We start from the raw sequence: 72,089 nt of genomic DNA, 5'->3' as shown, positions 1-72,089 counted from the left end.
TCCCGTTGTTTTGAGCCGGAATACAAGTTTTCGCGCAGTTCTGAGAGAAAAAGTTTACACCTTTCTCTTGTCTACTCTTCGACGACTTGTAAAATCGCTGCTCGTGAATATTGCTACTTTCGATCTAAAATGATGTATCCCGTTGCTTTGAGCCGGAATACAAGTTTTCGCGCAGTTCTGAGAGAAAAAGTTTCCACCTTTCTCTTGTCTACTCTTCGACGACTTGTAAAATCGCTGCTCGTGAATCTTGCTAGTTTCGATCTAAAACGATGTATCCCGTTGTTTTGAGCCGGAATACAAGTTTTCGCGCAGCTCTGAGAGAAAAAGTTTACACCATTCTTTCGCCTACTCTTCGACGACTTGTAAAATTGATGCTCGTGAATCTTGCTAGTTTTGATCTAAAACAATGTATCCCGTTGTTTTGAGCCGGAATACAAGTTTTCGCGCAGTTCTGAGAGAAAAAGTTTACAACTTTCTCTCGTCTACTCTTCGACGATTTGTAAAATCGATGCTCGTGAATCTTGCTAGTTTCGATCTAAAACGATGTAATCCGTTGTTTCGAGCCGGAATACAAGTTTTCGCGCCGTTCTGAGAGAAAAAGTTTACACCTTTCTCTCGTCTACTCTTCGACGACTTGTAAAATCGATGCTCGTGAATTTTGCTAGTTTCGATCTAAAACGATGTATCCCGTTGTTTTGAGCCGGAATACAAGTTTTCGCGCAGTTCTGAGAGAAAACGTTTACACCTTTCTCTCGTCTACTCTTCGACGACTTGTAAAATCGCTGCTCGTGAATCTTGCTAGTTTCGGTCTATAACGATGTATCCCGTTGTTTTGAGCCGGAATACAAGTTTTCGCGCAGTTCTGAGAGAAAAAGTTTACACCTTTCTCTCGTCTACCCTTCGACGACTTGTAAAATCGCTGCTCGTGAATCTTGCTAGTTTCGATCTAAAACGATATATCCCGTTGTTTTGAGCCAGAATACAAATTTTCGCGCAGTTCTGAGAGAAAAAGTTTACACCTTTCTCTTGTCTACTCTTCGACGACTTGTAAAATCGATGCTCGTGAATATTGCTAGTTTCGATCTAAAACGATGTATCCCGTTGTTTTGAGCCGGAATACAAGTTTTCGCGCAGTTCTGAGAGACAAAGTTTACACCTTTCTCTTGTCTACTCTTCGACGACTTGTAAAATCGATGCTCGTGAATATTGCTAGTTTCGATCTAAAACGATGTATCCCGTTGTTTTGAGCCGGAATACAAGTTTTCGCGCAGTTCTGAGAGAAAAAATTTACACCTTTCTCTCATCTACTCTTCGACGATTTGTAAAATCGATGCTCGTGAATCTTGCTAGTTTCGATCTAAAACGATGTATTCCGTTGTTTTGAGCCGGAATACAAGTTTTCGCGCAGTTCTGAGAGAAAAAGTTTACACCTTTCTCTTGTCTACTCTTCGACGACTTGTAAAATTGATGCTCGTGAATTTTGCTAGTTTCGATCTAAAACGATGTATCCCATTGTTTTGAGCCAGAATACAAGTTTTAGCGCAGTTCTGAGAGAAGTTTACACCTTTCTCTCGTCTACTCTTCGGTGACTTGAAAAATCGTTGCTCGTGAATCTTGCTAGTTTCGATCTAAAACGATGTATCCCGTTGTTTTGAGCCGGAATACAAGTTTTCGCGCAGTTCTGAGAGAAAAAGTTTACAGCTTTCTCTCGTCTACTCTTCGACGACTTGTAAAATCAATGCTCGTGAATCTTGCTAGTTTCGATCTAAAACGATGTATCCCGTTGTTTCGAGCCAGAATTAAAGTTTTCGCGCAGTTCTGAGAGAAAAAGTTTACACCTTTCTCTCGTCTACTCTTCGACGGCTTGTAAAATCGATGCTCATGAATTCTAATAGTTTCGATCTAAAACGATGTATCCCGTTGATTTGAGTCGGAATACAAGTTTTCGCGCAGTTCTGAGAGAAAAAGTTTGCACCTTTCTCTCGTCTACTCTTCGACGACTTGTAAAAACGCTGCTCGTGAATCTTGCTAGTTTCGATCTATAACGATGTATCCCGTTGTTTTGAGCCGGAATACAAGTTTTCGCGCAGTTCTGAGAGAAAAAGTTTACACCTTTCTCTCGTCTACCCTTCGACGACTTGTAAAATTGATGCTCGTGAATTTTGCTAGTTTCGATCTAAAACGATGTATCCCGTTGTTTTGAGCCGGAATACAAGTTTTCGCGCAGTTCTTAGAGAAAAAGTTTGCACCTTTCTCTTGTCTACTCTTCGACGATTTGTAAAATCGATGCTCGTGAATCTTGCTAGTTTCGATCTAAAACGATGTATTCCGTTGTTTTGAGCCGGAATACAAGTTTTCGCGCAGTTCTGAGAGAAAAAGTTTACACCTTTCTCTCGTCTACTCTTCGACGACTTGTAAAATTGATGCTCGTGAATTTTGCTAGTTTCGATCTAAAACGATGTATCCCGTTGTTTTGAGCCGGAATACAAGTTTTCGCGCAGTTCTTAGAGAAAAAGTTTGCACCTTTCTCTCGTCTACTCTTCGACGACTTGTAAAATCGCTGCTCGTGAATCTTGCTAGTTTTGATCTAAAACGATGTATCCCGTTGTTTTGAGCCGGAATACATGTTTTCGCTCAGTTCGGAGAGAAAAAGTTTACACCTTTCTCTCGTCTACTCTTCGACGACTTGTAAAATCGATGCTCGTGAATCTTGGTAGTTTCGATCTAAAACGATGTACCCCGTTGTTTTGAGCCGGAATAAAGGCTTTCGCGCAGTTCGGAGAGAAATAGTTTACACCTTTCTCTCGTCTACTCTTCGACGACTTGTAAAATTGATGCTCGTGAATATTGCTAGTTTCGATCTAAAACGATGTATCCCGTTGTTTTGAGCCGGAATACAAGATTTCGCGCAGTCCTGAGAGAAAAATTTTACACCATTCTCTTCTACTCTTCGACGACTTGTAAAATTGATGCTCGTGAATCTTGCTAGTTTCGATCTATAACTATGTATCCGTTGTTTTGAGCCGGAATACAAGTTTTCGCGCAGTTCTGAGTGAAAAAGTTTACACCTTTATCTCGTCTACCCTTCGACGACTTGTAAAATTGATGCTCGTGAATTTTGCTAGTTTCTATCTAAGACGATGTATCCCGTTGTTTGAGCCGGAATACAAGTTTTCGCGCAGTTCTGAGAGAAAAAGTTTACAACTTTCTCTTGTCTACTCTTCGACGACTTGTAAAATCGCTGCTCGTGAATCTTGCTAGTTTCGATCTATAACGATGTATCCCGTTGTTTTGAGCCGGAATACATGTTTTCGCGCAGTTCTGAGAGAAAAAGTTTCCACCTTTCTCTTGTCTACCCTTCGACGACTTCTAAAATCGCTGCTCGTGAATCTTGCTAGTTTCGATCTAAAACGATGTATCCCGTTGTTTTGAGCCAGAATACAAATTTTCGCGCAGTTCTGAGAGAAAACGTTTACACCTTTCTCTTGTCTACTCTTCGACGACTTGTAAAATCGATGCTCGTGAATATTGCTAGTTTCGATCTAAAACGATGTATCCCGTTGTTTTGAGCCGGAATACAAGTTTTCGCGCAGTTCTGAGAGAAAAAGTTTACAACTTTCTCTTGTCTACTCTTCGACGACTTGTAAAATCGCTGCTCGTGAATCTTGCTAGTTTCGATCTATAACGATGTATCCCGTTGTTTTGAGCCGGAATACAAGTTTTCGCGCAGTTCTGAGAGAAAAAGTTTACACCTTTCTCTTGTCTACTCTTCGACGACTTGTAAAATCGCTGCTCGTGAATATTGCTACTTTCGATCTAAAATGATGTATCCCGTTGCTTTGAGCCGGAATACAAGTTTTCGCGCAGTTCTGAGAGAAAAAGTTTCCACCTTTCTCTTGTCTACTCTTCGACGACTTGTAAAATCGCTGCTCGTGAATCTTGCTAGTTTCGATCTAAAACGATGTATCCCGTTGTTTTGAGCCGGAATACAAGTTTTCGCGCAGCTCTGAGAGAAAAAGTTTACACCATTCTTTCGCCTACTCTTCGACGACTTGTAAAATTGATGCTCGTGAATCTTGCTAGTTTTGATCTAAAACAATGTATCCCGTTGTTTTGAGCCGGAATACAAGTTTTCGCGCAGTTCTGAGAGAAAAAGTTTACAACTTTCTCTCGTCTACTCTTCGACGATTTGTAAAATCGATGCTCGTGAATCTTGCTAGTTTCGATCTAAAACGATGTAATCCGTTGTTTCGAGCCGGAATACAAGTTTTCGCGCAGTTCTGAGAGAAAAAGTTTGCACCTTTCTCTCGTCTACTCGTCGACGACTTGTAAAATCGATGCTCATGAATTCTAATAGTTTCGATCTAAAACGATGTATCCCGTTGTTTTGAGCCGGAATACAAGTTTTTGCGCAGCTCTGAGAGAAAAAGTTTACACCATTCTTTCGCCTACTCTTCGACGCCTTGTAAAATTGATGCTCGTGAATCTTCCTAGTTTTGATCTAAAACAATGTATCCCGTTGTTTTGAGCCGGAATACAAGTTTTCGCGCAGTTCTGAGAGAAAAAGTTTACACCTATCTCTCGTCTACCCTTCGACGACTTCTAAAATCGCTGCTCGTGAATCTTGCTAGTTTCGATCTAAAACGATGTATCCCGTTGTTTTGAGCCAGAATACAAATTTTCGCGCAGTTCTGAGAGAAAACGTTTACACCTTTCTCTTGTCTACTCTTCGACGACTTGTAAAATCGATGCTCGTGAATATTGCTAGTTTCGATCTAAAACGATGTATCCCGTTGTTTTGAGCCGGAATACAAGTTTTCGCGCAGTTCTGAGAGAAAAAGTTTACAACTTTCTCTTGTCTACTCTTCGACGACTTGTAAAATCGCTGCTCGTGAATCTTGCTAGTTTCGATCTATAACGATGTATCCCGTTGTTTTGAGCCGGAATACAAGTTTTCGCGCAGTTCTGAGAGAAAAAGTTTACACCTTTCTCTTGTCTACTCTTCGACGACTTGTAAAATCGCTGCTCGTGAATATTGCTACTTTCGATCTAAAATGATGTATCCCGTTGCTTTGAGCCGGAATACAAGTTTTCGCGCAGTTCTGAGAGAAAAAGTTTCCACCTTTCTCTTGTCTACTCTTCGACGACTTGTAAAATCGCTGCTCGTGAATCTTGCTAGTTTCGATCTAAAACGATGTATCCCGTTGTTTTGAGCCGGAATACAAGTTTTCGCGCAGCTCTGAGAGAAAAAGTTTACACCATTCTTTCGCCTACTCTTCGACGACTTGTAAAATTGATGCTCGTGAATCTTGCTAGTTTTGATCTAAAACAATGTATCCCGTTGTTTTGAGCCGGAATACAAGTTTTCGCGCAGTTCTGAGAGAAAAAGTTTACAACTTTCTCTCGTCTACTCTTCGACGATTTGTAAAATCGATGCTCGTGAATCTTGCTAGTTTCGATCTAAAACGATGTAATCCGTTGTTTCGAGCCGGAATACAAGTTTTCGCGCCGTTCTGAGAGAAAAAGTTTACACCTTTCTCTCGTCTACTCTTCGACGACTTGTAAAATCGATGCTCGTGAATTTTGCTAGTTTCGATCTAAAACGATGTATCCCGTTGTTTTGAGCCGGAATACAAGTTTTCGCGCAGTTCTGAGAGAAAACGTTTACACCTTTCTCTCGTCTACTCTTCGACGACTTGTAAAATCGCTGCTCGTGAATCTTGCTAGTTTCGGTCTATAACGATGTATCCCGTTGTTTTGAGCCGGAATACAAGTTTTCGCGCAGTTCTGAGAGAAAAAGTTTACACCTTTCTCTCGTCTACCCTTCGACGACTTGTAAAATCGCTGCTCGTGAATCTTGCTAGTTTCGATCTAAAACGATATATCCCGTTGTTTTGAGCCAGAATACAAGTTTTCGCGCAGTTCTGAGAGAAAACGTTTACACCTATCTCTCGTCTACCCTTCGACGACTTCTAAAATCGCTGCTCGTGAATCTTGCTAGTTTCGATCTAAAACGATGTATCCCGTTGTTTTGAGCCAGAATACAAATTTTCGCGCAGTTCTGAGAGAAAAAGTTTACACCTTTCTCTTGTCTACTCTTCGACGACTTGTAAAATCGATGCTCGTGAATATTGCTAGTTTCGATCTAAAACGATGTATCCCGTTGTTTTGAGCCGGAATACAAGTTTTCGCGCAGTTCTGAGAGAAAAAGTTTACAACTTTCTCTTGTCTACTCTTCGACGACTTGTAAAATCGCTGCTCGTGAATCTTGCTAGTTTCGATCTAAAACGATGTATTCCGTTGTTTTGAGCCGGAATACAAGTTTTCGCGCAGTTCTGAGAGAAAAAGTTTACACCTTTCTCTCGTCTACTCTTCGACGTCTTGTAAAATTGATGCTCGTGAATTTTGCTAGTTTCGATCTAAAACGATGTATCCCGTTGTTTTGAGCCGGAATACAAGTTTTCGCGCAGTTCTTAGAGAAAAAGTTTACACCTTTCTCTCGTCTACTCTTCGACGACTTGTAAAATCGATGCTCGTGAATCATGCTAGTTTCGATCTATAACGATGTATCTCGTTGTTTTTTAGCCGGAATAAAGGCTTTCGCGCAGTTCTGAGAGAAAACGTTTTCACCTTTCTCTCGTCTACTCGTCGACGACTTGTAAAATCGATGCTCGTGAATTTTGCTAGTTTCGATCTGAAGCGATGTATCCCGTTGCTTTGGGGCGGAATACAAGTTTTGGCGCAGTTATGAGAGAAAAAATTTACACCTTTCTCTCATCTACTCTTCGACGATTTGTAAAATCGATGCTCGTGAATCTTGCTAGTTTCGATCTAAAACGATGTATTCCGTTGTTTTGAGCCGGAATACAAGTTTTCGCGCAGTTCTGAGAGAAAAAGTTTACACCTTTCTCTTGTCTACTCTTCGACGACTTGTAAAATTGATGCTCGTGAATTTTGCTAGTTTCGATCTAAAACGATGTATCCCATTGTTTTGAGCCAGAATACAAGTTTTAGCGCAGTTCTGAGAGAAGTTTACACCTTTCTCTCGTCTACTCTTCGGTGACTTGAAAAATCGTTGCTCGTGAATCTTGCTAGTTTCGATCTAAAACGATGTATCCCGTTGTTTTGAGCCGGAATACAAGTTTTCGCGCAGTTCTGAGAGAAAAAGTTTACAGCTTTCTCTCGTCTACTCTTCGACGACTTGTAAAATCAATGCTCGTGAATCTTGCTAGTTTCGATCTAAAACGATGTATCCCGTTGTTTCGAGCCAGAATTAAAGTTTTCGCGCAGTTCTGAGAGAAAAAGTTTACACCTTTCTCTCGTCTACTCTTCGACGGCTTGTAAAATCGATGCTCATGAATTCTAATAGTTTCGATCTAAAACGATGTATCCCGTTGATTTGAGTCGGAATACAAGTTTTCGCGCAGTTCTGAGAGAAAAAGTTTGCACCTTTCTCTCGTCTACTCTTCGACGACTTGTAAAAACGCTGCTCGTGAATCTTGCTAGTTTCGATCTATAACGATGTATCCCGTTGTTTTGAGCCGGAATACAAGTTTTCGCGCAGTTCTGAGAGAAAAAGTTTACACCTTTCTCTCGTCTACCCTTCGACGACTTGTAAAATTGATGCTCGTGAATTTTGCTAGTTTCGATCTAAAACGATGTATCCCGTTGTTTTGAGCCGGAATACAAGTTTTCGCGCAGTTCTTAGAGAAAAAGTTTGCACCTTTCTCTTGTCTACTCTTCGACGATTTGTAAAATCGATGCTCGTGAATCTTGCTAGTTTCGATCTAAAACGATGTATTCCGTTGTTTTGAGCCGGAATACAAGTTTTCGCGCAGTTCTGAGAGAAAAAGTTTACACCTTTCTCTCGTCTACTCTTCGACGACTTGTAAAATTGATGCTCGTGAATTTTGCTAGTTTCGATCTAAAACGATGTATCCCGTTGTTTTGAGCCGGAATACAAGTTTTCGCGCAGTTCTTAGAGAAAAAGTTTGCACCTTTCTCTCGTCTACTCTTCGACGACTTGTAAAATCGCTGCTCGTGAATCTTGCTAGTTTTGATCTAAAACGATGTATCCCGTTGTTTTGAGCCGGAATACATGTTTTCGCTCAGTTCGGAGAGAAAAAGTTTACACCTTTCTCTCGTCTACTCTTCGACGACTTGTAAAATCGATGCTCGTGAATCTTGGTAGTTTCGATCTAAAACGATGTACCCCGTTGTTTTGAGCCGGAATAAAGGCTTTCGCGCAGTTCGGAGAGAAATAGTTTACACCTTTCTCTCGTCTACTCTTCGACGACTTGTAAAATTGATGCTCGTGAATATTGCTAGTTTCGATCTAAAACGATGTATCCCGTTGTTTTGAGCCGGAATACAAGATTTCGCGCAGTCCTGAGAGAAAAATTTTACACCATTCTCTTCTACTCTTCGACGACTTGTAAAATTGATGCTCGTGAATCTTGCTAGTTTCGATCTATAACTATGTATCCGTTGTTTTGAGCCGGAATACAAGTTTTCGCGCAGTTCTGAGTGAAAAAGTTTACACCTTTATCTCGTCTACCCTTCGACGACTTGTAAAATTGATGCTCGTGAATTTTGCTAGTTTCTATCTAAGACGATGTATCCCGTTGTTTGAGCCGGAATACAAGTTTTCGCGCATTTCTGAGAAAACATTTACACCTTTCTCTCGTCTACTCTTCGACGACTTGTAAAATCGACGATCGTGAATCTTGCTAGCTTCAATCTAAAACGATGTATCCGTTGTTTTGAGCCGGAATACAAGTTTTCGCGCAGTTCTGAGAGAAAAAGTTTCCACCTTTCTCTTGTCTACTCTTCGACGACTTGTAAAATCGCTGCTCGTGAATCTTGCTAGTTTCGATCTAAAACGATGTATCCCGTTGTTTTGAGCCGGAATACAAGTTTTCGCGCAGCTCTGAGAGAAAAAGTTTACACCATTCTTTCGCCTACTCTTCGACGACTTGTAAAATTGATGCTCGTGAATCTTGCTAGTTTTGATCTAAAACAATGTATCCCGTTGTTTTGAGCCGGAATACAAGTTTTCGCGCAGTTCTGAGAGAAAAAGTTTACAACTTTCTCTCGTCTACTCTTCGACGATTTGTAAAATCGATGCTCGTGAATCTTGCTAGTTTCGATCTAAAACGATGTAATCCGTTGTTTCGAGCCGGAATACAAGTTTTCGCGCAGTTCTGAGAGAAAAAGTTTGCACCTTTCTCTCGTCTACTCGTCGACGACTTGTAAAATCGATGCTCATGAATTCTAATAGTTTCGATCTAAAACGATGTATCCCGTTGTTTTGAGCCGGAATACAAGTTTTTGCGCAGCTCTGAGAGAAAAAGTTTACACCATTCTTTCGCCTACTCTTCGACGCCTTGTAAAATTGATGCTCGTGAATCTTCCTAGTTTTGATCTAAAACAATGTATCCCGTTGTTTTGAGCCGGAATACAAGTTTTCGCGCAGTTCTGAGAGAAAAAGTTTACACCTATCTCTCGTCTACCCTTCGACGACTTCTAAAATCGCTGCTCGTGAATCTTGCTAGTTTCGATCTAAAACGATGTATCCCGTTGTTTTGAGCCAGAATACAAATTTTCGCGCAGTTCTGAGAGAAAACGTTTACACCTTTCTCTTGTCTACTCTTCGACGACTTGTAAAATCGATGCTCGTGAATATTGCTAGTTTCGATCTAAAACGATGTATCCCGTTGTTTTGAGCCGGAATACAAGTTTTCGCGCAGTTCTGAGAGAAAAAGTTTACAACTTTCTCTTGTCTACTCTTCGACGACTTGTAAAATCGCTGCTCGTGAATCTTGCTAGTTTCGATCTATAACGATGTATCCCGTTGTTTTGAGCCGGAATACAAGTTTTCGCGCAGTTCTGAGAGAAAAAGTTTACACCTTTCTCTTGTCTACTCTTCGACGACTTGTAAAATCGCTGCTCGTGAATATTGCTACTTTCGATCTAAAATGATGTATCCCGTTGCTTTGAGCCGGAATACAAGTTTTCGCGCAGTTCTGAGAGAAAAAGTTTCCACCTTTCTCTTGTCTACTCTTCGACGACTTGTAAAATCGCTGCTCGTGAATCTTGCTAGTTTCGATCTAAAACGATGTATCCCGTTGTTTTGAGCCGGAATACAAGTTTTCGCGCAGCTCTGAGAGAAAAAGTTTACACCATTCTTTCGCCTACTCTTCGACGACTTGTAAAATTGATGCTCGTGAATCTTGCTAGTTTTGATCTAAAACAATGTATCCCGTTGTTTTGAGCCGGAATACAAGTTTTCGCGCAGTTCTGAGAGAAAAAGTTTACAACTTTCTCTCGTCTACTCTTCGACGATTTGTAAAATCGATGCTCGTGAATCTTGCTAGTTTCGATCTAAAACGATGTAATCCGTTGTTTCGAGCCGGAATACAAGTTTTCGCGCCGTTCTGAGAGAAAAAGTTTACACCTTTCTCTCGTCTACTCTTCGACGACTTGTAAAATCGATGCTCGTGAATTTTGCTAGTTTCGATCTAAAACGATGTATCCCGTTGTTTTGAGCCGGAATACAAGTTTTCGCGCAGTTCTGAGAGAAAACGTTTACACCTTTCTCTCGTCTACTCTTCGACGACTTGTAAAATCGCTGCTCGTGAATCTTGCTAGTTTCGGTCTATAACGATGTATCCCGTTGTTTTGAGCCGGAATACAAGTTTTCGCGCAGTTCTGAGAGAAAAAGTTTACACCTTTCTCTCGTCTACCCTTCGACGACTTGTAAAATCGCTGCTCGTGAATCTTGCTAGTTTCGATCTAAAACGATATATCCCGTTGTTTTGAGCCAGAATACAAATTTTCGCGCAGTTCTGAGAGAAAAAGTTTACACCTTTCTCTTGTCTACTCTTCGACGACTTGTAAAATCGATGCTCGTGAATATTGCTAGTTTCGATCTAAAACGATGTATCCCGTTGTTTTGAGCCGGAATACAAGTTTTCGCGCAGTTCTGAGAGACAAAGTTTACACCTTTCTCTTGTCTACTCTTCGACGACTTGTAAAATCGATGCTCGTGAATATTGCTAGTTTCGATCTAAAACGATGTATCCCGTTGTTTTGAGCCGGAATACAAGTTTTCGCGCAGTTCTGAGAGAAAAAATTTACACCTTTCTCTCATCTACTCTTCGACGATTTGTAAAATCGATGCTCGTGAATCTTGCTAGTTTCGATCTAAAACGATGTATTCCGTTGTTTTGAGCCGGAATACAAGTTTTCGCGCAGTTCTGAGAGAAAAAGTTTACACCTTTCTCTTGTCTACTCTTCGACGACTTGTAAAATTGATGCTCGTGAATTTTGCTAGTTTCGATCTAAAACGATGTATCCCATTGTTTTGAGCCAGAATACAAGTTTTAGCGCAGTTCTGAGAGAAGTTTACACCTTTCTCTCGTCTACTCTTCGGTGACTTGAAAAATCGTTGCTCGTGAATCTTGCTAGTTTCGATCTAAAACGATGTATCCCGTTGTTTTGAGCCGGAATACAAGTTTTCGCGCAGTTCTGAGAGAAAAAGTTTACAGCTTTCTCTCGTCTACTCTTCGACGACTTGTAAAATCAATGCTCGTGAATCTTGCTAGTTTCGATCTAAAACGATGTATCCCGTTGTTTCGAGCCAGAATTAAAGTTTTCGCGCAGTTCTGAGAGAAAAAGTTTACACCTTTCTCTCGTCTACTCTTCGACGGCTTGTAAAATCGATGCTCATGAATTCTAATAGTTTCGATCTAAAACGATGTATCCCGTTGATTTGAGTCGGAATACAAGTTTTCGCGCAGTTCTGAGAGAAAAAGTTTGCACCTTTCTCTCGTCTACTCTTCGACGACTTGTAAAAACGCTGCTCGTGAATCTTGCTAGTTTCGATCTATAACGATGTATCCCGTTGTTTTGAGCCGGAATACAAGTTTTCGCGCAGTTCTGAGAGAAAAAGTTTACACCTTTCTCTCGTCTACCCTTCGACGACTTGTAAAATTGATGCTCGTGAATTTTGCTAGTTTCGATCTAAAACGATGTATCCCGTTGTTTTGAGCCGGAATACAAGTTTTCGCGCAGTTCTTAGAGAAAAAGTTTGCACCTTTCTCTTGTCTACTCTTCGACGATTTGTAAAATCGATGCTCGTGAATCTTGCTAGTTTCGATCTAAAACGATGTATTCCGTTGTTTTGAGCCGGAATACAAGTTTTCGCGCAGTTCTGAGAGAAAAAGTTTACACCTTTCTCTCGTCTACTCTTCGACGACTTGTAAAATTGATGCTCGTGAATTTTGCTAGTTTCGATCTAAAACGATGTATCCCGTTGTTTTGAGCCGGAATACAAGTTTTCGCGCAGTTCTTAGAGAAAAAGTTTGCACCTTTCTCTCGTCTACTCTTCGACGACTTGTAAAATCGCTGCTCGTGAATCTTGCTAGTTTTGATCTAAAACGATGTATCCCGTTGTTTTGAGCCGGAATACATGTTTTCGCTCAGTTCGGAGAGAAAAAGTTTACACCTTTCTCTCGTCTACTCTTCGACGACTTGTAAAATCGATGCTCGTGAATCTTGGTAGTTTCGATCTAAAACGATGTACCCCGTTGTTTTGAGCCGGAATAAAGGCTTTCGCGCAGTTCGGAGAGAAATAGTTTACACCTTTCTCTCGTCTACTCTTCGACGACTTGTAAAATTGATGCTCGTGAATATTGCTAGTTTCGATCTAAAACGATGTATCCCGTTGTTTTGAGCCGGAATACAAGATTTCGCGCAGTCCTGAGAGAAAAATTTTACACCATTCTCTTCTACTCTTCGACGACTTGTAAAATTGATGCTCGTGAATCTTGCTAGTTTCGATCTATAACTATGTATCCGTTGTTTTGAGCCGGAATACAAGTTTTCGCGCAGTTCTGAGTGAAAAAGTTTACACCTTTATCTCGTCTACCCTTCGACGACTTGTAAAATTGATGCTCGTGAATTTTGCTAGTTTCTATCTAAGACGATGTATCCCGTTGTTTGAGCCGGAATACAAGTTTTCGCGCATTTCTGAGAAAACATTTACACCTTTCTCTCGTCTACTCTTCGACGACTTGTAAAATCGACGATCGTGAATCTTGCTAGCTTCAATCTAAAACGATGTATCCGTTGTTTTGAGCCGGAATACAAGTTTTCGCGCAGTTCTGAGAGAAAAAGTTTCCACCTTTCTCTTGTCTACTCTTCGACGACTTGTAAAATCGCTGCTCGTGAATCTTGCTAGTTTCGATCTAAAACGATGTATCCCGTTGTTTTGAGCCGGAATACAAGTTTTCGCGCAGCTCTGAGAGAAAAAGTTTACACCATTCTTTCGCCTACTCTTCGACGACTTGTAAAATTGATGCTCGTGAATCTTGCTAGTTTTGATCTAAAACAATGTATCCCGTTGTTTTGAGCCGGAATACAAGTTTTCGCGCAGTTCTGAGAGAAAAAGTTTACAACTTTCTCTCGTCTACTCTTCGACGATTTGTAAAACCGATGCTCGTGAATCTTGCTAGTTTCGATCTAAAACGATGTAATCCGTTGTTTCGAGCCGGAATACAAGTTTTCGCGCAGTTCTGAGAGAAAAAGTTTGCACCTTTCTCTCGTCTACTCGTCGACGACTTGTAAAATCGATGCTCATGAATTCTAATAGTTTCGATCTAAAACGATGTATCCCGTTGTTTTGAGCCGGAATACAAGTTTTTGCGCAGCTCTGAGAGAAAAAGTTTACACCATTCTTTCGCCTACTCTTCGACGCCTTGTAAAATTGATGCTCGTGAATCTTCCTAGTTTTGATCTAAAACAATGTATCCCGTTGTTTTGAGCCGGAATACAAGTTTTCGCGCAGTTCTGAGAGAAAAAGTTTACACCTATCTCTCGTCTACCCTTCGACGACTTCTAAAATCGCTGCTCGTGAATCTTGCTAGTTTCGATCTAAAACGATGTATCCCGTTGTTTTGAGCCAGAATACAAATTTTCGCGCAGTTCTGAGAGAAAACGTTTACGCCTTTCTCTTGTCTACTCTTCGACGACTTGTAAAATCGATGCTCGTGAATATTGCTAGTTTCGATCTAAAACGATGTATCCCGTTGTTTTGAGCCGGAATACAAGTTTTCGCGCAGTTCTGAGAGAAAAAGTTTACACCTATCTCTCGTCTACCCTTCGACGACTTCTAAAATCGCTGCTCGTGAATCTTGCTAGTTTCGATCTAAAACGATGTATCCCGTTGTTTTGAGCCAGAATACAAATTTTCGCGCAGTTCTGAGAGAAAACGTTTACACCTTTCTCTTGTCTACTCTTCGACGACTTGTAAAATCGATGCTCGTGAATATTGCTAGTTTCGATCTAAAACGATGTATCCCGTTGTTTTGAGCCGGAATACAAGTTTTCGCGCAGTTCTGAGAGAAAAAGTTTACACCTTTCTCTTGTCTACTCTTCGACGACTTGTAAAATCGCTGCTCGTGAATATTGCTACTTTCGATCTAAAATGATGTATCCCGTTGCTTTGAGCCGGAATACAAGTTTTCGCGCAGTTCTGAGAGAAAAAGTTTCCACCTTTCTCTTGTCTACTCTTCGACGACTTGTAAAATCGCTGCTCGTGAATCTTGCTAGTTTCGATCTAAAACGATGTATCCCGTTGTTTTGAGCCGGAATACAAGTTTTCGCGCAGCTCTGAGAGAAAAAGTTTACACCATTCTTTCGCCTACTCTTCGACGACTTGTAAAATTGATGCTCGTGAATCTTGCTAGTTTTGATCTAAAACAATGTATCCCGTTGTTTTGAGCCGGAATACAAGTTTTCGCGCAGTTCTGAGAGAAAAAGTTTACAACTTTCTCTCGTCTACTCTTCGACGATTTGTAAAATCGATGCTCGTGAATCTTGCTAGTTTCGATCTAAAACGATGTAATCCGTTGTTTCGAGCCGGAATACAAGTTTTCGCGCCGTTCTGAGAGAAAAAGTTTACACCTTTCTCTCGTCTACTCTTCGACGACTTGTAAAATCGATGCTCGTGAATTTTGCTAGTTTCGATCTAAAACGATGTATCCCGTTGTTTTGAGCCGGAATACAAGTTTTCGCGCAGTTCTGAGAGAAAACGTTTACACCTTTCTCTCGTCTACTCTTCGACGACTTGTAAAATCGCTGCTCGTGAATCTTGCTAGTTTCGGTCTATAACGATGTATCCCGTTGTTTTGAGCCGGAATACAAGTTTTCGCGCAGTTCTGAGAGAAAAAGTTTACACCTTTCTCTCGTCTACCCTTCGACGACTTGTAAAATCGCTGCTCGTGAATCTTGCTAGTTTCGATCTAAAACGATATATCCCGTTGTTTTGAGCCAGAATACAAATTTTCGCGCAGTTCTGAGAGAAAAAGTTTTCACCTTTCTCTTGTCTACTCTTCGACGACTTGTAAAATCGATGCTCGTGAATATTGCTAGTTTCGATCTAAAACGATGTATCCCGTTGTTTTGAGCCGGAATACAAGTTTTCGCGCAGTTCTGAGAGACAAAGTTTACACCTTTCTCTTGTCTACTCTTCGACGACTTGTAAAATCGATGCTCGTGAATATTGCTAGTTTCGATCTAAAACGATGTATCCCGTTGTTTTGAGCCGGAATACAAGTTTTCGCGCAGTTCTGAGAGAAAAAGTTTACACCTTTCTCTTGTCTACTCTTCGACGACTTGTAAAATCGCTGCTCGTGAATATTGCTAGTTTCGATCTAAAACGATGTATCCCGTTGTTTTGAGCCGGAATACAAGTTTTCGCGCCGTTCTGAGAGAAAACGTTTACACCTTTCTCTCGTCTACTCTTCGACGACTTGTAAAATCGCTGCTCGTGAATCTTGCTAGTTTCGATCTATAACGATGTATGCCGTTGTTTTGAGCCGGAATACAAGTTTTCGCGCAGTTCTGAGAGAAAACGTTTACACCTATCTCTCGTCTACCCTTCGACGACTTCTAACATCGCTGCTCGTGAATCTTGCTAGTTTCGATCTAAAACGATGTATCCCGTTGTTTTGAGCCAGAATACAAATTTTCGCGCAGTTCTGAGAGAAAAAGTTTACACCTTTCTCTTGTCTACTCTTCGACGACTTGTAAAATCGATGCTCGTGAATATTGCTAGTTTCGATCTAAAACGATGTATCCCGTTGTTTTGAGCCGGAATACAAGTTTTCGCGCAGTTCTGAGAGAAAAAGTTTACAACTTTCTCTTGTCTACTCTTCGACGACTTGTAAAATCGCTGCTCGTGAATCTTGCTAGTTTCGATCTAAAACGATGTATTCCGTTGTTTTGAGCCGGAATACAAGTTTTCGCGCAGTTCTGAGAGAAAAAGTTTACACCTTTCTCTCGTCTACTCTTCGACGTCTTGTAAAATTGATGCTCGTGAATTTTGCTAGTTTCGATCTAAAACGATGTATCCCGTTGTTTTGAGCCGGAATACAAGTTTTCGCGCAGTTCTTAGAGAAAAAGTTTACACCTTTCTCTCGTCTACTCTTCGACGACTTGTAAAATCGATGCTCGTGAATCATGCTAGTTTCGATCTATAACGATGTATCTCGTTGTTTTTTAGCCGGAATAAAGGCTTTCGCGCAGTTATGAGAGAAAAAATTTACACCTTTCTCTCATCTACTCTTCGACGATTTGTAAAATCGATGCTCGTGAATCTTGCTAGTTTCGATCTAAAACGATGTATTCTGTTGTTTTGAGCCGGAATACAAGTTTTCGCGCAGTTCTGAGAGAAAAAGTTTACACCTTTCTCTTGTCTACTCTTCGACGACTTGTAAAATTGATGCTCGTGAATTTTGCTAGTTTCGATGTAAAACGATGTATCCCATTGTTTTGAGCCAGAATACAAGTTTTAGCGCAGTTCTGAGAGAAGTTTACACCTTTCTCTCGTCTACTCTTCGATGACTTGAAAAATCGTTGCTCGTGAATCTTGCTAGTTTCGATCTAAAACGATGTATCCCGTTGTTTTGAGCCGGAATACAAGTTTTCGCGCAGTTCTGAGAGAAAAAGTTTACAGCTTTCTCTCGTCTACTCTTCGACGACTTGTAAAATCAATGCTCGTGAATCTTGCTAGTTTCGATCTAAAACGATGTATCCCGTTGTTTCGAGCCAGAATTAAAGTTTTCGCGCAGTTCTGAGAGAAAAAGTTTACACCTTTCTCTCGTCTACTCTTCGACGGCTTGTAAAATCGATGCTCATGAATTCTAATAGTTTCGATCTAAAACGATGTATCCCGTTGATTTGAGTCGGAATACAAGTTTTCGCGCAGTTCTGAGAGAAAAAGTTTGCACCTTTCTCTCGTCTACTCTTCGACGACTTGTAAAATCGATGCTCATGAATTCTGATAGTTTCGATCTAAAACGATGTATCCCGTTGTTTTGAGCCGGAATACAAGTTTTCGCGCAGCTCTGAGAGAAAAAGTTTACACCATTCTTTCGCCTACTCTTCGACGCCTTGTAAAATTGATGCTCGTGAATCTTCCTAGTTTTGATCTAAAACAATGTATCCCGTTGTTTTGAGCCGGAATACAAGTTTTCGCGCAGTTCTGAGAGAAAAAGTTTACACCTATCTCTCGTCTACCCTTCGACGACTTCTAAAATCGCTGCTCGTGAATCTTGCTAGTTTCGATCTAAAACGATGTATCCCGTTGTTTTGAGCCAGAATACAAATTTTCGCGCAGTTCTGAGAGAAAAAGTTTACACCTTTCTCTTGTCTACTCTTCGACGACTTGTAAAATCGATGCTCGTGAATATTGCTAGTTTCGATCTAAAACGATGTATCCCGTTGTTTTGAGCCGGAATACAAGTTTTCGCGCAGTTCTGAGAGAAAAAGTTTACAACTTTCTCTTGTCTACTCTTCGACGACTTGTAAAATCGCTGCTCGTGAATCTTGCTAGTTTCGATCTATAACGATGTATCCCGTTGTTTTGAGCCGGAATACAAGTTTTCGCGCAGTTCTGAGAGAAAAAGTTTACACCTTTCTCTTGTCTACTCTTCGACGACTTGTAAAATCGCTGCTCGTGAATATTGCTACTTTCGATCTAAAATGATGTATCCCGTTGCTTTGAGCCGGAACACAAGTTTTCGCGCAGTTCTGAGAGAAAAAGTTTCCACCTTTCTCTTGTCTACTCTTCGACGACTTGTAAAATCGCTGCTCGTGAATCTTGCTAGTTTCGATCTAAAACGATGTATCCCGTTGTTTTGAGCCGGAATACAAGTTTTCGCGCAGCTCTGAGAGAAAAAGTTTACACCATTCTTTCGCCTACTCTTCGACGACTTGTAAAATTGATGCTCGTGAATCTTGCTAGTTTTGATCTAAAACAATGTATCCCGTTGTTTTGAGCCGGAATACAAGTTTTCGCGCAGTTCTGAGAGAAAAAGTTTACAACTTTCTCTCGTCTACTCTTCGACGATTTGTAAAATCGATGCTCGTGAATCTTGCTAGTTTCGATCTAAAACGATGTAATCCGTTGTTTCGAGCCGGAATACAAGTTTTCGCGCCGTTCTGAGAGAAAAAGTTTACACCTTTCTCTCGTCTACTCTTCGACGACTTGTAAAATCGATGCTCGTGAATTTTGCTAGTTTCGATCTAAAACGATGTATCCCGTTGTTTTGAGCCGGAATACAAGTTTTCGCGCAGTTCTGAGAGAAAACGTTTACACCTTTCTCTCGTCTACTCTTCGACGACTTGTAAAATCGCTGCTCGTGAATCTTGCTAGTTTCGGTCTATAACGATGTATCCCGTTGTTTTGAGCCGGAATACAAGTTTTCGCGCAGTTCTGAGAGAAAAAGTTTACACCTTTCTCTCGTCTACCCTTCGACGACTTGTAAAATCGCTGCTCGTGAATCTTGCTAGTTTCGATCTAAAACGATATATCCCGTTGTTTTGAGCCAGAATACAAATTTTCGCGCAGTTCTGAGAGAAAAAGTTTACACCTTTCTCTTGTCTACTCTTCGACGACTTGTAAAATCGATGCTCGTGAATATTGCTAGTTTCGATCTAAAACGATGTATCCCGTTGTTTTGAGCCGGAATACAAGTTTTCGCGCAGTTCTGAGAGACAAAGTTTACACCTTTCTCTTGTCTACTCTTCGACGACTTGTCAAATCGATGCTCGTGAATATTGCTAGTTTCGATCTAAAACGATGTATCCCGTTGTTTTGAGCCGGAATACAAGTTTTCGCGCAGTTCTGAGAGAAAAAGTTTACACCTTTCTCTTGTCTACTCTTCGACGACTTGTAAAATCGCTGCTCGTGAATATTGCTAGTTTCGATCTAAAACGATGTATCCCGTTGTTTTGAGCCGGAATACAAGTTTTCGCGCAGTTCTGAGAGAAAACGTTTACACCTTTCTCTCGTCTACTCTTCGACGACTTGTAAAATCGCTGCTCGTGAATCTTGCTAGTTTCGATCTATAACGATGTATGCCGTTGTTTTGAGCCGGAATACAAGTTTTCGCGCAGTTCTGAGAGAAAACGTTTACACCTATCTCTCGTCTACCCTTCGACGACTTCTAAAATCGCTGCTCGTGAATCTTGCTAGTTTCGATCTAAAACGATGTATCCCGTTGTTTTGAGCCAGAATACAAATTTTCGCGCAGTTCTGAGAGAAAAAGTTTACACCTTTCTCTTGTCTACTCTTCGACGACTTGTAAAATCGATGCTCGTGAATATTGCTAGTTTCGATCTAAAACGATGTATCCCGTTGTTTTGAGCCGGAATACAAGTTTTCGCGCAGTTCTGAGAGAAAAAGTTTACAACTTTCTCTTGTCTACTCTTCGACGACTTGTAAAATCGCTGCTCGTGAATCTTGCTAGTTTCGATCTATAACGATGTATCCCGTTGTTTTGAGCCGGAATACAAGATTTCGCGCAGTCCTGAGAGAAAAATTTTACACCATTCTCTTCTACTCTTCGACGACTTGTAAAATTGATGCTCGTGAATATTGCTAGTTTCGATCTAAAACGATGTATCCCGTTGTTTTGAGCCGGAATACAAGTTTTCGCGCAGTTCTGAGAGAAAAAGTTTACACCTTTCTCTTGTCTACTCTTCGACGATTTGTAAAATCGATGCTCGTGAATCTTGCTAGTTTCGATCTAAAACGATGTATTCCGTTGTTTTGAGCCGGAATACAAGTTTTCGCGCAGTTCTGAGAGAAAAAGTTTACACCTTTCTCTCGTCTACTCTTCGACGACTTGTAAAATTGATGCTCGTGAATTTTGCTAGTTTCGATCTAAAACGATGTATCCCGTTGTTTTGAGCCGGAATACAAGTTTTCGCGCAGTTCTTAGAGAAAAAGTTTGCACCTTTCTCTCGTCTACTCTTCGACGACTTGTAAAATCGCTGCTCGTGAATCTTGCTAGTTTTGATCTAAAACGATGTATCCCGTTGTTTTGAGCCGGAATACATGTTTTCGCGCAGTTCGGAGAGAAAAAGTTTACACCTTTCTCTCGTCTACTCTTCGACGACTTGTAAAATCGATGCTCGTGAATCTTGGTAGTTTCGATCTAAAACGATGTACCCCGTTGTTTTGAGCCGGAATAAAGGCTTTCGCGCAGTCCTGAGAGAAAAATTTTACACCATTCTCTTCTACTCTTCGACGACTTGTAAAATTGATGCTCGTGAATATTGCTAGTTTCGATCTAAAACGATGTATCCCGTTGTTTTGAGCCGGAATACAAGTTTTCGCACAGTTCTGAGAGAAAAAGTTTACACCTTTCTCTTGTCTACTCTTCGACGATTTGTAAAATCGATGCTCGTGAATCTTGCTAGTTTCGATCTAAAACGATGTATTCCGTTGTTTTGAGCCGGAATACAAGTTTTCGCGCAGTTCTGAGAGAAAAAGTTTACACCTTTCTCTCGTCTACTCTTCGACGACTTGTAAAATTGATGCTCGTGAATTTTGCTAGTTTCGATCTAAAACGATGTATCCCGTTGTTTTGAGCCGGAATACAAGTTTTCGCGCAGTTCTTAGAGAAAAAGTTTGCACCTTTCTCTCGTCTACTCTTCGACGACTTGTAAAATCGCTGCTCGTGAATCTTGCTAGTTTTGATCTAAAACGATGTATCCCGTTGTTTTGAGCCGGAATACATGTTTTCGCTCAGTTCGGAGAGAAAAAGTTTACACCTTTCTCTCGTCTACTCTTCGACGACTTGTAAAATCGATGCTCGTGAATCTTGGTAGTTTCGATCTAAAACGATGTACCCCGTTGTTTTGAGCCGGAATAAAGGCTTTCGCGCAGTTCGGAGAGAAATAGTTTACACCTTTCTCTCGTCTACTCTTCGACGACTTGTAAAATTGATGCTCGTGAATATTGCTAGTTTCGATCTAAAACGATGTATCCCGTTGTTTTGAGCCGGAATACAAGATTTCGCGCAGTCCTGAGAGAAAAATTTTACACCATTCTCTTCTACTCTTCGACGACTTGTAAAATTGATGCTCGTGAATCTTGCTAGTTTCGATCTATAACGATGTATCCGTTGTTTTGAGCCGGAATACAAGTTTTCGCGCAGTTCTGAGTGAAAAAGTTTACACCTTTATCTCGTCTACCCTTCGACGACTTGTAAAATTGATGCTCGTGAATTTTGCTAGTTTCTATCTAAGACGATGTATCCCGTTGTTTGAGCCGGAATACAAGTTTTCGCGCATTTCTGAGAAAACATTTACACCTTTCTCTCGTCTACTCTTCGACGACTTGTAAAATCGACGATCGTGAATCTTGCTAGCTTCAATCTAAAACGATGTATCCGTTGTTTTGAGCCGGAATACAAGTTTTCGCGCAGTTCTGAGAGAAAAAGTTTCCACCTTTCTCTTGTCTACTCTTCGACGACTTGTAAAATCGCTGCTCGTGAATCTTGCTAGTTTCGATCTAAAACGATGTATCCCGTTGTTTTGAGCCGGAATACAAGTTTTCGCGCAGCTCTGAGAGAAAAAGTTTACACCATTCTTTCGCCTACTCTTCGACGACTTGTAAAATTGATGCTCGTGAATCTTGCTAGTTTTGATCTAAAACAATGTATCCCGTTGTTTTGAGCCGGAATACAAGTTTTCGCGCAGTTCTGAGAGAAAAAGTTTACAACTTTCTCTCGTCTACTCTTCGACGATTTGTAAAATCGATGCTCGTGAATCTTGCTAGTTTCGATCTAAAACGATGTAATCCGTTGTTTCGAGCCGGAATACAAGTTTTCGCGCAGTTCTGAGAGAAAAAGTTTGCACCTTTCTCTCGTCTACTCTTCGACGACTTGTAAAATCGATGCTCATGAATTCTAATAGTTTCGATCTAAAACGATGTATCCCGTTGTTTTGAGCCGGAATACAAGTTTTCGCGCAGCTCTGAGAGAAAAAGTTTACACCATTCTTTCGCCTACTCTTCGACGCCTTGTAAAATTGATGCTCGTGAATCTTCCTAGTTTTGATCTAAAACAATGTATCCCGTTGTTTTGAGCCGGAATACAAGTTTTCGCGCAGTTCTGAGAGAAAAAGTTTACACCTATCTCTCGTCTACCCTTCGACGACTTCTAAAATCGCTGCTCGTGAATCTTGCTAGTTTCGATCTAAAACGATGTATCCCGTTGTTTTGAGCCAGAATACAAATTTTCGCGCAGTTCTGAGAGAAAACGTTTACACCTTTCTCTTGTCTACTCTTCGACGACTTGTAAAATCGATGCTCGTGAATATTGCTAGTTTCGATCTAAAACGATGTATCCCGTTGTTTTGAGCCGGAATACAAGTTTTCGCGCAGTTCTGAGAGAAAAAGTTTACAACTTTCTCTTGTCTACTCTTCGACGACTTGTAAAATCGCTGCTCGTGAATCTTGCTAGTTTCGATCTATAACGATGTATCCCGTTGTTTTGAGCCGGAATACAAGTTTTCGCGCAGTTCTGAGAGAAAAAGTTTACACCTTTCTCTTGTCTACTCTTCGACGACTTGTAAAATCGCTGCTCGTGAATATTGCTACTTTCGATCTAAAATGATGTATCCCGTTGCTTTGAGCCGGAATACAAGTTTTCGCGCAGTTCTGAGAGAAAAAGTTTCCACCTTTCTCTTGTCTACTCTTCGACGACTTGTAAAATCGCTGCTCGTGAATCTTGCTAGTTTCGATCTAAAACGATGTATCCCGTTGTTTTGAGCCGGAATACAAGTTTTCGCGCAGCTCTGAGAGAAAAAGTTTACACCATTCTTTCGCCTACTCTTCGACGACTTGTAAAATTGATGCTCGTGAATCTTGCTAGTTTTGATCTAAAACAATGTATCCCGTTGTTTTGAGCCGGAATACAAGTTTTCGCGCAGTTCTGAGAGAAAAAGTTTACAACTTTCTCTCGTCTACTCTTCGACGACTTGTAAAATCGCTGCTCGTGAATCTTGCTAGTTTCGGTCTATAACGATGTATCCCGTTGTTTTGAGCCGGAATACAAGTTTTCGCGCAGTTCTGAGAGAAAAAGTTTACACCTTTCTCTCGTCTACCCTTCGACGACTTGTAAAATCGCTGCTCGTGAATCTTGCTAGTTTCGATCTAAAACGATATATCCCGTTGTTTTGAGCCAGAATACAAATTTTCGCGCAGTTCTGAGAGAAAAAGTTTACACCTTTCTCTTGTCTACTCTTCGACGACTTGTAAAATCGATGCTCGTGAATATTGCTAGTTTCGATCTAAAACGATGTATCCCGTTGTTTTGAGCCGGAATACAAGTTTTCGCGCAGTTCTGAGAGACAAAGTTTACACCTTTCTCTTGTCTACTCTTCGACGACTTGTAAAATCGATGCTCGTGAATATTGCTAGTTTCGATCTAAAACGATGTATCCCGTTGTTTTGAGCCGGAATACAAGTTTTCGCGCAGTTCTGAGAGAAAAAGTTTACACCTTTCTCTTGTCTACTCTTCGACGACTTGTAAAATCGCTGCTCGTGAATATTGCTAGTTTCGATCTAAAACGATGTATCCCGTTGTTTTGAGCCGGAATACAAGTTTTCGCGCAGTTCTGAGAGAAAACGTTTACACCTTTCTCTCGTCTACTCTTCGACGACTTGTAAAATCGCTGCTCGTGAATCTTGCTAGTTTCGATCTATAACGATGTATGCCGTTGTTTTGAGCCGGAATACAAGTTTTCGCGCAGTTCTGAGAGAAAACGTTTACACCTATCTCTCGTCTACCCTTCGACGACTTCTAAAATCGCTGCTCGTGAATCTTGCTAGTTTCGATCTAAAACGATGTATCCCGTTGTTTTGAGCCAGAATACAAATTTTCGCGCAGTTCTGAGAGAAAAAGTTTACACCTTTCTCTTGTCTACTCTTCGACGACTTGTAAAATCGATGCTCGTGAATATTGCTAGTTTCGATCTAAAACGATGTATCCCGTTGTTTTGAGCCGGAATACAAGTTTTCGCGCAGTTCTGAGAGAAAAAGTTTACAACTTTCTCTTGTCTACTCTTCGACGACTTGTAAAATCGCTGCTCGTGAATCTTGCTAGTTTCGATCTATAACGATGTATCCCGTTGTTTTGAGCCGGAATACAAGATTTCGCGCAGTCCTGAGAGAAAAATTTTACACCATTCTCTTCTACTCTTCGACGACTTGTAAAATTGATGCTCGTGAATATTGCTAGTTTCGATCTAAAACGATGTATCCCGTTGTTTTGAGCCGGAATACAAGTTTTCGCGCAGTTCTGAGAGAAAAAGTTTACACCTTTCTCTTGTCTACTCTTCGACGATTTGTAAAATCGATGCTCGTGAATCTTGCTAGTTTCGATCTAAAACGATGTATTCCGTTGTTTTGAGCCGGAATACAAGTTTTCGCGCAGTTCTGAGAGAAAAAGTTTACACCTTTCTCTCGTCTACTCTTCGACGACTTGTAAAATTGATGCTCGTGAATTTTGCTAGTTTCGATCTAAAACGATGTATCCCGTTGTTTTGAGCCGGAATACAAGTTTTCGCGCAGTTCTTAGAGAAAAAGTTTGCACCTTTCTCTCGTCTACTCTTCGACGACTTGTAAAATCGCTGCTCGTGAATCTTGCTAGTTTTGATCTAAAACGATGTATCCCGTTGTTTTGAGCCGGAATACATGTTTTCGCGCAGTTCGGAGAGAAAAAGTTTACACCTTTCTCTCGTCTACTCTTCGACGACTTGTAAAATCGATGCTCGTGAATCTTGGTAGTTTCGATCTAAAACGATGTACCCCGTTGTTTTGAGCCGGAATAAAGGCTTTCGCGCAGTCCTGAGAGAAAAATTTTACACCATTCTCTTCTACTCTTCGACGACTTGTAAAATTGATGCTCGTGAATATTGCTAGTTTCGATCTAAAACGATGTATCCCGTTGTTTTGAGCCGGAATACAAGTTTTCGCGCAGTTCTGAGAGAAAAAGTTTACACCTTTCTCTTGTCTACTCTTCGACGATTTGTAAAATCGATGCTCGTGAATCTTGCTAGTTTCGATCTAAAACGATGTATTCCGGTGTTTTGAGCCGGAATACAAGTTTTCGCGCAGTTCTGAGAGAAAAAGTTTACACCTTTCTCTCGTCTACTCTTCGACGACTTGTAAAATTGATGCTCGTGAATTTTGCTAGTTTCGATCTAAAACGATGTATCCCGTTGTTTTGAGCCGGAATACAAGTTTTCGCGCAGTTCTTAGAGAAAAAGTTTGCACCTTTCTCTCGTCTACTCTTCGACGACTTGTAAAATCGCTGCTCGTGAATCTTGCTAGTTTTGATCTAAAACGATGTATCCCGTTGTTTTGAGCCGGAATACATGTTTTCGCTCAGTTCGGAGAGAAAAAGTTTACACCTTTCTCTCGTCTACTCTTCGACGACTTGTAAAATCGATGCTCGTGAATCTTGGTAGTTTCGATCTAAAACGATGTACCCCGTTGTTTTGAGCCGGAATAAAGGCTTTCGCGCAGTTCGGAGAGAAATAGTTTACACCTTTCTCTCGTCTACTCTTCGACGACTTGTAAAATTGATGCTCGTGAATATTGCTAGTTTCGATCTAAAACGATGTATCCCGTTGTTTTGAGCCGGAATACAAGATTTCGCGCAGTCCTGAGAGAAAAATTTTACACCATTCTCTTCTACTCTTCGACGACTTGTAAAATTGATGCTCGTGAATCTTGCTAGTTTCGATCTATAACGATGTATCCGTTGTTTTGAGCCGGAATACAAGTTTTCGCGCAGTTCTGAGTGAAAAAGTTTACACCTTTATCTCGTCTACCCTTCGACGACTTGTAAAATTGATGCTCGTGAATTTTGCTAGTTTCTATCTAAGACGATGTATCCCGTTGTTTGAGCCGGAATACAAGTTTTCGCGCATTTCTGAGAAAACATTTACACCTTTCTCTCGTCTACTCTTCGACGACTTGTAAAATCGACGATCGTGAATCTTGCTAGTTTCAATCTAAAACGATGTATCCGTTGTTTTGAGCCGGAATACAAGTTTTCGCGCAGTTCTGAGAGAAAAAGTTTCCACCTTTCTCTTGTCTACTCTTCGACGACTTGTAAAATCGCTGCTCGTGAATCTTGCTAGTTTCGATCTAAAACGATGTATCCCGTTGTTTTGAGCCGGAATACAAGTTTTCGCGCAGCTCTGAGAGAAAAAGTTTACACCATTCTTTCGCCTACTCTTCGACGACTTGTAAAATTGATGCTCGTGAATCTTGCTAGTTTTGATCTAAAAAAATGTATCCCGTTGTTTTGAGCCGGAATACAAGTTTTCGCGCAGTTCTGAGAGAAAAAGTTTACAACTTTCTCTCGTCTACTCTTCGACGATTTGTAAAATCGATGCTCGTGAATCTTGCTAGTTTCGATCTAAAACGATGTAATCCGTTGTTTCGAGCCGGAATACAAGTTTTCGCGCCGTTCTGAGAGAAAAAGTTTACACCTTTCTCTCGTCTACTCTTCGACGACTTGTAAAATCGATGCTCGTGAATTTTGCTAGTTTCGATCTAAAACGATGTATCCCGTTGTTTTGAGCCGGAATACAAGTTTTCGCGCAGTTCTGAGAGAAAACGTTTACACCTTTCTCTCGTCTACTCTTCGACGACTTGTAAAATCGCTACTCGTGAATCTTGCTAGTTTCGATCTATAACGATGTATCCCGTTGTTTTGAGCCGGAATACAAGTTTTCGCGCAGTTCTGAGAGAAAAAGTTTACACCTTTCTCTCGTCTACCCTTCTACGACTTGTAAAATCGCTGCTCGTGAATCTTGCTAGTTTCGATCTAAAACGATGTATCTCGTTGTTTTCAGCAGGAATACAAGTTTTCGCGCAGTTCTGAGAGAAAAAGTTTACACCTTTCTCTCGTCTACTCTTCGACGATTTGTAAAATCGATGCTCGTGAATCTTGCTAGTTTCGATCTAAAACGATGTAATTCGTTGTTTTGAGCCGGAATACAAGTTTTCGCGCAGTTCTGAGAGAAAAAGTTTACACCTTTCTCTCGTCTACTCTTCGACGACTTGTAAAATCGATGCTCGTGAATTTTGCTAGTTTCGATCTAAAACGATGTATCCCGTTGTTTTGAGCCGGAATACAAGTTTTCGCGCAGTTCTGAGAGAAAACGTTTACACCTTTCTCTCGTCTACTCTTCGACGACTTGTAAAATCGCTGCTCGTGAATCTTGCTAGTTTCGATCTATAACGATGTATGCCGTTGTTTTGAGCCGGAATACAAGTTTTCGCGCAGTTCTGAGAGAAAAAGTTTACACCTATCTCTCGTCTACCCTTCGACGACTTCTAAAATCGCTGCTCGTGAATCTTGCTAGTTTCGATCTAAAACGATGTATCCCGTTGTTTTGAGCCAGAATACAAATTTTCGCGCAGTTCTGAGAGAAAAAGTTTACACCTTTCTCTTGTCTACTCTTCGACGACTTGTAAAATCGATGCTCGTGAATATTGCTAGTTTCGATCTAAAACGATGTATCCCGTTGTTTTGAGCCGGAATACAAGTTTTCGCGCAGTTCTGAGAGAAAAAGTTTACAACTTTCTCTTGTCTACTCTTCGACGACTTGTAAAATCGCTGCTCGTGAATCTTGCTAGTTTCGATCTATAACGATGTATCCCGTTGTTTTGAGCCGGAATACAAGTTTTCGCGCAGTTCTGAGAGAAAAAGTTTACACCTTTCTCTTGTCTACTCTTCGACGACTTGTAAAATCGCTGCTCGTGAATATTGCTAGTTCCGATCTATAACGATGTATCCCGTTGTTTTGAGCCGGAATGCAAATTTTCGCACAGTTCTGAGAGAAAAAGTTTACACCTTTCTCTCGTCTACTCTTGGACGACTTGTAAAATCGATGCTCGTGAATCTTGCTAGTTTCGATCTAAAACGATGTATCTCGTTGTTTTTTTTTGAGCCGGAATACAAGCTTTCGCGCAGTTCTGAGAGAAAAAGTTTACACCTTCTCTCGTCTACTCTTCGACGACTTGTAAAATTGATGCTCGTGAATCTTGCTAGTTTCGATCTAAAACCATGTATCTCGTTGTTTTTTTAGCCGGAATACAAGCTTTCGCGCAGTTCTGAGAGAAAAAGTTTACACCTTTCTCTCGTCTACTCTTGGACGACTTGTAAAATCAATGCTCGTGAATCTTGCTACTTTCGATCTAAAATGATGTATCCCGTTGCTTTGAGCCGGAATACAAGTTTTCGCGCAGTTCTGAGAGAAAAAGTTTCCACCTTTCTCTTGTCTACTCTTCGACGACTTGTAAAATCGCTGCTCGTGAATCTTGCTAGTTTCGATCTAAAACGATGTATCCCGTTGTTTTGAGCCGGAATACAAGTTTTCGCGCAGCTCTGAGAGAAAAAGTTTACACCATTCTTTCGCCTACTCTTCGACGACTTGTAAAATTGATGCTCGTGAATCTTGCTAGTTTTGATCTAAAACAATGTATCCCGTTGTTTTGAGCCGGAATACAAGTTTTCGCGCAGTTCTGAGAGAAAAAGTTTACAACTTTCTCTCGTCTACTCTTCGACGATTTGTAAAATCGATGCTCGTGAATCTTGCTAGTTTCGATCTAAAACGATGTAATCCGTTGTTTCGAGCCGGAATACAAGTTTTCGCGCCGTTCTGAGAGAAAAAGTTTACACCTTTCTCTCGTCTACTCTTCGACGACTTGTAAAATCGATGCTCGTGAATTTTGCTAGTTTCGATCTAAAACGATGTATCCCGTTGTTTTGAGCCGGAATACAAGTTTTCGCGCAGTTCTGAGAGAAAACGTTTACACCTTTCTCTCGTCTACTCTTCGACGACTTGTAAAATCGCTGCTCGTGAATCTTGCTAGTTTCGATCTATAACGATGTATCCCGTTGTTTTGAGCCGGAATACAAGTTTTCACGCAGTTCTGAGAGAAAAAGTTTACACCTTTCTCTCGTCTACCCTTCGACGACTTGTAAAATCGCTGCTCGTGAATCTTGCTAGTTTCGATCTAAAACGATATATCCCGTTGTTTTGAGCCAGAATACAAATTTTCGCGCAGTTCTGAGAGAAAAAGTTTACACCTTTCTCTTGTCTACTCTTCGACGACTTGTAAAATCGATGCTCGTGAATATTGCTAGTTTCGATCTAAAACGATGTATCCCGTTGTTTTGAGCCGGAATACAAGTTTTCGCGCAGTTCTGAGAGACAAAGTTTACACCTTTCTCTTGTCTACTCTTCGACGACTTGTAAAATCGATGCTCGTGAATATTGCTAGTTTCGATCTAAAACGATGTATCCCGTTGTTTTGAGCCGGAATACAAGTTTTCGCGCAGTTCTGAGAGAAAAAGTTTACACCTTTCTCTTGTCTACTCTTCGACGACTTGTAAAATCGCTGCTCGTGAATATTGCTAGTTTCGATCTATAACGATGTATCCCGTTGTTTTGAGCCGGAATACAAGTTTTCGCGCAGTTCTTAGAGAAAAAGTTTACACCTTTCTCTCGTCTACTCTTCGACGACTTGTAAAATCGCTGCTCGTGAATCTTGGTAGTTTCGATCTAAAACGATGTACCCCGTTGTTTTGAGCCGGAATAAAGGCTTTCGTGCAGTTCGGAGAGAAATAGTTTACACCTTTCTCTCGTCTACTCTTCGACGACTTGTAAAATTGATGCTCGTGAATATTGCTAGTTTCGATCTAAAACGATGTATCCCGTTGTTTTGAGCCGGAATACAAGATTTCGCGCAGTCCTGAGAGAAAAATTTTACACCATTCTCTTCTACTCTTCGACGACTTGTAAAATTGATGCTCGTGAATCTTGCTAGTTTCGATCTATAACGATGTATCCGTTGTTTTGAGCCGGAATACAAGTTTTCGCGCAGTTCTGAGTGAAAAAGTTTACACCTTTATCTCGTCTACCCTTCGACGACTTGTAAAATTGATGCTCGTGAATTTTGCTAGTTTCTATCTAAAACGATGTATCCCGTTGTTTGAGCCGGAATACAAGTTTTCGCGCATTTCTGAGAAAACATTTACACCTTTCTCTCGTCTACTCTTCGACGACTTGTAAAATCGACGATCGTGAATCTTGCTAGTTTCGATCTAAAACGATGTATCCCGTTGTTTTGAGCCGGAATACAAGTTTTCGCGCAGTTCTGAGAGAAAAAGTTTACACCTTTCTCTCGTCTACTCTTCGACGACTTGTAAAATCGATGCACGTGAATCTTGCTAGTTTCAATCTAAAACGATGTATCCGTTGTTTTGAGCCGGAATACAAGTTTTCGCGCAGTTCTGAGAGAAAAAGTTTCCACCTTTCTCTTGTCTACTCTTCGACGACTTGTAAATTCGCTGCTCGTGAATCTTGCTAGTTTCGATCTAAAACGATGTACCCCGTTGTTTTGAGCCGGAATACAAGTTTTCGCGCAGCTCTGAGAGAAAAAGTTTACACCATTCTTTCGCCTACTCTTCGACGACTTGTAAAATTGATGCTCGTGAATCTTGCTAGTTTTGATCTAAAACAATGTATCCCGTTGTTTTGAGCCGGAATACAAGTTTTCGCGCAGTTCTGAGAGAAAAAGTTTACAACTTTCTCTCGTCTACTCTTCGACGATTTGTAAAATCGATGCTCGTGAATCTTGCTAGTTTCGATCTAAAACGATGTAATCCGTTGTTTCGAGCCGGAATACAAGTTTTCGCGCCGTTCTGAGAGAAAAAGTTTACACCTTTCTCTCGTCTACTCTTCGACGACTTGTAAAATCGATGCTCGTGAATTTTGCTAGTTTCGATCTAAAACGATGTATCCCGTTGTTTTGAGCCGGAATACAAGTTTTCGCGCAGTTCTGAGAGAAAACGTTTACACCTTTCTCTCGTCTACTCTTCGAAGACTTGTAAAATCGCTGCTCGTGAATCTTGCTAGTTTCGATCTATAACGATGTATCCCGTTGTTTTGAGCCGGAATACAAGTTTTCGCGCAGTTCTGAGAGAAAACGTTTACACCTTTCTCTCGTCTACTCTTCGACGATTTGTAAAATCGATGCTCGTGAATCTTGCTAGTTTCGATCTAAAACGATGTAATCCGTTGTTTTGAGCCGGAATACAAGTTTTCGCGCGGTTCTGAGAGAAAACGTTTACACCTTTCTCTCGTCTACTCTTCGACGACTTGTAAAATCGCTGCTCGTGAATCTTGCTAGTTTCGATCTATAACGATGTATGCCGTTGTTTTGAGCCGGAATACAAGTTTTCGCGCAGTTCTGAGAGAAAAAGTTTACACCTTTCTCTCGTCTACCCTTCGACGACTTGTAAAATCGCTGCTCGTGAATGTTGCTAGTTTCGATCTAAAACGATGTATCTCGTTGTTTTCAGCAGGAATACAATTTTTCGCGCAGTTCTGAGAGAAAAAGTTTACACCTTTCTCTCGTCTACTCTTCGACGATTTGTAAAATCGATGCTCGTGAATCTTGCTAGTTTCGATCTAAAACGATGTAATCCGTTGTTTTGAGCCGGAATACAAGTTTTCGCGCGGTTCTGAGAGAAAAAGTTTACACCTTTCTCTCGTCTACTCTTCGACGACTTGTAAAATCGATGCACGTGAATCTTGCTAGTTTCAATCTAAAACGATGTATTCGTTGTTTTGAGCCGGAATACAAGTTTTCGCGCAGTTCTGAGAGAAAAAGTTTCCACCTTTCTCTTGTCTACTCTTCGACGACTTGTAAAATCGCTGCTCGTGAATCTTGCTAGTTTCGATCTAAAACGATGTATCCCGTTGTTTTGAGCCGGAATACAAGTTTTCGCGCAGCTCTGAGAGAAAAAGTTTACACCATTCTTTCGCCTACTCTTCGACGACTTGTAAAATTGATGCTCGTGAATCTTGCTAGTTTTGATCTAAAACAATGTATCCCGTTGTTTTGAGCCGGAATACAAGTTTTCGCGCAGTTCTGAGAGAAAAAGTTTACAACTTTCTCTCGTCTACTCTTCGACGATTTGTAAAATCGATGCTCGTGAATCTTGCTAGTTTCGATCTAAAACGATGTAATCCGTTGTTTCGAGCCGGAATACAAGTTTTCGCGCCGTTCTGAGAGAAAAAGTTTACACCTTTCTCTCGTCTACTCTTCGACGACTTGTAAAATCGATGCTCGTGAATTTTGCTAGTTTCGATCTAAAACGATGTATCCCGTTGTTTTGAGCCGGAATACAAGTTTTCGCGCAGTTCTGAGAGAAAACGTTTACACCTTTCTCTCGTCTACTCTTCGACGACTTGTAAAATCGCTGCTCGTGAATCTTGCTAGTTTCGATCTATAACAATGTATCCCGTTGTTTTGAGCCGGAATACAAGTTTTCGCGCAGTTCTGAGAGAAAAAGTTTACACCTTTCTCTCGTCTACCCTTCGACGACTTGTAAAATCGCTGCTCGTGAATCTTGCTAGTTTCGATCTAAAACGATGTATCTCGTTGTTTCAGCAGGAATACAAGTTTTCGCGCAGTTCTGAGAGAAAAAGTTTACACCTTTCTCTCGTCTACTCTTCAACGATTTGTAAAATCGATGCTCGTGAATCTTGCTAGTTTCGATCTAAAACGATGTAATCCGTTGTTTTGAGCCGGAATACAAGTTTTCGCGCGGTTCTGAGAGAAAAAGTTTACACCTTTCTCTCGTCTACTCTTCGACGACTTGTAAAATCGATGCTCGTGAATTTTGCTAGTTTCGATCTAAAACGATGTATCCCGTTGTTTTGAGCCGGAATACAAGTTTTCGCGCAGTTCTGAGAGAAAACGTTTACACCTTTCTCTCGTCCACTCTTCGACGACTTGTAAAATCGCTGCTCGTGAATCTTGCTAGTTTCGATCTATAACGATGTATGCCGTTGTTTTGAGCCGGAATACAAGTTTTCGCGCAGTTCTGAGAGAAAAAGATTACACCTATCTCTCGTCTACCCTTCGACGACTTTTAAAATCGCTGCTCGTGAATCTTGCTAGTTTCGATCTAAAACGATGTATCCCGTTGTTTTGAGCCAGAATACAAATTTTCGCGCAGTTCCGAGAGAAAAAGTTTACACCTTTCTCTTGTCTACTCTTCGACGACTTGTAAAATCGATGCTCGTGAATATTGCTAGTTTCGATCTAAAACGATGTATCCCGTTGTTTTGAGCCGGAATACAAGTTTTCGCGCAGTTCTGAGAGACAAAGTTTACACCTTTCTCTTGTCTACTCTTCGACGACTTGTAAAATCGATGCTCGTGAATATTGCTAGTTTCGATCTAAAACGATGTATCCCGTTGTTTTGAGCCGGAATACAAGTTTTCGCGCAGTTCTGAGAGAAAAAGTTTACACCTTTCTCTTGTCTACTCTTCGACGACTTGTAAAATCGCTGCTCGTGAATATTGCTAGTTTCGATCTAAAACGATGTATCCCGTTGTTTTGAGCCGGAATACAAGTTTTCGCGCAGTTCTGAGAGAAAACGTTTACACCTTTCTCTCGTCTACTCTTCGACGACTTGTAAAATCGCTGCTCGTGAATCTTGCTAGTTTCGATCTATAACGATGTATGCCGTTGTTTTGAGCCGGAATACAAGTTTTCGCGCAGTTCTGAGAGAAAACGTTTACACCTATCTCTCGTCTACCCTTCGACGACTTCTAAAATCGCTGCTCGTGAATCTTGCTAGTTTCGATCTAAAACGATGTATCCCGTTGTTTTGAGCCAGAATACAAATTTTCGCGCAGTTCTGAGAGAAAAAGTTTACACCTTTCTCTTGTCTACTCTTCGACGACTTGTAAAATCGATGCTCGTGAATATTGCTAGTTTCGATCTAAAACGATGTATCCCGTTGTTTTGAGCCGGAATACAAGTTTTCGCGCAGTTCTGAGAGAAAAAGTTTACAACTTTCTCTTGTCTACTCTTCGACGACTTGTAAAATCGCTGCTCGTGAATCTTGCTAGTTTCGATCTATAACGATGTATCCCGTTGTTTTGAGCCGGAATACAAGATTTCGCGCAGTCCTGAGAGAAAAATTTTACACCATTCTCTTCTACTCTTCGACGACTTGTAAAATTGATGCTCGTGAATATTGCTAGTTTCGATCTAAAACGATGTATCCCGTTGTTTTGAGCCGGAATACAAGTTTTCGCGCAGTTCTGAGAGAAAAAGTTTACACCTTTCTCTTGTCTACTCTTCGACGATTTGTAAAATCGATGCTCGTGAATCTTGCTAGTTTCGATCTAAAACGATGTATTCCGTTGTTTTGAGCCGGAATACAAGTTTTCGCGCAGTTCTGAGAGAAAAAGTTTACACCTTTCTCTCGTCTACTCTTCGACGACTTGTAAAATTGATGCTCGTGAATTTTGCTAGTTTCGATCTAAAACGATGTATCCCGTTGTTTTGAGCCGGAATACAAGTTTTCGCGCAGTTCTTAGAGAAAAAGTTTGCACCTTTCTCTCGTCTACTCTTCGACGACTTGTAAAATCGCTGCTCGTGAATCTTGCTAGTTTTGATCTAAAACGATGTATCCCGTTGTTTTGAGCCGGAATACATGTTTTCGCGCAGTTCGGAGAGAAAAAGTTTACACCTTTCTCTCGTCTACTCTTCGACGACTTGTAAAATCGATGCTCGTGAATCTTGGTAGTTTCGATCTAAAACGATGTACCCCGTTGTTTTGAGCCGGAATAAAGGCTTTCGCGCAGTCCTGAGAGAAAAATTTTACACCATTCTCTTCTACTCTTCGACGACTTGTAAAATTGATGCTCGTGAATATTGCTAGTTTCGATCTAAAACGATGTATCCCGTTGTTTTGAGCCGGAATACAAGTTTTCGCGCAGTTCTGAGAGAAAAAGTTTACACCTTTCTCTTGTCTACTCTTCGACGATTTGTAAAATCGATGCTCGTGAATCTTGCTAGTTTCGATCTAAAACGATGTATTCCGGTGTTTTGAGCCGGAATACAAGTTTTTCGCGCAGTTCTGAGAGAAAAAGTTTACACCTTTCTCTCGTCTACTCTTCGACGACTTGTAAAATTGATGCTCGTGAATTTTGCTAGTTTCGATCTAAAACGATGTATCCCGTTGTTTTGAGCCGGAATACAAGTTTTCGCGCAGTTCTTAGAGAAAAAGTTTGCACCTTTCTCTCGTCTACTCTTCGACGACTTGTAAAATCGCTGCTCGTGAATCTTGCTAGTTTTGATCTAAAACGATGTATCCCGTTGTTTTGAGCCGGAATACATGTTTTCGCTCAGTTCGGAGAGAAAAAGTTTACACCTTTCTCTCGTCTACTCTTCGACGACTTGTAAAATCGATGCTCGTGAATCTTGGTAGTTTCGATCTAAAACGATGTACCCCCGTTGTTTTGAGCCGGAATAAAGGCTTTCGCGCAGTTCGGAGAGAAATAGTTTACACCTTTCTCTCGTCTACTCTTCGACGACTTGTAAAATTGATGCTCGTGAATATTGCTAGTTTCGATCTAAAACGATGTATCCCGTTGTTTTGAGCCGGAATACAAGATTTCGCGCAGTCCTGAGAGAAAAATTTTACACCATTCTCTTCTACTCTTCGACGACTTGTAAAATTGATGCTCGTGAATCTTGCTAGTTTCGATCTATAACGATGTATCCGTTGTTTTGAGCCGGAATACAAGTTTTCGCGCAGTTCTGAGTGAAAAAGTTTACACCTTTATCTCGTCTACCCTTCGACGACTTGTAAAATTGATGCTCGTGAATTTTGCTAGTTTCTATCTAAGACGATGTATCCCGTTGTTTGAGCCGGAATACAAGTTTTCGCGCATTTCTGAGAAAACATTTACACCTTTCTCTCGTCTACTCTTCGACGACTTGTAAAATCGACGATCGTGAATCTTGCTAGTTTCAATCTAAAACGATGTATCCGTTGTTTTGAGCCGGAATACAAGTTTTCGCGCAGTTCTGAGAGAAAAAGTTTCCACCTTTCTCTTGTCTACTCTTCGACGACTTGTAAAATCGCTGCTCGTGAATCTTGCTAGTTTCGATCTAAAACGATGTATCCCGTTGTTTTGAGCCGGAATACAAGTTTTCGCGCAGCTCTGAGAGAAAAAGTTTACACCATTCTTTCGCCTACTCTTCGACGACTTGTAAAATTGATGCTCGTGAATCTTGCTAGTTTTGATCTAAAACAATGTATCCCGTTGTTTTGAGCCGGAATACAAGTTTTCGCGCAGTTCTGAGAGAAAAAGTTTACAACTTTCTCTCGTCTACTCTTCGACGATTTGTAAAATCGATGCTCGTGAATCTTGCTAGTTTCGATCTAAAACGATGTAATCCGTTGTTTCGAGCCGGAATACAAGTTTTCGCGCCGTTCTGAGAGAAAAAGTTTACACCTTTCTCTCGTCTACTCTTCGACGACTTGTAAAATCGATGCTCGTGAATTTTGCTAGTTTCGATCTAAAACGATGTATCCCGTTGTTTTGAGCCGGAATACAAGTTTTCGCGCAGTTCTGAGAGAAAACGTTTACACCTTTCTCTCGTCTACTCTTCGACGACTTGTAAAATCGCTACTCGTGAATCTTGCTAGTTTCGATCTATAACGATGTATCCCGTTGTTTTGAGCCGGAATACAAGTTTTCGCGCAGTTCTGAGAGAAAAAGTTTACACCTTTCTCTCGTCTACCCTTCGACGACTTGTAAAATCGCTGCTCGTGAATCTTGCTAGTTTCGATCTAAAACGATGTATCTCGTTGTTTTCAGCAGGAATACAAGTTTTCGCGCAGTTCTGAGAGAAAAAGTTTACACCTTTCTCTCGTCTACTCTTCGACGATTTGTAAAATCGATGCTCGTGAATCTTGCTAGTTTCGATCTAAAACGATGTAATTCGTTGTTTTGAGCCGGAATACAAGTTTTCGCGCAGTTCTGAGAGAAAAAGTTTACACCTTTCTCTCGTCTACTCTTCGACGACTTGTAAAATCGATGCTCGTGAATTTTGCTAGTTTCGATCTAAAACGATGTATCCCGTTGTTTTGAGCCGGAATACAAGTTTTCGCGCAGTTCTGAGAGAAAACGTTTACACCTTTCTCTCGTCTACTCTTCGACGACTTGTAAAATCGCTGCTCGTGAATCTTGCTAGTTTCGATCTATAACGATGTATGCCGTTGTTTTGAGCCGGAATACAAGTTTTCGCGCAGTTCTGAGAGAAAAAGTTTACACCTATCTCTCGTCTACCCTTCGACGACTTCTAAAATCGCTGCTCGTGAATCTTGCTAGTTTCGATCTAAAACGATGTATCCCGTTGTTTTGAGCCAGAATACAAATTTTCGCGCAGTTCTGAGAGAAAAAGTTTACACCTTTCTCTTGTCTACTCTTCGACGACTTGTAAAATCGATGCTCGTGAATATTGCTAGTTTCGATCTAAAACGATGTATCCCGTTGTTTTGAGCCGGAATACAAGTTTTCGCGCAGTTCTGAGAGAAAAAGTTTACAACTTTCTCTTGTCTACTCTTCGACGACTTGTAAAATCGCTGCTCGTGAATCTTGCTAGTTTCGATCTATAACGATGTATCCCGTTGTTTTGAGCCGGAATACAAGTTTTCGCGCAGTTCTGAGAGAAAAAGTTTACACCTTTCTCTTGTCTACTCTTCGACGACTTGTAAAATCGCTGCTCGTGAATATTGCTAGTTCCGATCTATAACGATGTATCCCGTTGTTTTGAGCCGGAATGCAAATTTTCGCACAGTTCTGAGAGAAAAAGTTTACACCTTTCTCTCGTCTACTCTTGGACGACTTGTAAAATCGATGCTCGTGAATCTTGCTAGTTTCGATCTAAAACGATGTATCTCGTTGTTTTTTTTTAGCCGGAATACAAGCTTTCGCGCAGTTCTGAGAGAAAAAGTTTACACCTTCTCTCGTCTACTCTTCGACGACTTGTAAAATTGATGCTCGTGAATCTTGCTAGTTTCGATCTAAAACCATGTATCTCGTTGTTTTTTTAGCCGGAATACAAGCTTTCGCGCAGTTCTGAGAGAAAAAGTTTACACCTTTCTCTCGTCTACTCTTGGACGACTTGTAAAATCAATGCTCGTGAATCTTCCTACTTTCGATCTAAAATGATGTATCCCGTTGCTTTGAGCCGGAATACAAGTTTTCGCGCAGTTCTGAGAGAAAAAGTTTCCACCTTTCTCTTGTCTACTCTTCGACGACTTGTAAAATCGCTGCTCGTGAATCTTGCTAGTTTCGATCTAAAACGATGTATCCCGTTGTTTTGAGCCGGAATACAAGTTTTCGCGCAGCTCTGAGAGAAAAAGTTTACACCATTCTTTCGCCTACTCTTCGACGACTTGTAAAATTGATGCTCGTGAATCTTGCTAGTTTTGATCTAAAACAATGTATCCCGTTGTTTTGAGCCGGAATACAAGTTTTCGCGCAGTTCTGAGAGAAAAAGTTTACAACTTTCTCTCGTCTACTCTTCGACGATTTGTAAAATCGATGCTCGTGAATCTTGCTAGTTTCGATCTAAAACGATGTAATCCGTTGTTTCGAGCCGGAATACAAGTTTTCGCGCCGTTCTGAGAGAAAAAGTTTACACCTTTCTCTCGTCTACTCTTCGACGACTTGTAAAATCGATGCTCGTGAATTTTGCTAGTTTCGATCTAAAACGATGTATCCCGTTGTTTTGAGCCGGAATACAAGTTTTCGCGCAGTTCTGAGAGAAAACGTTTACACCTTTCTCTCGTCTACTCTTCGACGACTTGTAAAATCGCTGCTCGTGAATCTTGCTAGTTTCGATCTATAACGATGTATCCCGTTGTTTTGAGCCGGAATACAAGTTTTCACGCAGTTCTGAGAGAAAAAGTTTACACCTTTCTCTCGTCTACCCTTCGACGACTTGTAAAATCGCTGCTCGTGAATCTTGCTAGTTTCGATCTAAAACGATATATCCCGTTGTTTTGAGCCAGAATACAAATTTTCGCGCAGTTCTGAGAGAAAAAGTTTACACCTTTCTCTTGTCTACTCTTCGACGACTTGTAAAATCGATGCTCGTGAATATTGCTAGTTTCGATCTAAAACGATGTATCCCGTTGTTTTGAGCCGGAATACAAGTTTTCGCGCAGTTCTGAGAGACAAAGTTTACACCTTTCTCTTGTCTACTCTTCGACGACTTGTAAAATCGATGCTCGTGAATATTGCTAGTTTCGATCTATAACGATGTATCCCGTTGTTTTGAGCCGGAATAAAGGCTTTCGTGCAGTTCGGAGAGAAATAGTTTACACCTTTCTCTCGTCTACTCTTCGACGACTTGTAAAATTGATGCTCGTGAATATTGCTAGTTTCGATCTAAAACGATGTATCCCGTTGTTTTGAGCCGGAATACAAGATTTCGCGCAGTCCTGAGAGAAAAATTTTACACCATTCTCTTCTACTCTTCGACGACTTGTAAAATTGATGCTCGTGAATTTTGCTAGTTTCTATCTAAAACGATGTATCCCGTTGTTTGAGCCGGAATACAAGTTTTCGCGCATTTCTGAGAAAACATTTACACCTTTCTCTCGTCTACTCTTCGACGACTTGTAAAATCGACGATCGTGAATCTTGCTAGTTTCGATCTAAAACGATGTATCCCGTTGTTTTGAGCCGGAATACAAGTTTTCGCGCAGTTCTGAGAGAAAAAGTTTACACCTTTCTCTCGTCTACTCTTCGACGACTTGTAAAATCGATGCACGTGAATCTTGCTAGTTTCAATCTAAAACGATGTATCCGTTGTTTTGAGCCGGAATACAAGTTTTCGCGCAGTTCTGAGAGAAAAAGTTTCCACCTTTCTCTTGTCTACTCTTCGACGACTTGTAAATTCGCTGCTCGTGAATCTTGCTAGTTTCGATCTAAAACGATGTACCCCGTTGTTTTGAGCCGGAATACAAGTTTTCGCGCAGCTCTGAGAGAAAAAGTTTACACCATTCTTTCGCCTACTCTTCGACGACTTGTAAAATTGATGCTCGTGAATCTTGCTAGTTTTGATCTAAAACAATGTATCCCGTTGTTTTGAGCCGGAATACAAGTTTTCGCGCAGTTCTGAGAGAAAAAGTTTACAACTTTCTCTCGTCTACTCTTCGACGATTTGTAAAATCGATGCTCGTGAATCTTGCTAGTTTCGATCTAAAACGATGTAATCCGTTGTTTCGAGCCGGAATACAAGTTTTCGCGCCGTTCTGAGAGAAAAAGTTTACACCTTTCTCTCGTCTACTCTTCGACGACTTGTAAAATCGATGCTCGTGAATTTTGCTAGTTTCGATCTAAAACGATGTATCCCGTTGTTTTGAGCCGGAATACAAGTTTTCGCGCAGTTCTGAGAGAAAACGTTTACACCTTTCTCTCGTCTACTCTTCGACGACTTGTAAAATCGCTGCTCGTGAATCTTGCTAGTTTCGATCTATAACGATGTATCCCGTTGTTTTGAGCCGGAATACAAGTTTTCGCGCAGTTCTGAGAGAAAACGTTTACACCTTTCTCTCGTCTACTCTTCGACGATTTGTAAAATCGATGCTCGTGAATCTTGCTAGTTTCGATCTAAAACGATGTAATCCGTTGTTTTGAGCCGGAATACAAGTTTTCGCGCGGTTCTGAGAGAAAACGTTTACACCTTTCTCTCGTCTACTCTTCGACGACTTGTAAAATCGCTGCTCGTGAATCTTGCTAGTTTCGATCTATAACGATGTATGCCGTTGTTTTGAGCCGGAATACAAGTTTTCGCGCAGTTCTGAGAGAAAAAGTTTACACCTTTCTCTCGTCTACCCTTCGACGACTTGTAAAATCGCTGCTCGTGAATGTTGCTAGTTTCGATCTAAAACGATGTATCTCGTTGTTTTCAGCAGGAATACAATTTTTCGCGCAGTTCTGAGAGAAAAAGTTTACACCTTTCTCTCGTCTACTCTTCGACGATTTGTAAAATCGATGCTCGTGAATCTTGCTAGTTTCGATCTAAAACGATGTAATCCGTTGTTTTGAGCCGGAATACAAGTTTTCGCGCGGTTCTGAGAGAAAAAGTTTACACCTTTCTCTCGTCTACTCTTCGACGACTTGTAAAATCGATGCACGTGAATCTTGCTAGTTTCAATCTAAAACGATGTATTCGTTGTTTTGAGCCGGAATACAAGTTTTCGCGCAGTTCTGAGAGAAAAAGTTTCCACCTTTCTCTTGTCTACTCTTCGACGACTTGTAAAATCGCTGCTCGTGAATCTTGCTAGTTTCGATCTAAAACGATGTATCCCGTTGTTTTGAGCCGGAATACAAGTTTTCGCGCAGCTCTGAGGGAAAAAGTTTACAACTTTCTCTCGTCTACTCTTCGACGATTTGTAAAATCGATGCTCGTGAATCTTGCTAGTTTTGATCTAAAACGATGTAATCCGTTGTTTCGAGCCGGAATACAAGTTTTCGCGCCGTTCTGAGAGAAAAAGTTTACACCTTTCTCTCGTCTACTCTTCGACGACTTGTAAAATCGATGCTCGTGAATTTTGCTAGTTTCGATCTAAAACGATGTATCCCGTTGTTTTGAGCCGGAATACAAGTTTTCGCGCAGTTCTGAGAGAAAACGTTTACACCTTTCTCTCGTCTACTCTTCGACGACTTGTAAAATCGCTGCTCGTGAATCTTGCTAGTTTCGATCTATAACAATGTATCCCGTTGTTTTGAGCCGGAATACAAGTTTTCGCGCAGTTCTGAGAGAAAAAGTTTACACCTTTCTCTCGTCTACCCTTCGACGACTTGTAAAATCGCTGCTCGTGAATCTTGCTAGTTTCGATCTAAAACGATGTATCTCGTTGTTTCAGCAGGAATACAAGTTTTCGCGCAGTTCTGAGAGAAAAAGTTTACACCTTTCTCTCGTCTACTCTTCAACGATTTGTAAAATCGATGCTCGTGAATCTTGCTAGTTTCGATCTAAAACGATGTAATCCGTTGTTTTGAGCCGGAATACAAGTTTTCGCGCGGTTCTGAGAGAAAAAGTTTACACCTTTCTCTCGTCTACTCTTCGACGACTTGTAAAATCGATGCTCGTGAATTTTGCTAGTTTCGATCTAAAACGATGTATCCCGTTGTTTTGAGCCGGAATACAAGTTTTCGCGCAGTTCTGAGAGAAAACGTTTACACCTTTCTCTCGTCTACTCTTCGACGACTTGTAAAATCGCTGCTCGTGAATCTTGCTAGTTTCGATCTATAACGATGTATGCCGTTGTTTTGAGCCGGAATACAAGTTTTCGCGCAGTTCTGAGAGAAAAAGATTACACCTATCTCTCGTCTACCCTTCGACGACTTTTAAAATCGCTGCTCGTGAATCTTGCTAGTTTCGATCTAAAACGATGTATCCCGTTGTTTTGAGCCAGAATACAAATTTTCGCGCAGTTCCGAGAGAAAAAGTTTACACCTTTCTCTTGTCTACTCTTCGACGACTTGTAAAATCGATGCTCGTGAATATTGCTAGTTTCGATCTAAAACGATGTATCCCGTTGTTTTGAGCCGGAATACAAGTTTTCGCGCAGTTCTGAGAGAAAAAGATTACAACTTTCTCTTGTCTACTCTTCGACGACTTGTAAAATCGCTGCTCGTGAATCTTGCTAGTTTCGATCTATAACGATGTATCCCGTTGTTTTGAGCCGGAATACAAGTTTTCGCGCAGTTCTGAGAGAAAAAGTTTACACCTTTCTCTTGTCTACTCTTCGACGACTTGTAAAATCGCTGCTCGTGAATATTGCTAGTTCCGATCTATAACGATGTATCCCGTTGTTTTGAGCCGGAATGCAAATTTTCGCACAGTTCTGAGAGAAAAAGTTTACACCTTTCTCTCGTCTACTCTTGGACGACTTGTAAAATCGATGCTCGTGAATCTTGCTAGTTTCGATCTAAAACGATGTATCTCGTTGTTTTTTTTTAGCCGGAATACAAGCTTGCGCAGTTCTGAGAGAAAAAGTTTACACCTTCTCTCGTCTACTCTTCGACGACTTGTAAAATTGATGCTCGTGAATCTTGCTAGTTTCGATCTAAAACCATGTATCTCGTTGCTTTGAGCCGGAATACAAGTTTTCGCGCAGTTTTGAGAGAAAAAGTTTCCACCTTTCTCTTGTCTACTCTTCGACGACTTGTAAAATCGCTGCTCGTGAATCTTGCTAGTTTCGATCTAAAACGATGTATCCCGTTGTTTTGAGCCGGAATACAAGTTTTCGCGCAGCTCTGAGAGAAAAAGTTTACACCATTCTTTCGCCTACTCTTCGACGACTTGTAAAATTGATGCTCGTGAATCTTGCTAGTTTTGATCTAAAACAATGTATCCCGTTGTTTTGAGCCGGAATACAAGTTTTCGCGCAGTTCTTAGAGAAAAAGTTTACAACTTTCTCTCGTCTACTCTTCGACGATTTGTAAAATCGATGCTCGTGAATCTTGCTAGTTTCGATCTAAAACGATGTAATCCGTTGTTTCGAGCCGGAATACAAGTTTTCGCGCCGTTCTGAGAGAAAAAGTTTACACCTTTCTCTCGTCTACTCTTCGACGACTTGTAAAATCGATGCTCGTGAATTTTGCTAGTTTCGATCTAAAACGATGTATCCCGTTGTTTTGAGCCGGAATACAAGTTTTCGCGCAGTTCTGAGAGAAAACGTTTACACCTTTCTCTCGTCTACTCTTCGAAGACTTGTAAAATCGCTGCTCGTGAATCTTGCTAGTTTCGATCTATAACGATGTATCCCGTTGTTTTGAGCCGGAATACAAGTTTTCGCGCAGTTCTGAGAGAAAAAGTTTACACCTTTCTCTCGTCTACCCTTCGACGACTTGTAAAATCGCTGCTCGTGAATCTTGCTAGTTTCGATCTAAAACGATATATCCCGTTGTTTTGAGCCAGAATACAAATTTTCGCGCAGTTCTGAGAGAAAAAGTTTACACCTTTCTCTTGTCTACTCTTCGACGACTTGTAAAATCGATGCTCGTGAATATTGCTAGTTTCGATCTAAAACGATGTATCCCGTTGTTTTGAGCCGGAATACAAGTTTTCGCGCAGTTCTGAGAGACAAAGTTTACACCTTTCTCTTGTCTACTCTTCGACGACTTGTAAAATCGATGCTCGTGAATATTGCTAGTTTCGATCTAAAACGATGTATCCCGTTGTTTTGAGCCGGAATACAAGTTTTCGCGCAGTTCTGAGAGAAAAAGTTTACACCTTTCTCTTGTCTACTCTTCGACGACTTGTAAAATCGCTGCTCGTGAATATTGCTAGTTTCGATCTATAACGATGTATCCCGTTGTTTTGAGCCGGAATACAAGTTTTCGCGCAGTTCTTACAGAAAAAGTTTACACCTTTCTCTCGTCTACTCTTCGACGACTTGTAAAATCGCTGCTCGTGAATCTTGCTAGTTTCGATCAATAACGATGTATCCCGTTGTTTTGAGCCGGAATACATGTTTTCGCGCAGTTCTGAGAGAAAAAGTTTACTCCTTTCTCTCGTCTACTCTTCGACGACTTGTAAAATCGATGCTCGTGAATCTTGGTAGTTTCGATCTAAAATGATGTACCCCGTTGTTTTGAGCCGGAATACAAGTTTTCGCGCAGTTCTGAGAGAAAAAGTTTACACCTTTCTCTCGTCTACTCTTCGACGACTTGTAAAATCGATGCTCGTGAATATTGCTAGTTTCGATCTAAAACGATGTATCCCGTTGTTTTGAGCCGGAATGCAAATTTTCGCACAGTTCTGAGAGAAAAAGTTTACACCTTTCTCTCGTCTACTCTTGGACGACTTGTAAAATCGATGCTCGTGAATATTGCTAGTTTCGATCTAAAACGATTTATCCCGTTGTTTTGAGCCAGAATACAAATTTTCGCGCAGTTCTGAGAGATAACGTTTACACCTTTCTCTCGTCTACTCTTCGACGACTTGTAAAATCGATGCTCGTGAATCATGCTAGTTTCGATCTATAACGATGTATCTCGTTGATTTTAGCCGGAATAAAGGCTTTCGCGCCGTTCTGAGAGAAAACGTTTTCACCTTTCTCTCGTCTACTCGTCGACGACTTGTAAAATCGATGCTCGTGAATTTTGCTAGTTTCGATCTGAAACGATGTATCTCGTTGCTTCGGGGCGGAATACAAGTTTTGGCGCAGTTATGAGAGAAAAAATTTACACCTTTCTCTCATCTACTCTTCGACGATTTGTAAAATCGATGCTCGTGAATCTTGCTAGTTTCGATCTAAAACGATGTATTCCGTTGTTTTGAGCCGGAATACAAGTTTTCGCGCAGTTCTGAGAGAAAAAGTTTACACCTTTCTCTCGTCTACTCTTCGACGTCTTGTAAAATTGATGCTCGTGAATTTTGCTAGTTTCGATCTAAAACAATGTATCCCGTTGTTTTGAGCCGGAATACATGTTTTTGCGCAGTTCTGAGAGAAAAAGTTTACACCTTTCTCTCGTCTACTCTTCGACGTCTTGTAAAATTGATGCTCGTGAATTTTGCTAGTTTCGATCTAAAACGATGTATCCCGTTGTTTTGAGCCGGAATACAAGTTTTCGCGCAGTTCTTAGAGAAAAAGATTACACCTTTCTCTCGTCTACTCTTCGACGACTTGTAAAATCGATGCTCGTGAATCTTGGTAGTTTCGATCTAAAACGATGTACCCCGTTGTTTTGAGCCGGAATACATGTTTTCGCGCAGTTCGGAGAGAAATAGTTTACACCTTTCTCTCGTCTACTCTTCGACGACTTGTAAAATTGATGCTCGTGAATATTGCTAGTTTCGATCTAAAACGATGTATCTCGTTGTTTTTTTTAGCCGGAATACAAGCTTTCGCGCAGTTCTGAGAGAAAAAGTTTACACCTTCTCTCGTCTACTCTTGGACGACTTGTAAAATTGATGCTCGTGAATCTTGCTAGTTTCGATCTAAAACGATGTATCCCGTCGTTGTGAGCCGGAATACAAGTTTTCGCGCAGTTCTGAGAGAAAAAGTTTACACCTTTCTCTCGTCTACTCTTCGACGACTTGTAAAATCGATGCACGTGAATCTTGCTAGTTTCAATCTAAAACGATGTATCCCGTTGTTTTGAGCCGGAATACAAGTTTTCGCGCAGTTCTGAGAGAAAAAGTTTCCACCTTTCTCTTGTCTACTCTTCGACGACTTGTAAAATCGCTGCTCGTGAATCTTGCTAGTTTCGATCTAAAACGATGTATCCCGTTGTTTTGAGCCGGAATACAAGTTTTCGCGCAGCTCTGAGAGAAAACGTTTACACCATTCTTTCGCCTACTCTTCGACGACTTGTAAATTGATGCTCGTGAATATTGCTAGTTCCGATCTATAACGATGTATCCCGTTGTTTTGAGCCGGAATGCAAATTTTCGCACAGTTCTGAGAGGAAAAGTTTACGCCTTTCTCTCGTCTACTCTTGGACGACTTGTAAAATCGATGCTCGTGAATCTTGCTAGTTTTGATCTAAAACAATGTATCCCGTTGTTTTGAGCCGGAATACAAGTTTTCGCGCAGTTCTGAGAGAAAAAGTTTACAACTTTCTCTCGTCTACTCTTCGACGATTTGTAAAATCGATGCTCGTGAATCTTGCTAGTTTCGATCTAAAACGATGTAATCCGTTGTTTCGAGCCGGAATACAAGTTTTCGCGCCGTTCTGAGAGAAAAAGTTTACACCTTTCTCTCGTCTACTCTTCGACGACTTGTAAAATCGATGCTCGTGAATTTTGCTAGTTTCGATCTAAAACGATGTATCCCGTTGTTTTTAGCCGGAATACAAGTTTTCGCGCAGTTCGGAGAGAAATAGTTTACACCTTTCTCTCGTCTACTCTTCGACGACTTGTAAAATTGATGCTCGTGAATATTGCTAGTTTCGATCTAAAACGATGTATCTCGTTGTTTTTTTTAGCCGGAATACAAGCTTTCGCGCAGTTCTGAGAGAAAAAGTTTACACCTTCTCTCGTCTACTCTTGGACGACTTGTAAAATTGATGCTCGTGAATCTTGCTAGTTTCGATCTAAAACGATGTATCCCGTCGTTTTGAGCCGGAATACAAGTTTTCGCGCAGTTCTGAGAGAAAAAGTTTACACCTTTCTCTCGTCTACTCTTCGACGACTTGTAAAATCGATGCACGTGAATCTTGCTAGTTTCAATCTAAAACGATGTATCCGTTGTTTTGAGCCGGAATACAAGTTTTCGCGCGGTTCTGAGAGAAAAAGTTTACACCTTTCTCTCGTCTACTCTTCGACGACTTGTAAAATCGATGCACGTGAATCTTGCTAGTTTCAATCTAAAACGATGTATCCGTTGTTTTGAGCCGGAATACAAGTTTTCGCGCAGTTCTGAGAGAAAAAGTTTCCACCTTTCTCTTGTCTACTCTTCGACGACTTGTAAAATCGCTGCTCGTGAATCTTGCTAGTTTCGATCTAAAACGATGTATCCCGTTGTTTTGAGCCGGAATACAAGTTTTCGCGCAGCTCTGAGAGAAAACGTTTACACCATTCTTTCGCCTACTCTTCGACGACTTGTAAAATTGATGCTCGTGAATCTTGCTAGTTTTGATCTAAAACAATGTATCCCGTTGTTTTGAGCCGGAATACAAGTTTTCGCGCAGTTCTGAGAGAAAAAGTTTACAACTTTCTCTCGTCTACTCTTCGACGATTTGTAAAATCGATGCTCGTGAATCTTGCTAGTTTCGATCTAAAACGATGTAATCCGTTGTTTCGAGCCGGAATACAAGTTTTCGCGCCGTTCTGAGAGAAAAAGTTTACACCTTTCTCTCGTCTACTCTTCGACGACTTGTAAAATCGATGCTCGTGAATTTTGCTAGTTTCGATCTAAAACGATGTATCCCGTTGTTTTGAGCCGGAATACAAGTTTTCGCGCAGTTCTGAGAGAAAACGTTTACACCTTTCTCTCGTCTACTCTTCGACGACTTGTAAAATCGCTGCTCGTGAATCTTGCTAGTTTCGATCTATAACAATGTATCCCGTTGTTTTGAGCCGGAATACAAGTTTTCGCGCAGTTCTGAGAGAAAAAGTTTACACCTTTCTCTCGTCTACCCTTCGACGACTTGTAAAATCGCTGCTCGTGAATCTTGCTAGTTTCGATCTAAAACGATGTATCTCGTTGTTTCAGCAGGAATACAAGTTTTCGCGCAGTTCTGAGAGAAAAAGTTTACACCTTTCTCTCGTCTACTCTTCAACAATTTGTAAAATCGATGCTCGTGAATCTTGCTAGTTTCGATCTAAAACGATGTAATCCGTTGTTTTGAGCCGGAATACAAGTTTTCGCGCGGTTCTGAGAGAAAAAGTTTACACCTTTCTCTCGTCTACTCTTCGACGACTTGTAAAATCGATGCTCGTGAATTTTGCTAGTTTCGATCTAAAACGATGTATCCCGTTGTTTTGAGCCGGAATACAAGTTTTCGCGCAGTTCTGAGAGAAAACGTTTACACCTTTCTCTCGTCTACTCTTCGACGACTTGTAAAATCGCTGCTCGTGAATCTTGCTAGTTTCGATCTATAACGATGTATGCCGTTGTTTTGAGCCGGAATACAAGTTTTCGCGCAGTTCTGAGAGAAAAAGATTACACCTATCTCTCGTCTACCCTTCGACGACTTTTAAAATCGCTGCTCGTGAATCTTGCTAGTTTCGATCTAAAACGATGTATCCCGTTGTTTTGAGCCAGAATACAAATTTTCGCGCAGTTCCGAGAGAAAAAGTTTACACCTTTCTCTTGTCTACTCTTCGACGACTTGTAAAATCGATGCTCGTGAATATTGCTAGTTTCGATCTAAAACGATGTATCCCGTTGTTTTGAGCCGGAATACAAGTTTTCGCGCAGTTCTGAGAGAAAAAGTTTACAACTTTCTCTTGTCTACTCTTCGACGACTTGTAAAATCGCTGCTCGTGAATCTTGCTAGTTTCGATCTATAACGATGTATCCCGTTGTTTTGAGCCGGAATACAAGTTTTCGCGCAGTTCTGAGAGAAAAAGTTTACACCTTTCTCTTGTCTACTCTTCGACGACTTGTAAAATTGATGCTCGTGAATCTTGCTAGTTTCGATCTAAAACCATGTATCTCGTTGCTTTGAGCCGGAGAACAAGTTTTCGCGCAGTTCTGAGAGAAAAAGTTTCCACCTTTCTCTTGTCTACTCTTCGACGACTTGTAAAATCGCTGCTCGTGAATCTTGCTAGTTTCGATCTAAAACGATGTATCCCGTTGTTTTGAGCCGGAATACAAGTTTTCGCGCAGCTCTGAGAGAAAAAGTTTACACCATTCTTTCGCCTACTCTTCGACGACTTGTAAAATTGATGCTCGTGAATCTTGCTAGTTTTGATCTAAAACAATGTATCCCGTTGTTTTGAGCCGGAATACAAGTTTTCGCGCAGTTCTTAGAGAAAAAGTTTACAACTTTCTCTCGTCTACTCTTCGACGATTTGTAAAATCGATGCTCGTGAATCTTGCTAGTTTCGATCTAAAACGATGTAATCCGTTGTTTCGAGCCGGAATACAAGTTTTCGCGCCGTTCTGAGAGAAAAAGTTTACACCTTTCTCTCGTCTACTCTTCGACGACTTGTAAAATCGATGCTCGTGAATTTTGCTAGTTTCGATCTAAAACGATGTATCCCGTTGTTTTGAGCCGGAATACAAGTTTTCGCGCAGTTCTGAGAGAAAACGTTTACACCTTTCTCTCGTCTACTCTTCGAAGACTTGTAAAATCGCTGCTCGTGAATCTTGCTAGTTTCGATCTATAACGATGTATCCCGTTGTTTTGAGCCGGAATACAAGTTTTCGCGCAGTTCTGAGAGAAAAAGTTTACACCTTTCTCTCGTCTACCCTTCGACGACTTGTAAAATCGCTGCTCGTGAATCTTGCTAGTTTCGATCTAAAACGATATATCCCGTTGTTTTGAGCCAGAATACAAATTTTCGCGCAGTTCTGAGAGAAAAAGTTTACACCTTTCTCTTGTCTACTCTTCGACGACTTGTAAAATCGATGCTCGTGAATATTGCTAGTTTCGATCTAAAACGATGTATCCCGTTGTTTTGAGCCGGAATACAAGTTTTCGCGCAGTTCTGAGAGACAAAGTTTACACCTTTCTCTTGTCTACTCTTCGACGACTTGTAAAATCGATGCTCGTGAATATTGCTAGTTTCGATCTAAAACGATGTATCCCGTTGTTTTGAGCCGGAATACAAGTTTTCGCGCAGTTCTGAGAGAAAAAGTTTACACCTTTCTCTTGTCTACTCTTCGACGACTTGTAAAATCGCTGCTCGTGAATATTGCTAGTTTCGATCTATAACGATGTATCCCGTTGTTTTGAGCCGGAATACAAGTTTTCGCGCAGTTCTTACAGAAAAAGTTTACACCTTTCTCTCGTCTACTCTTCGACGACTTGTAAAATCGCTGCTCGTGAATCTTGCTAGTTTCGATCAATAACGATGTATCCCGTTGTTTTGAGCCGGAATACATGTTTTCGCGCAGTTCTGAGAGAAAAAGTTTACTCCTTTCTCTCGTCTACTCTTCGACGACTTGTAAAATCGATGCTCGTGAATCTTGGTAGTTTCGATCTAAAACGATGTACCCCGTTGTTTTGAGCCGGAATACAAGTTTTCGCGCAGTTCTGAGAGAAAAAGTTTACACCTTTCTCTCGTCTACTCTTCGACGACTTGTAAAATCGATGCTCGTGAATATTGCTAGTTTCGATCTAAAACGATGTATTCCGTTGTTTTGAGCCGGAATGCAAATTTTCGCACAGTTCTGAGAGAAAAAGTTTACACCTTTCTCTCGTCTACTCTTGGACGACTTGTAAAATCGATGCTCGTGAATATTGCTAGTTTCGATCTAAAACGATTTATCCCGTTGTTTTGAGCCAGAATACAAATTTTCGCGCAGTTCTGAGAGATAACGTTTACACCTTTCTCTCGTCTACTCTTCGACGACTTGTAAAATCGATGCTCGTGAATCATGCTAGTTTCGATCTATAACGATGTATCTCGTTGATTTTAGCCGGAATAAAGGCTTTCGCGCAGTTCTGAGAGAAAACGTTTTCACCTTTCTCTCGTCTACTCGTCGACGACTTGTAAAATCGATGCTCGTGAATTTTGCTAGTTTCGATCTGAAACGATGTATCTCGTTGCTTCGGGGCGGAATACAAGTTTTGGCGCAGTTATGAGAGAAAAAATTTACACCTTTCTCTCATCTACTCTTCGACGATTTGTAAAATCGATGCTCGTGAATCTTGCTAGTTTCGATCTAAAACGATGTATTCCGTTGTTTTGAGCCGGAATACAAGTTTTCGCGCAGTTCTGAGAGAAAAAGTTTACACCTTTCTCTCGTCTACTCTTCGACGTCTTGTAAAATTGATGCTCGTGAATTTTGCTAGTTTCGATCTAAAACGATGTATCCCGTTGTTTTGAGCCGGAATACATGTTTTTGCGCAGTTCTGAGAGAAAAAGTTTACACCTTTCTCTCGTCTACTCTTCGACGTCTTGTAAAATTGATGCTCGTGAATTTTGCTAGTTTCGATCTAAAACGATGTATCCCGTTGTTTTGAGCCGGAATACAAGTTTTCGCGCAGTTCTTAGAGAAAAAGATTACACCTTTCTCTCGTCTACTCTTCGACGACTTGTAAAATCGATGCTCGTGAATCTTGGTAGTTTCGATCTAAAACGATGTACCCCGTTGTTTTGAGCCGGAATACAAGTTTTCGCGCAGTTCGGAGAGAAATAGTTTACACCTTTCTCTCGTCTACTCTTCGAAGACTTGTAAAATTGATGCTCGTGAATATTGCTAGTTTCGATCTAAAACGATGTATCTCGTTGTTTTTTTTAGCCGGAATACAAGCTTTCGCGCAGTTCTGAGAGAAAAAGTTTACACCTTCTCTCGTCTACTCTTGGACGACTTGTAAAATTGATGCTCGTGAATCTTGCTAGTTTCGATCTAAAACGATGTATCCCGTCGTTTTGAGCCGGAATACAAGTTTTCGCGCAGTTCTGAGAGAAAAAGTTTACACCTTTCTCTCGTCTACTCTTCGACGACTTGTAAAATCGATGCACGTGAATCTTGCTAGTTTCAATCTAAAACGATGTATCCGTTGTTTTGAGCCGGAATGCAAGTTTTCGCGCAGTTCTGAGAGAAAAAGTTTCCACCTTTCTCTTGTCTACTCTTCGACGACTTGTAAAATCGCTGCTCGTGAATCTTGCTAGTTTCGATCTAAAACGATGTATCCCGTTGTTTTGAGCCGGAATACAAGTTTTCGCGCAGTTCTGAGAGAAAAAGATTACACCTATCTCTCGTCTACCCTTCGACGACTTTTAAAATCGCTGCTCGTGAATCTTGCTAGTTTCGATCTAAAACGATGTATCCCGTTGTTTTGAGCCAGAATACAAATTTTCGCGCAGTTCCGAGAGAAAAAGTTTACACCTTTCTCTTGTCTACTCTTCGACGACTTGTAAAATCGATGCTCGTGAATATTGCTAGTTTCGATCTAAAACGATGTATCCCGTTGTTTTGAGCCGGAATACAAGTTTTCGCGCAGTTCTGAGAGAAAAAGTTTACAACTTTCTCTTGTCTACTCTTCGACGACTTGTAAAATCGCTGCTCGTGAATCTTGCTAGTTTCGATCTATAACGATGTATCCCGTTGTTTTGAGCCGGAATACAAGTTTTCGCGCAGTTCTGAGAGAAAAAGTTTACACCTTTCTCTTGTCTACTCTTCGACGACTTGTAAAATCGCTGCTCGTGAATATTGCTAGTTCCGATCTATAACGATGTATCCCGTTGTTTTGAGCCGGAATGCAAATTTTCGCACAGTTCTGAGAGAAAAAGTTTACACCTTTCTCTCGTCTACTCTTGGACGACTTGTAAAATCGATGCTCGTGAATCTTGCTAGTTTCGATCTAAAACGATGTATCTCGTTGTTTTTTTTTAGCCGGAATACAAGCTTGCGCAGTTCTGAGAGAAAAAGTTTACACCTTCTCTCGTCTACTCTTCGACGACTTGTAAAATTGATGCTCGTGAATCTTGCTAGTTTCGATCTAAAACCATGTATCTCGTTGCTTTGAGCCGGAGAACAAGTTTTCGCGCAGTTCTGAGAGAAAAAGTTTCCACCTTTCTCTTGTCTACTCTTCGACGACTTGTAAAATCGCTGCTCGTGAATCTTGCTAGTTTCGATCTAAAACGATGTATCCCGTTGTTTTGAGCCGGAATACAAGTTTTCGCGCAGCTCTGAGAGAAAAAGTTTACACCATTCTTTCGCCTACTCTTCGACGACTTGTAAAATTGATGCTCGTGAATCTTGCTAGTTTTGATCTAAAACAATGTATCCCGTTGTTTTGAGCCGGAATACAAGTTTTCGCGCAGTTCTTAGAGAAAAAGTTTACAACTTTCTCTCGTCTACTCTTCGACGATTTGTAAAATCGATGCTCGTGAATCTTGCTAGTTTCGATCTAAAACGATGTAATCCGTTGTTTCGAGCCGGAATACAAGTTTTCGCGCCGTTCTGAGAGAAAAAGTTTACACCTTTCTCTCGTCTACTCTTCGACGACTTGTAAAATCGATGCTCGTGAATTTTGCTAGTTTCGATCTAAAACGATGTATCCCGTTGTTTTGAGCCGGAATACAAGTTTTCGCGCAGTTCTGAGAGAAAACGTTTACACCTTTCTCTCGTCTACTCTTCGAAGACTTGTAAAATCGCTGCTCGTGAATCTTGCTAGTTTCGATCTATAACGATGTATCCCGTTGTTTTGAGCCGGAATACAAGTTTTCGCGCAGTTCTGAGAGAAAAAGTTTACACCTTTCTCTCGTCTACCCTTCGACGACTTGTAAAATCGCTGCTCGTGAATCTTGCTAGTTTCGATCTAAAACGATATATCCCGTTGTTTTGAGCCAGAATACAAATTTTCGCGCAGTTCTGAGAGAAAAAGTTTACACCTTTCTCTTGTCTACTCTTCGACGACTTGTAAAATCGATGCTCGTGAATATTGCTAGTTTCGATCTAAAACGATGTATCCCGTTGTTTTGAGCCGGAATACAAGTTTTCGCGCAGTTCTTACAGAAAAAGTTTACACCTTTCTCTCGTCTACTCTTCGACGACTTGTAAAATCGCTGCTCGTGAATCTTGCTAGTTTCGATCAATAACGATGTATCCCGTTGTTTTGAGCCGGAATACATGTTTTCGCGCAGTTCTGAGAGAAAAAGTTTACTCCTTTCTCTCGTCTACTCTTCGACGACTTCTAAAATCGATGCTCGTGAATCTTGGTAGTTTCGATCTAAAACTATGTACCCCGTTGTTTTGAGCCGGAATACAAGTTTTCGCGCAGTTCTGAGAGAAAAAGTTTACACCTTTCTCTCGTCTACTCTTCGACGACTTGTAAAATCGATGCTCGTGAATATTGCTAGTTTCGATCTAAAACGATGTATCCCGTTGTTTTGAGCCGGAATGCAAATTTTCGCACAGTTCTGAGAGAAAAAGTTTACACCTTTCTCTCGTCTACTCTTGGACGACTTGTAAAATCGATGCTCGTGAATATTGCCAGTTTCGATCTAAAACGATTTATCCCGTTGTTTTGAGCCAGAATACAAATTTTCGCGCAGTTCTGAGAGATAACGTTTACACCTTTCTCTCGTCTACTCTTCGACGACTTGTAAAATCGATGCTCGTGAATCATGCTAGTTTCGATCTATAACGATGTATCTCGTTGATTTTAGCCGGAATAAAGGCTTTCGCGCAGTTCTGAGAGAAAACGTTTTCACCTTTCTCTCGTCTACTCGTCGACGACTTGTAAAATCGATGCTCGTGAATTTTGCTAGTTTCGATCTGAAACGATGTATCTCGTTGCTTCGGGGCGGAATACAAGTTTTGGCGCAGTTATGAGAGAAAAAATTTACACCTTTCTCTCATCTACTCTTCGACGATTTGTAAAATCGATGCTCGTGAATCTTGCTAGTTTCGATCTAAAACGATGTATTCCGTTGTTTTGAGCCGGAATACAAGTTTTCGCGCAGTTCTGAGAGAAAAAGTTTACACCTTTCTCTCGTCTACTCTTCGACGTCTTGTAAAATTGATGCTCGTGAATTTTGCTAGTTTCGATCTAAAACGATGTATCCCGTTGTTTTGAGCCGGAATACATGTTTTTGCGCAGTTCTGAGAGAAAAAGTTTACACCTTTCTCTCGTCTACTCTTCGACGTCTTGTAAAATTGATGCTCGTGAATTTTGCTAGTTTCGATCTAAAACGATGTATCCCGTTGTTTTGAGCCGGAATACAAGTTTTCGCGCAGTTCTTAGAGAAAAAGATTACACCTTTCTCTCGTCTACTCTTCGACGACTTGTAAAATCGATGCTCGTGAATCTTGGTAGTTTCGATCTAAAACGATGTACCCCGTTGTTTTGAGCCGGAATACAAGTTTTCGCGCAGTTCGGAGAGAAATAGTTTACACCTTTCTCTCGTCTACTCTTCGAAGACTTGTAAAATTGATGCTCGTGAATATTGCTAGTTTCGATCTAAAACGATGTATCTCGTTGTTTTTTTTAGCCGGAATACAAGCTTTCGCGCAGTTCTGAGAGAAAAAGTTTACACCTTCTCTCGTCTACTCTTGGACGACTTGTAAAATTGATGCTCGTGAATCTTGCTAGTTTCGATCTAAAACGATGTATCCCGTCGTTTTAAGCCGGAATACAAGTTTTCGCGCAGTTCTGAGAGAAAAAGTTTACACCTTTCTCTCGTCTACTCTTCGACGACTTGTAAAATCGATGCACGTGAATCTTGCTAGTTTCAATCTAAAACGATGTATCCGTTGTTTTGAGCCGGAATACAAGTTTTCGCGCAGTTCTGAGAGAAAAAGTTTCCACCTTTCTCTTGTCTACTCTTCGACGACTTGTAAAATCGCTGCTCGTGAATCTTGCTAGTTTCGATCTAAAACGATGTATCCCGTTGTTTTGAGCCGGAATACAAGTTTTCGCGAAGCTCTGAGAGAAAACGTTTACACCATTCTTTCGCCTACTCTTCGACGACTTGTAAATTGATGCTCGTGAATATTGCTAGTTCCAATCTATAACGATGTATCCCGTTGTTTTGAGCCGGAATGCAAATTTTCGCACAGTTCTGAGAGGAAAAGTTTACGCCTTTCTCTCGTCTACTCTTGGACGACTTGTAAAATCGATGCTCGTGAATCTTGCTAGTTTCGATCTAAAACGATGTATCTCGTTGTTTTTTTTTAGCCGGAATACAAGCTTTCGCGCAGTTCTGAGAGAAAAAGTTTACACCTTCTCTCGTCTACTCTTCGACGACTTGTAAAATTGATGCTCGTGAATCTTGCTAGTTTCGATCTAAAACCATGTATCTCGTTGCTTTTTAGCCGGAATACAAGCTTTCGCGCAGTTCTGAGAGAAAAAGTTTACACCTTTCTCTCGTCTACTCTTGGACGACTTGTAAAATCAATGCTCGTGAATCTTGCTACTTTCGATCTAAAATGATGTATCCCGTTGCTTTGAGCCGGAATACAAGTTTTCGCGCAGTTCTGAGAGAAAAAGTTTCCACCTTTCTCTTGTCTACTCTTCGACGACTTGTAAAATCGCTGCTCGTGAATCTTGCTAGTTTCGATCTAAAACGATGTATCCCGTTGTTTTGAGCCGGAATACATGTTTTCGCGCAGTTCTGAGAGAAAAAGTTTACACCTTTCTCTCGTCTACTCTTCGACGTCTTGTAAAATTGATGCTCGTGAATCTTGCTAGTTTCGATCTAAAACGATGTATCCCGTTGTTTTGAGCCGGAATACAAGTTTTCGCGCAGTTCTTAGAGAAAAAGATTACACCTTTCTCTCGTCTACTCTTCGACGACTTGTAAAATCGATGCTCGTGAATCTTGGTAGTTTCGATCTAAAACGATGTATCCCGTTGTTTTGAGCCGGAATACAAGTTTTCGCGCAGTTCGGAGAGAAATAGTTTACACCTTTCTCTCGTCTACTCTTGGACGACTTGTAAAATCGATGCTCGTGAATATTGCTAGTTTCGATCTAAAACGATGTATCTCGTTGTTTTTTTTTAGCCGGAATACAAGCTTTCGCGCAGTTCTGAGAGAAAAAGTTTACACCTTCTCTCGTCTACTCTTGGACGACTTGTAAAATTGATGCTCGTGAATCTTGCTAGTTTCGATCTAAAACCATGTATCTCGTTGTTTTTTTAGCCGGAATACAAGCTTTCGCGCAGTTCTGAGAGAAAAAGTTTACACCTTTCTCTCGTCTACTCTTGGACGACTTGTAAAATCAATGCTCGTGAATCTTGCTACTTTCGATCTAAAATGATGTATCCCGTTGCTTTGAGCCGGAATACAAGTTTTCGCGCAGTTCTGAGAGAAAAAGTTTCCACCTTTCTCTTGTCTACTCTTCGACGACTTGTAAAATCGCTGCTCGTGAATCTTGCTAGTTTCGATCTAAAACGATGTATCCCGTTGTTTTGAGCCGGAATACAAGTTTTCGCGCAGCTCTGAGAGAAAAAGTTTACACCATTCTTTCGCCTACTCTTCGACGACTTGTAAAATTGATGCTCGTGAATCTTGCTAGTTTTGATCTAAAACAATGTATCCCGTTGTTTCGAGCCGGAATACAAGTTTTCGCGCCGTTCTGAGAGAAAAAGTTTACACCTTTCTCTCGTCTACTCTTCGACGACTTGTAAAATCGATGCTCGTGAATTTTGCTAGTTTCGATCTAAAACGATGTATCCCGTTGTTTTGAGCCGGAATACAAGTTTTCGTGCAGTTCTTACAGAAAAAGTTTACACCTTTCTCTCGTCTACTCTTCGACGACTTGTAAAATCGCTGCTCGTGAATCTTGCTAGTTTCGATCAATAACGATGTATCCCGTTGTTTTGAGCCGGAATACATGTTTTCGCGCAGTTCTGAGAGAAAAAGTTTACACCTTTCTCTCGTCTACTCTTCGACGACTTGTAAAATTGATGCTCGTGAATATTGCTAGTTTCGATCTAAAACGATGTATCTCGTTGTTTTTTTTAGCCGGAATACAAGCTTTCGCGCAGTTCTGAGAGAAAAAGTTTACACCTTCTCTCGTCTACTCTTGGACGACTTGTAAAATTGATGCTCGTGAATCTTGCTAGTTTCGATCTAAAACGATGTATCCCGTCGTTTTGAGCCGGAATACAAGTTTTCGCGCAGTTCTGAGAGAAAAAGTTTACACCTTTCTCTCGTCTACTCTTCGACGACTTGTAAAATCGATGCACGTGAATCTTGCTAGTTTCAATCTAAAACGATGTATCCGTTGTTTTGAGCCGGAATACAAGTTTTCGCGCAGTTCTGAGAGAAAAAGTTTCCACCTTTCTCTTGTCTACTCTTCGACGACTTGTAAAATCGCTGCTCGTGAATCTTGCTAGTTTCGATCTAAAACGATGTATCCCGTTGTTTTGAGCCGGAATACAAGTTTTCGCGAAGCTCTGAGAGAAAACGTTTACACCATTCTTTCGCCTACTCTTCGACGACTTGTAAATTGATGCTCGTGAATATTGCTAGTTCCAATCTATAACGATGTATCCCGTTGTTTTGAGCCGGAATGCAAATTTTCGCACAGTTCTGAGAGGAAAAGTTTACGCCTTTCTCTCGTCTACTCTTGGACGACTTGTAAAATCGATGCTCGTGAATCTTGCTAGTTTCGATCTAAAACGATGTATCTCGTTGTTTTTTTTTAGCCGGAATACAAGCTTTCGCGCAGTTCTGAGAGAAAAAGTTTACACCTTCTCTCGTCTACTCTTCGACGACTTGTAAAATTGATGCTCGTGAATCTTGCTAGTTTCGATCTAAAACCATGTATCTCGTTGCTTTTTAGCCGGAATACAAGCTTTTGCGCAGTTCTGAGAGAAAAAGTTTACACCTTTCTCTCGTCTACTCTTGGACGACTTGTAAAATCAATGCTCGTGAATCTTGCTACTTTCGATCTAAAATGATGTATCCCGTTGCTTTGAGCCGGAATACAAGTTTTCGCGCAGTTCTGAGAGAAAAAGTTTCCACCTTTCTCTTGTCTACTCTTCGACGACTTGTAAAATCGCTGCTCGTGAATCTTGCTAGTTTCGATCTAAAACGATGTATCCCGTTGTTTTGAGCCGGAATACATGTTTTCGCGCAGTTCTGAGAGAAAAAGTTTACACCTTTCTCTCGTCTACTCTTCGACGTCTTGTAAAATTGATGCTCGTGAATCTTGCTAGTTTCGATCTAAAACGATGTATCCCGTTGTTTTGAGCCGGAATACAAGTTTTCGCGCAGTTCTTAGAGAAAAAGATTACACCTTTCTCTCGTCTACTCTTCGACGACTTGTAAAATCGATGCTCGTGAATCTTGGTAGTTTCGATCTAAAACGATGTATCCCGTTGTTTCGAGCCGGAATACAAGTTTTCGCGCCGTTCTGAGAGAAAAAGTTTACACCTTTCTCTCGTCTACTCTTCGACGACTTGTAAAATCGATGCTCGTGAATTTTGCTAGTTTCGATCTAAAACGATGTATCCCGTTGTTTTGAGCCGGAATACAAGTTTTCGTGCAGTTCTTACAGAAAAAGTTTACACCTTTCTCTCGTCTACTCTTCGACGACTTGTAAAATCGCTGCTCGTGAATCTTGCTAGTTTCGATCAATAACGATGTATCCCGTTGTTTTGAGCCGGAATACATGTTTTCGCGCAGTTCTGAGAGAAAAAGTTTACACCTTTCTCTCGTCTACTCTTCGACGACTTGTAAAATCGATGCTCGTGAATCTTGGTAGTTTCGATCTAAAACGATGTACCCCGTTGTTTTGAGCCGGAATACAAGTTTTCGCGCAATTCGGAGAGAAATAGTTTACACCTTTCTCTCGTCTACTCTTCGACGACTTGTAAAATTGATGCTCGTGAATATTGCTAGTTTCGATCTAAAACGATGTATCTCGTTGTTTTTTTTAGCCGGAATACAAGCTTTCGCGCAGTTCTGAGAGAAAAAGTTTACACCTTCTCTCGTCTACTCTTGGACGACTTGTAAAATTGATGCTCGTGAATCTTGCTAGTTTCGATCTAAAACGATGTATCCCGTCGTTTTGAGCCGGAATACAAGTTTTCGCGCAGTTCTGAGAGAAAAAGTTTACACCTTTCTCTCGTGTACTCTTCGACGACTTGTAAAATCGATGCACGTGAATCTTGCTAGTTTCAATCTAAAACGATGTATCCGTTGTTTTGAGCCGGAATACAAGTTTTCGCGCAGTTCTGAGAGAAAAAGTTTCCACCTTTCTCTTGTCTACTCTTCGACGACTTGTAAAATCGCTGCTCGTGAATCTTGCTAGTTTCGATCTAAAACGATGTATCCCGTTGTTTTGAGCCGGAATACAAGTTTTCGCGCAGCTCTGAGAGAAAAAGTTTACACCATTCTTTCGCCTACTCTTCGACGACTTGTAAAATTGATGCTCGTGAATCTTGCTAGTTTTGATCTAAAACAATGTATCCCGTTGTTTCGAGCCGGAATACAAGTTTTCGCGCCGTTCTGAGAGAAAAAGTTTACACCTTTCTCTCGTCTACTCTTCGACGACTTGTAAAATCGATGCTCGTGAATTTTGCTAGTTTCGATCTAAAACGATGTATCCCGTTGTTTTGAGCCGGAATACAAGTTTTCGTGCAGTTCTTACAGAAAAAGTTTACACCTTTCTCTCGTCTACTCTTCGACGACTTGTAAAATCGCTGCTCGTGAATCTTGCTAGTTTCGATCAATAACGATGTATCCCGTTGTTTTGAGCCGGAATACATGTTTTCGCGCAGTTCTGAGAGAAAAAGTTTACACCTTTCTCTCGTCTACTCTTCGACGACTTGTAAAATCGATGCTCGTGAATCTTGGTAGTTTCGATCTAAAACGATGTACCCCGTTGTTTTGAGCCGGAATACAAGTTTTCGCGCAGTTCTGAGAGAAAAAGTTTACACCTTTCTCTCGTCTACTCTTCGACGACTTGTAAAATCGATGCTCGTGAATATTGCTAGTTTCGATCTAAAACGATGTATCCCGTTGTTTTGAGCCGGAATGCAAATTTTCGCACAGTTCTGAGAGAAAAAGTTTACACCTTTCTCTCGTCTACTCTTGGACGACTTGTAAAATCGATGCTCGTGAATATTGCTAGTTTCGATCTAAAACGATTTATCCCGTTGTTTTGAGCCAGAATACAAATTTTCGCGCAGTTCTGAGAGAAAACGTTTACACCTTTCTCTCGTCTACTCTTCGACGACTTGTAAAATCGATGCTCGTGAATCATGCTAGTTTCGATCTATAACGATGTATCTCGTTGATTTTAGCCGGAATAAAGGCTTTCGCGCAGTTCTGAGAGAAAACGTTTTCACCTTTCTCTCGTCTACTCGTCGACGACTTGTAAAATCGATGCTCGTGAATTTTGCTAGTTTCGATCTGAAACGATGTATCTCGTTGCTTCGGGGCGGAATACAAGTTTTGGCGCAGTTATGAGAGAAAAAATTTACACCTTTCTCTCATCTACTCTTCGACGATTTGTAAAATCGATGCTCGTGAATCTTGCTAGTTTCGATCTAAAACGATGTATTCCGTTGTTTTGAGCCGGAATACAAGTTTTCGCGCAGTTCTGAGAGAAAAAGTTTACACCTTTCTCTCGTCTACTCTTCGACGTCTTGTAAAATTGATGCTCGTGAATTTTGCTAGTTTCGATCTAAAACGATGTATCCCGTTGTTTTGAGCCGGAATACAAGTTTTCGCGCAGTTCTTAGAGAAAAAGATTACACCTTTCTCTCGTCTACTCTTCGACGACTTGTAAAATCGCTGCTCGTGAATCTTGCTAGTTTCGATCTAAAACGATGTATCCCGTTGTTTTGAGCCGGAATACATGTTTTTGCGCAGTTCTGAGAGAAAAAGTTTACACCTTTCTCTCGTCTACTCTTCGACGACTTGTAAAATCGATGCTCGTGAATCTTGGTAGTTTCGATCTAAAACGATGTACCCCGTTGTTTTGAGCCGGAATACAAGTTTTCGCGCAATTCGGAGAGAAATAGTTTACACCTTTCTCTCGTCTACTCTTCGACGACTTGTAAAATTGATGCTCGTGAATATTGCTAGTTTCGATCTAAAACGATGTATCTCGTTGTTTTTTTTAGCCGGAATACAAGCTTTCGCGCAGTTCTGAGAGAAAAAGTTTACACCTTCTCTCGTCTACTCTTGGACGACTTGTAAAATTGATGCTCGTGAATCTTGCTAGTTTCGATCTAAAACGATGTATCCCGTCGTTTTGAGCCGGAATACAAGTTTTCGCGCAGTTCTGAGAGAAAAAGTTTACACCTTTCTCTCGTGTACTCTTCGACGACTTGTAAAATCGATGCACGTGAATCTTGCTAGTTTCAATCTAAAACGATGTATCCGTTGTTTTGAGCCGGAATACAAGTTTTCGCGCAGTTCTGAGAGAAAAAGTTTCCACCTTTCTCTTGTCTACTCTTCGACGACTTGTAAAATCGCTGCTCGTGAATCTTGCTAGTTTCGATCTAAAACGATGGATCCCGTTGTTTTGAGCCGGAATACAAGTTTTCGCGCAGCTCTGAGAGAAAAAGTTTACACCATTCTTTCGCCTACTCTTCGACGACTTGTAAAATTGATGCTCGTGAATATTGCTAGTTCCGATCTATAACGATGCATCCCGTTGTTTTGAGCCGGAATGCAAATTTTCGCACAGTTCTGAGAGAAAAAGTTTACACCTTTCTCTCGTCTACTCTTGGACGACTTGTAAAATCGATGCTCGTGAATCTTGCTAGTTTCGATCTAAAACGATGTATCTCGTTGTTTTTTTTTAGCCGGAATACAAGCTTTCGCGCAGTTCTGAGAGAAAAAGTTTACACCTTCTCTCGTCTACTCTTCGACGACTTGTAAAATTGATGCTCGTGAATCTTGCTAGTTTCGATCTAAAACCATGTATCTCGTTGTTTTTTTAGCCTGAATACAAGCTTTCGCGCAGTTCTGAGAGAAAAAGTTTACACCTTTCTCTCGTCTACTCTTGGACGACTTGTAAAATCAATGCTCGTGAATCTTGCTACTTTCGATCTAAAATGATGTATCCCGTTGCTTTGAGCCGGAATACAAGTTTTCGCGCAGTTCTGAGAGAAAAAGTTTCCACCTTTCTCTTGTCTACTCTTCGACGACTTGTAAAATCGCTGCTCGTGAATCTTGCTAGTTTCGATCTAAAACGATGTATCCCGTTGTTTTGAGCCGGAATACAAGTTTTCGCGCAGCTCTGAGAGAAAAAGTTTACACCATTCTTTCGCCTACTCTTCGACGACTTGTAAAATTGATGCTCGTGAATCTTGCTAGTTTTGATCTAAAACAATGTATCCCGTTGTTTTGAGCCGGAATACAAGTTTTCGCGCAGTTCTGAGAGAAAAAGTTTACAACTTTCTCTCGTCTACTCTTCGACGATTTGTAAAATCGATGCTCGTGAATCTTGCTAGTTTCGATCTAAAACGATGTAATCCGTTGTTTCGAGCCGGAATACAAGTTTTCGCGCCGTTCTGAGAGAAAAAGTTTACACCTTTCTCTCGTCTACTCTTCGACGACTTGTAAAATCGATGCTCGTGAATTTTGCTAGTTTCGATCTAAAACGATGTATCCCGTTGTTTTGAGCCGGAATACAAGTTTTCGCGCAGTTCTGAGAGAAAACGTTTACACCTTTCTCTCGTCTACTCTTCGACGACTTGTAAAATCGCTGCTCGTGAATCTTGCTAGTTTCGATCTATAACGATGTATCCCGTTGTTTTGAGCCGGAATACAAGTTTTCGCGCAGTTCTGAGAGAAAAAGTTTACACCTTTCTCTCGTCTACCCTTCGACGACTTGTAAAATCGCTGCTCGTGAATCTTGCTAGTTTCGATCTAAAACGATATATCCCGTTGTTTTGAGCCAGAATACAAATTTTCGCGCAGTTCTGAGAGAAAAAGTTTACACCTTTCTCTTGTCTACTCTTCGACGACTTGTAAAATCGATGCTCGTGAATATTGCTAGTTTCGATCTAGAACGATGTATCCCGTTGTTTTGAGCCGGAATACAAGTTTTCGCGCAGTTCTGAGAGACAAAGTTTACACCTTTCTCTTGTCTACTCTTCGACGACTTGTAAAATCGATGCTCTTGAATATTGCTAGTTTCGATCTAAAACGATGTATCCCGTTGTTTTGAGCCGGAATACAAGTTTTCGCGCAGTTCTGAGAGAAAAAGTTTACACCTTTCTCTTGTCTACTCTTCGACGACTTGTAAAATTGATGCTCGTGAATATTGCTAGTTTCGATCTAAAACGATGTATCTCGTTGTTTTTTTTTAGCCGGAATATAAGCTTTCGCGCAGTTCTGAGAGAAAAAGTTTACACCTTCTCTCGTCTACTCTTGGACGACTTGTAAAATTGATGCTCGTGAATCTTGCTAGTTTCGATCTAAAACGATGTATCCCGTCGTTTTGAGCCGGAATACAAGTTTTCGCGCAGTTCTGAGAGAAAAAGTTTACACCTTTCTCTCGTCTACTCTTCGACGACTTGTAAAATCGATGCACGTGAATCTTGCTAGTTTCAATCTAAAACGATGTATCCGTTGTTTTGAGCCGGAATACAAGTTTTCGCGCAGTTCTGAGAGAAAAAGTTTCCACCTTTCTCTTGTCTACTTTTCGACGACTTGTAAAATCGATGCTCGTGAATCTTGCTAGTTTCGATCTAAAACGATGTATCCCGTTGTTTTGAGCCGGAATACAAGTTTTCGCGCAGCTCTGAGAGAAAAAGTTTACACCATTCTTTCGCCTACTCTTCGACGACTTGTAAATTGATGCTCGTGGATATTGCTAGTTCCGATCTATAACGATGTATCCCGTTGTTTTGAGCCGGAATGCAAATTTTCGCACAGTTCTGAGAGAAAAAGTTTACACCTTTCTCTCGTCTACTCTTGGACGACTTGTAAAATCGATGCTCGTGAATCTTGCTAGTTTCGATCTAAAACGATGTATCTCGTTGTTATTTTTTAGCCGGAATACAAGCTTTCGCGCAGTTCTGAGAGGAAAAGTTTACACCTTCTCTCGTCTACTCTTCGACGACTTGTAAAATTGATGCTCGTGAATCTTGCTAGTTTCGATCTAAAACCATGTATCTCGTTGTTTTTTTAGCCGGAATACAAGCTTTCGCGCAGTTCTGAGAGAAAAAGTTTACACCTTCTCTCGTCTACTCTTGGACGACTTGTAAAATTGATGCTCGTGAATCTTGCTACTTTCGATCTAAAATGATGTATCCCGTTGCTTTGAGCCGGAATACAAGTTTTCGCGCAGTTCTGAGAGAAAAAGTTTCCACCTTTCTCTTGTCTACTCTTCGACGACTTGTAAAATCGCTGCTCGTGAATCTTGCTAGTTTCGATCTAAAACGATGTATCCCGTTGTTTTGAGCCGGAATACAAGTTTTCGCGCAGCTCTGAGAGAAAAAGTTTACACCATTCTTTCGCCTACTCTTCGACGACTTAAAAAATTGATGCTCGTGAATCTTGCTAGTTTTGATCTAAAACAATGTATCCCGTTGTTTTGAGCCGGAATACAAGTTTTCGCGCAGTTCTGAGAGAAAAAGTTTACAACTTTCTCTTGTCTACTCTTCGACGATTTGTAAAATCGATGCTCGTGAATCTTGCTAGTTTCGATCTAAAACGATGTAATCCGTTGTTTCGAGCCGGAATACAAGTTTTCGCGCCGTTCTGAGAGAAAAAGTTTACACCTTTCTCTCGTCTACTCTTCGACGACTTGTAAAATCGATGCTCGTGAATTTTGCTAGTTTCGATCTAAAACGATGTATCCCGTTGTTTTGAGCCGGAATACAAGTTTTCGTGCAGTTCTTACAGAAAAAGTTTACACCTTTCTCTCGTCTACTCTTCGACGACTTGTAAAATCGCTGCTCGTGAATCTTGCTAGTTTCGATCAATAACGATGTATCCCGTTGTTTTAAGCCGGAATACATGTTTTCGCGCAGTTCTGAGAGAAAAAGTTTACACCTTTCTCTCGTCTACTCTTCGACGACTTGTAAAATCGATGCTCGTGAATCTTGGTAGTTTCGATCTAAAACGATGTACCCCGTTGTTTTGAGCCGGAATACAAGTTTTCGCGCAGTTCTGAGAAAAAAAGTTTACACCTTTCTCTCGTCTACTCTTCGACGACTTGTAAAATCGATGCTCGTGAATATTGCTAGTTTCGATCTAAAACGATGTATCCCGTTGTTTTGAGCCGGAATGCAAATTTTCGCACAGTTCTGAGAGAAAAAGTTTACACCTTTCTCTCGTCTACTCTTGGACGACTTGTAAAATCGATGCTCGTGAATATTGCTAGTTTCGATCTAAAACGATTTATCCCGTTGTTTTGAGCCAGAATACAAATTTTCGCGCAGTTCTGAGAGAAAACGTTTACACCTTTCTCTCGTCTACTCTTCGACGACTTGTAAAATCGATGCTCGTGAATCATGCTAGTTTCGATCTATAACGATGTATCTCGTTGATTTTAGCCGGAATAAAGGCTTTCGCGCAGTTCTGAGAGAAAACGTTTTCACCTTTCTCTCGTCTACTCGTCGACGACTTGTAAAATCGATGCTCGTGAATTTTGCTAGTTTCGATCTGAAACGATGTATCTCGTTGCTTCGGGGCGGAATACAAGTTTTGGCGCAGTTATGAGAGAAAAAATTTACACCTTTCTCTCATCTACTCTTCGACGATTTGTAAAATCGATGCTCGTGAATCTTGCTAGTTTCGATCTAAAACGATGTGTTCCGTTGTTTTGAGCCGGAATACAAGTTTTCGCGCAGTTCTGAGAGAAAAAGTTTACACCTTTCTCTCGTCTACTCTTCGACGTCTTGTAAAATTGATGCTCGTGAATTTTGCTAGTTTCGATCTAAAACGATGTATACCGTTGTTTTGAGCCGGAATACAAGTTTTCGCGCAGTTCTTAGAGAAAAAGATTACACCTTTCTCTCGTCTACTCTTCGACGACTTGTAAAATCGCTGCTCGTGAATCTTGCTAGTTTCGATCTAAAACGATGTATCCCGTTGTTTTGAGCCGGAATACATGTTTTTGCGCAGTTCTGAGAGAAAAAGTTTACACCTTTCTCTCGTCTACTCTTCGACGACTTGTAAAATCGATGCTCGTGAATCTTGGTAGTTTCGATCTAAAACGATGTACCCCGTTGTTTTGAGCCGGAATACAAGTTTTCGCGCAGTTCGGAGAGAAATAGTTTACACCTTTCTCTCGTCTACTCTTCGACGACTTGTAAAATTGATGCTCGTGAATATTGCTAGTTTCGATCTAAAACGATGTATCTCGTTGTTTTTTTTTTAGCCGGAATACAAGCTTTCGCGCAGTTCTGAGAGAAAAAGTTTACACCTTCTCTCGTCTACTCTTGGACGACTTGTAAAATTGATGCTCGTGAATCTTGCTAGTTTCGATCTAAAACGATGTATCCCGTCGTTTTGAGCCGGAATACTAGTTTTCGCGCAGTTCTGAGAGAAAAAGTTTACACCTTTCTCTCGTCTACTCTTCGACGACTTGTAAAATCGATGCACGTGAATCTTGCTAGTTTCAATCTAAAACGATGTATCCGTTGTTTTGAGCCGGAATACAAGTTTTCGCGCAGTTCTGAGAGAAAAAGTTTCCACCTTTCTCTTGTCTACTCTTCGACGACTTGTAAAATCGCTGCTCGTGAATCTTGCTAGTTTCGATCTAAAACGATGGATCCCGTTGTTTTGAGCCGGAATACAAGTTTTCGCGCAGCTCTGAGAGAAAAAGTTTACACCATTCTTTCGCCTACTCTTCGACGACTTGTAAAATTGATGCTCGTGAATATTGCTAGTTCCGATCTATAACGATGTATCCCGTTGTTTTGAGCCGGAATGCAAATTTTCGCACAGTTCTGAGAGAAAAAGTTTACACCTTTCTCTCGTCTACTCTTGGACGACTTGTAAAATCGATGCTCGTGAATCTTGCTAGTTTCGATCTAAAACGATGTATCTCGTTGTTTTTTTTTAGCCGGAATACAAGCTTTCGCGCAGTTCTGAGAGAAAAAGTTTACACCTTCTCTCGTCTACTCTTCGACGACTTGTAAAATTGATGCTCGTGAATCTTGCTAGTTTCGATCTAAAACCATGTATCTCGTTGTTTTTTTAGCCTGAATACAAGCTTTCGCGCAGTTCTGAGAGAAAAAGTTTACACCTTTCTCTCGTCTACTCTTGGACGACTTGTAAAATCAATGCTCGTGAATCTTGCTACTTTCGATCTAAAATGATGTATCCCGTTGCTTTGAGCCGGAATACAAGTTTTCGCGCAGTTCTGAGAGAAAAAGTTTCCACCTTTCTCTTGTCTACTCTTCGACGACTTGTAAAATCGCTGCTCGTGAATCTTGCTAGTTTCGATCTAAAACGATGTATCCCGTTGTTTTGAGCCGGAATACAAGTTTTCGCGCAGCTCTGAGAGAAAAAGTTTACACCATTCTTTCGCCTACTCTTCGACGACTTGTAAAATTGATGCTCGTGAATCTTGCTAGTTTTGATCTAAAACAATGTATCCCGTTGTTTTGAGCCGGAATACAAGTTTTCGCGCAGTTCTGAGAGAAAAAGTTTACAACTTTCTCTCGTCTACTCTTCGACGATTTGTAAAATCGATGCTCGTGAATCTTGCTAGTTTCGATCTAAAACGATGTAATCCGTTGTTTCGAGCCGGAATACAAGTTTTCGCGCCGTTCTGAGAGAAAAAGTTTACACCTTTCTCTCGTCTACTCTTCGACGACTTGTAAAATCGATGCTCGTGAATTTTGCTAGTTTCGATCTAAAACGATGTATCCCGTTGTTTTGAGCCGGAATACAAGTTTTCGCGCAGTTCTGAGAGAAAACGTTTACACCTTTCTCTCGTCTACTCTTCGACGACTTGTAAAATCGCTGCTCGTGAATCTTGCTAGTTTCGATCTATAACGATGTATCCCGTTGTTTTGAGCCGGAATACAAGTTTTCGCGCAGTTCTGAGAGAAAAAGTTTACACCTTTCTCTCGTCTACCCTTCGACGACTTGTAAAATCGCTGCTCGTGAATCTTGCTAGTTTCGATCTAAAACGATATATCCCGTTGTTTTGAGCCAGAATACAAATTTTCGCGCAGTTCTGAGAGAAAAAGTTTACACCTTTCTCTTGTCTACTCTTCGACGACTTGTAAAATCGTTGCTCGTGAATATTGCTAGTTTCGATCTAAAACGATGTATCCCGTTGTTTTGAGCCGGAATACAAGTTTTCGCGCAGTTCTGAGAGACAAAGTTTACACCTTTCTCTTGTCTACTCTTCGACGACTTGTAAAATCGATGCTCGTGAATATTGCTAGTTTCGATCTAAAACGATGTATCCCGTTGTTTTGAGCCGGAATACAAGTTTTCGCGCAGTTCTGAGAGAAAAAGTTTACACCTTTCTCTTGTCTACTCTTCGACGACTTGTAAAATCGCTGCTCGTGAATATTGCTAGTTTCGATCTATAACGATGTATCCCGTTGTTTTGAGCCGGAATGCAAATTTTCGCACAGTTCTGAGAGAAAAAGTTTACACCTTTCTCTCGTCTACTCTTGGACGACTTGTAAAATCGATGCTCGTGAATATTGCTAGTTTCGATCTAAAACGATTTATCCCGTTGTTTTGAGCCAGAATACAAATTTTCGCGCAGTTCTGAGAGAAAACGTTTACACCTTTCTCTCGTCTACTCTTCGACGACTTGTAAAATCGATGCTCGTGAATCATGCTAGTTTCGATCTATAACGATGTATCTCGTTGATTTTAGCCGGAATAAAGGCTTTCGCGCAGTTCTGAGAGAAAACGTTTTCACCTTTCTCTCGTCTACTCGTCGACGACTTGTAAAATCGATGCTGGTGAATTTTGCTTGTTTCGATCTGAAACGATGTATCTCGTTGCTTCGGGGCGGAATACAAGTTTTGGCGCAGTTATGAGAGAAAAAATTTACACCTTTCTCTCATCTACTCTTCGACGATTTGTAAAATCTATGCTCGTGAATCTTGCTAGTTTCGATCTAAAACGATGTATTCCGTTGTTTTGAGCCGGAATACAAGTTTTCGCGCAGTTCTGAGAGAAAAAGTTTACACCTTTCTCTCGTCTACTCTTCGACGTCTTGTAAAATTGATGCTCGTGAATTTTGCTAGTTTCGATCTAAAACGATGTATCCCGTTGTTTTGAGCCGGAATACAAGTTTTCGCGCAGTTCTTAGAGAAAAAGATTACACCTTTCTCTCGTCTACTCTTCGACGACTTGTAAAATCGCTGCTCGTGAATCTTGCTAGTTTCGATCTAAAACAATGTATCCCGTTGTTTTGAGCCGGAATACAAGTTTTCGCGCAGTTCTGAGAGAAAAAGTTTACACCTTTCTCTCGTCTACCCTTCGACGACTTGTAAAATCGCTGCTCGTGAATCTTGCTAGTTTCGATCTAAAACGATATATCCCGTTGTTTTGAGCCAGAATACAAATTTTCGCGCAGTTCTGAGAGAAAAAGTTTACACCTTTCTCTTGTCTACTCTTCGACGACTTGTAAAATCGATGCTCGTGAATATTGCTAGTTTCGATCTAAAACGATGTATCCCGTTGTTTTGAGCCGGAATACAAGTTTTCGCGCAGTTCTGAGAGACAAAGTTTACACCTTTCTCTTGTCTACTCTTCGACGACTTGTAAAATCGATGCTCGTGAATATTGCTAGTTTCGATCTAAAACGATGTATCCCGTTGTTTTGAGCCGGAATACAAGTTTTCGCGCAGTTCTGAGAGAAAAAGTTTACACCTTTCTCTTGTCTACTCTTCGACGACTTGTAAAATCGCTGCTCGTGAATATTGCTAGTTTCGATCTATAACGATGTATCCCGTTGTTTTGAGCCGGAATGCAAATTTTCGCACAGTTCTGAGAGAAAAAGTTTACACCTTTCTCTCGTCTACTCTTGGACGACTTGTAAAATCGATGCTCGTGAATATTGCTAGTTTCGATCTAAAACGGTTTATCCCGTTGTTTTGAGCCAGAATACAAATTTTCGCGCAGTTCTGAGAGAAAACGTTTACACCTTTCTCTCGTCTACTCTTCGACGACTTGTAAAATCGATGCTCGTGAATCATGCTAGTTTCGATCTATAACGATGTATCTCGTTGATTTTAGCCGGAATAAAGGCTTTCGCGCAGTTCTGAGAGAAAACGTTTTCACCTTTCTCTCGTCTACTCGTCGACGACTTGTAAAATCGATGCTGGTGAATTTTGCTTGTTTCGATCTGAAACGATGTATCTCGTTGCTTCGGGGCGGAATACAAGTTTTGGCGCAGTTATGAGAGAAAAAATTTACACCTTTCTCTCATCTACTCTTCGACGATTTGTAAAATCTATGCTCGTGAATCTTGCTAGTTTCGATCTAAAACGATGTATTCCGTTGTTTTGAGCCGGAATACAAGTTTTCGCGCAGTTCTGAGAGAAAAAGTTTACACCTTTCTCTCGTCTACTCTTCGACGTCTTGTAAAATTGATGCTCGTGAATTTTGCTAGTTTCGATCTAAAACGATGTATCCCGTTGTTTTGAGCCGGAATACAAGTTTTCGCGCAGTTCTTAGAGAAAAAGATTACACCTTTCTCTCGTCTACTCTTCGACGACTTGTAAAATCGCTGCTCGTGAATCTTGCTAGTTTCGATCTAAAACAATGTATCCCGTTGTTTTGAGCCGGAATACATGTTTTTGCGCAGTTCTGAGAGAAAAAGTTT

This window comes from Amblyomma americanum, chromosome 9 (assembly GCF_052857255.1).
Source record: "Amblyomma americanum isolate KBUSLIRL-KWMA chromosome 9, ASM5285725v1, whole genome shotgun sequence".
NCBI classification, from domain to species: Eukaryota; Metazoa; Arthropoda; class Arachnida; order Ixodida; family Ixodidae; genus Amblyomma; species Amblyomma americanum.
This window is presented reverse-complemented; position numbering follows the sequence as displayed.